Here is a 72,089-nt window from a genome sequence, read left to right on the forward strand (position 1 = left end):
ATGCTACCACAGGAGTTCCGGCCACTGCTCCCTCCTCGGATTTACCCGAAGTAGAGTCCATGAGGGTTGAATGATTGCATCTGATTGGCAGAGTCTGCACCACGACTGCAAGAAAACCTGGAAAACTGAAGTTCTAACTTCTACCTTGGGTGACAGGAGACAAAAGGTGAGGAATTCTAAAAATAAAACGAAGTTACTGAAGGATTCAGTGTGGCCAAAAAGCATGATTACTACTCCACTCTGCTCTCTGTTTTTATGATCTAATTGTTTACTCAAGAGTTCCTAGAAATGGAGAAGCTGAAGAAGTTCATCTAATGGCAGAAATTTCAGAGCTAATAACAAACCACAAATCAGGGGGCACTAGGTGGCTCAGTCGTTAAGCGTCTGCCTTTGGCTCAGGTCATGATCCCAAGGTCCTGAGATCGAGTCCCATATCGGGCTCCCTGCTCTGCAGGAAGCCTGCTTCTCCCTCTCCCATTCCTCCTGCCTGTATTCCCTCTCTTGCTGTCTCTTTCTCCGTCTCTCTGTTAAATAAATAAATAAATAAAATCTTTAAACACACACACACACACATCATCGACTCTCAGCTGTCCCCATTTCTACTTGCTACTCTCTCTGGGCACGAGAATATGTGTGACCGTATTATACTGTACAAACATAGAACTGTATTCTGCTTATCCCATATACATTGATTGATTGATTGGTTGGTTGATTAAACATATATTGAATTCCAGAACATTTGCAAGGAATAATAAATACAAACACAAATGTGATAATAATTATTATCACAAATGTGATAATAAGATCGTGCCCTTCATTCTTGGAACTCACATCCTACTTGGGAAATCCATCCTGCCAACTCCGGGCAATCTGAGAAACACTTTAACAGAATATGTAGGCCATTGTGTACATATGTAATGTTTGGAGACACTTCGAATAGGAAATCCAAGATTAAAGGTATTGTCCAATAATACCTATATTGCAAACATATTGGGAAGTCTATTTTGTGAAACAGGAGACTGGAGGTGAGTCAATAAACTGTTGTACATTGCTGATAAGTTCAGACCTTATGGTGCACTTTCAATTTTTATTCATATTAAAGTTTTCAGATCTTTCATTGCCTTCAAATCATCATTTCAAGCTTCGTTATTATTCAGACACTGTAAAATGAAATTTAAGATCATAAAGTGTCCTTGAAAATAGAAACTTCTCACTATGATACTAATGTTTTAGTTTCTAGTCTTAAAACATTATAGTTTTTCATTTACATTTCTTATGTATACTCATTTAATAACCAACTTTAAATTCAGTAATCACATTTTCCCCTAAGCTTTGATTAGAACAATTATAGTAAATGAAAATAAGAAAGTAATTTCTGTAAAGAGATTCATAAAGCGTCCTTTTCAAGCCATAAAGCAGCCTTCCAAATAAATAGTTTTTTTCAGCATTAGGTCTACCAAGAAAAGAAAAAAAAAAATTTTATTCTGCTGAAGATAAACAGATCCAAAACGCTTTCATTGTCTGCTCATCTTTTTCTGAGTCTAGCCGGGTATGAAGGTTTAGCACACAAAATGTACCCATTAAATGCTGTTGAGTATCTGGCTCTCTTGCTGAGGCTAAAAAGGTAGACACATCAGTAGAAAGTCCCCCTTAGAGGGGCGCCTGGGTGGCTCAGTTGACTAAGTGTCTGCCTTTGGCTCAAGACATGATCAGGGTCCTGGGATCAAGCCCGATGTCAGGCTTCCTGCTCAGCAGGGAGTTTGCTTCTTCCTTGTCCCTCTTTCCCCACCTTGCCCCTGCTTGCACACCTCCCCTCCACTGCTGGTGTTCTCTCATTCTCTCTCAAATGAATAAATTTTTTTAAAAAAACTCCCCTCTGAAATAGAAAGCTTGTGAACAGATAAATGAAATAGAAAAGACAGGTGATTCAATGTTTTACATCTACCCAGTATTTCTTTAGCCCCCTAAGTTTGGCCCATGTTTACTTTGGGTTTACCTTACAAAACAATATGCATCAGCACATACCTAAAGGAAATCTCTGCAAAGATAGCCATACCAACTTATTGATTGATAACACATAACTGAATATTTTCTGTCAACACACTATGGCACAATTAACACTGAAGGTATTATTCCTAGTTACATAATTCCCACACACTGCCATCCTGAGTATTGTGTTGTTTTAAGTTATGCCAATAGGATGTAAGGGGGAGGGGGTTACAAACAACTTGATTAGCAGAATTTTTATAACATCTTCTATTTGTTGTGGAAAAACCAAACCAAAGCACTAGCCATGTTTCATGAAGGCCCATGCATGACCAAGTTGCCTATACAGCTCTGTTAGGCTGGGAAACAGTACAGTTTGGGTTTTTTTTTATGTGTATGGATCCCTCTAATTCAGATTCTCTCTCAAAAAGCAGAAAGACTGAGGGGCACCTGGGTGGCTCAATCAGTTAAGTGACTGCCTCTTGATTTCGGCTCAGGTCATGATCTCCATCCAGATCCTGAGATCAAGCCCCGAATCGTCAGGCTCCATGCCCAGCAAGAGCCTGCTGAAGACTGTCTCTCTCCCTCTCCTTCTGCCCACCCTCCTGCACACAAGGGCATGTTTGCTCTCTGTCTCTCTCAAAAAGAAAAAAAATGTGGAAAGATTGAGGAAATGGTCTTTCCCTGTTTATTCTATCTTTATTCCTTCATCTCCAAATGCCTCAAATGTTTCCCCACACAAATACATACACACACACCCAGACACACGTACTCACGCAGACTCACACATGCATATACACACGGTCACAGAAGCAGGAAGGAAGGTAAGTTTTGTCACAATAACAAAGACACAAAATCACTGTGCCTTAAAGCTGATAGTTTATTTCTCTCCCAGGTAAAAATCTGAATGTAGGCAAATCGAGTTCTCCTTCACAAGGCAGAGATTTTTCCTTGTTACTCCACTGTAGATGGGCTCCGTTCCCAAGGGCATTACTCTAGCCACAACACCTGCAGGTTAGCCAACTGGAAGGGCAAAGGCAGAAGGATAGAGAAAGGGCAGGAAACAGAGTATCTGTCCTTCAAAGAAGTTTCCCAGAGCTTCCATACAACACTTCTACTTACAGCTCTTTGGCCTGACTCTAATAACACAGCCACGCTCAGCCACAGTGGGAACTCAGAAATGTGATTTTATTTTCCATAGTGTGTTCCCAACTGACACATTTAGATGGTATTCCTGAGAACAGAGGAAGAATGGGTATTGGCAAATAACTAGCAAGCCGTCATGGGCTTGGTTCCTCCCAACTATCCTTCCCATGACAGAATGAATGGAATTTCATACTCAGACCATTCAGGGCAAATTCCTTTCCTTCTCCACCCACCCTGCTCTACCTTTTCCTCTACCTTTTAATCCACCAAGAACAGTATTCTTATGTATCCAGACACACTTCTGCTCAGAGGAGCAAAGAGGGGAGCAATTAGTGAAGGACAGATTACTTTTCCTATTTAAGCTACTGGGTACTACAAATTCAAATAGGAGGATCTGAGCCAAGTCTAATCCTCTGCTTTTGTGTTTGCTATCTAAATTGAGACCACTGTCAGTTTTAATTGAACATAAAATCTCCTGTTTGATCCTAAGCAGGAGAATAGGGTTTTCATTTGCTAGTCAGTGGATTTTGGACTTCTTCCCCAAAGAGGCTAAACTTTAGTGATAATTACAATATTATCTCATTCAAATGAAGGTTGGAACATTTTATATTCTTGGGGACATAGCGACCTCTGTGGGCAGCAGAACCAGTCATTTAAATATATATTTAAACTGCAAACATAGCCCTGGTTATGTAGACTGTTGTTCTCACACTTCACAAAGCACTACAGGTGCCTTTGAAATCATAGCTTTGAAGAACAGAACAAAGCATGAAGAGCCCACGTATCCCCAAGCACACACCCATTCCACCTGTGTTTTATATCTGGGGCTTTATATGGGCTATTGTTTAAAGAAGAATTTTCATGACTTTCAAATATTTGACCTCATTGTTCTCCATCAAATTTTATTTCTTATGGATTTGTTTCTTATGGACATTGTAGCCTTGAACTTCCCAGGACTTTCAGGAGCTAGTAAAGAAGGGTACAAAGAAGTTGATGTACTGGGAAACCTTCCGCTCACTTGTCATCGTGACATATTTTTAAAACCTTACGTATTTAGAAAGATCACAATGATTCTGGCAAATTTTGCTCCGTAAAGCAGAGCTTCCTCCTTGTTATTCCATCTTGCATGAGCTCCATTCCCAACAGTGTCCCCCAGCCACATTCCTGGCAGGTGAGCCAATGGGAGGGGTAATGGCAGAAGGATGGGGAAAGGGCAGGTAACAGAGCGGCTGTCCTCTATTTATCTAGATTACTGATACTGTATAAGTAAGCATTTTTGTTTCCCTGGCAGTCACAATGTATGTGTATGATTAAAATTCTTTTTTTTTTTTCAGTCGTTTACATTTTGCTTTGTAATTCTTAAGACTTTTTTATTGCATGAATGTATCTGTTGCCTGAAATAACTGAATATTTCTCTCTAGGTCAACATACACAGCGGAAACGATGACTGACCAACAAGACCTGGGAAATCTGCATATTACAGCTGCACCACAACTTTATTGTTTGCTTCTACTATCAGAATCCTCTCGGCAGTCCCACTTCATCCATCAGATATTCCATTGGGACAAAAAAAGAGCGAAAGCCTATGTAGTCCTTTTGTCGTTGATTATAAAAATCCACTCTTTTCTTCCTGGGAGATCAGCTACTTAAAAAACACATCTCCAAAAGAATAGTTAAGGGTTCTAGTCTAAATAAAATATTCTAAGAATTTATTTCTCTCAGCATCTGTTTCTTCATTTTCCAGCTCATATTTTTTCATGGCAACAAAGTAGCAAATGAAAGTTTCCCCCAGGGCCTGTCTCAGACACTGATCTTCCTCCAGTGCTATAAGAGCGTCTTCCAGTTTCAAAGGGATCTCGGCAGATTTGGCCTGACAGAAGTCCGTGCTGTCATTGGGACCGGCCAGGACACCATCACTGCTTTGAAGTCCATCCAAGCCCGCAGCAACCGTCGCTGCCAGCACCAGGTATGGATTTGCAGTCGCGGAGCCCAGTTTATTTTCTATTCGGCTGCCTTTCTCACCGTGACACTTGATATTAAAAGCACAGCTGTTGTCATTGTATCCCCATGTTGTAGGCACACTCTCCTTGAGGTCTTTACTCTCCTTGGAATATCGCTTCCGGCAGCTAACAGCAGGAGCCATCAGGCAGCTGAGAGCTGCAGAGTGCTTCAAGAGCCCTGCCAACCATTTTTTCCCGGTGATCGTGAGCTCCTCGACTCCAGAATTGCTGCAAAACATATTTTTCTTCCCCCCGACATCCCAGAGACTGTGAGACAAAATTCCTGAATTGCAGAATCCGGTCTCGATGAAAAAACTGGTGATGTAATTATATTTCCTCGCCACTTCTTTGACACCTGTTCTGAGGGTGAATGCATTATCAGCTGCACTGATGCCAAATTCAGGCAAAAAACAGATTTCCATCTGACCGGGCCTGGTGGAGGAGGAAAAACTCTCGACATTGGCTCCAGTGTGATACAAACCATCAACAAGCTCCTGGATGAAAGGCTGGTCATGATTATTTAGCAGTGTTGAAGCAGGGAAAGAGATGGTCTTTGAATTGATAATTTCGGGCACAGCAAAAATGCAAAAATCATAGATGAAGGCAGAGAGCAGGGAAAAGCCAGCGTCCTGCAGCTGGCTCAGCTGCCTTTTGGCGATGTACCGTGGGGAAGTCAAAAGAGGCTCACCAGTCACAGTGAACGTGTCACATATCACTCTGGCAGTTCGCTCAGCCCATGGCAGAACCCGGAAGGTTGAGAGCTCCGGCATCAGGACGATGTCACTATTAAAACACGTTGCTCTTATGTGATCCACTTCATCATCCTTAGGATTCGGTATCAGTTCCAGATAACCTCGGGGCATGCAGACGCCGTGGATCACTTTTTCCTGAGGAAATTAAAGATCAGAGCAATCAGGTTTTGACCCTTGAAAGCAAAGGAAAGGGTGGGGGTGGGGAGACACATTGCTCATGAGGAAAAAAAAAATGTCTTTAACATCCATTGGTTAACATTACCTTAATATCAAATACATTCTAAATATTTTATTTTTTTCAGATGTATTTATTTAGGGGAGCCTGGGTGGCTCAGTGGGTTAAGCCTCCACCTTCGGCTCAGGTATGATCTCAGGATCCTGGGATCAAGCCCCGCATCAGGCTCTCTGCTCAGAAGGGAGCCTGCTTCCCTTCCTCTCTCTCTGCCTGCCTCTCTGCCTACTTGTGATCTCTGTCTGTTAAATAAACAAATATAATCTTTTTAAAAAAAAAAAAAAAAGATGTATTTATTTATTTGAGAGAAACAGAGAGACGGTGAGGGTCGGGGTAGAGGGAATGGGGGAGAAAGCTTCTTCAAACAGACTCCCTGCTGATGGGGAGCACCCCACTCAGACTTGATCCCAGGAATCTGACATCATGACCTGAGCTGAAACCAAGAGTTGCCTGCTTAACCAACTGAGCCACCCAGGGGCCCCCAAATTTAAAATATTTTAAAATAAATCCCCAGTTACTTTTATAAACAACTCAATATTTTTAGCCTGGAAGGCTTTATATGTTTTGAGATCTGAAAATAGCAGTCATTAAATAAAAGGTACAATAATAAAGGAAATGTCTTTATAGCAAATGACAAAGGTAAAGCCTTGTGAAATTGTTTGAAATGATCATAACCTAGTCCTTTTTAAAGCACTTTTTATTTTATGGCATAGTTGCTAATATCTCAGCTAAGGTTTTATTTTTGGCTTATTTTGTTGTAATCCCTATAGTTAACTAATAATCTTCAGTCCTAGGACACACACAACAGTCATCCTAAGGACCCTGGTCTGTCATCCAGAGGTCCCAGGTCTGCTGATAGCTGCACTCTTCTCTTCATCCACTTACACAACCCACTAAGAATGAATACATAACAGCCTCACAGTCCCCGAAACTTGGCCTGTGAGCGTGGACCTAGATCTCCAAAGCTATAGTTCCAGAACGTGTTACCGCCTTCAAGTCAGCCATGAACTGAGTGTCAACAAGTCTGACTTCTAGGCCTAACTCTTTCATTCATCACTTGGGTGAAGTTAGGCAAATCACTGGACCGAGTGAGTCGGCTTCCATGTCTGTGTAACAAACGTGTTAGGCTCGATGGTTGCTAAGGCACTTTCTAGCCATAGACCTCTTGGGGTCAGTGTATTTGGTCATTCATTTAACTTTTGCTAGGTTCCAGACAACAGGGACATGATGAGGTTATAAAGTTGAGCAGACATGTTAAAACGGTTTCTAGAAATTATGTCATAGTGATATAACAAAGCTTCATGCATTGAAGGTTACATTAATGGTAGGGGAGAAGCTAACTGTAAGGTTTGGTTCCCATTATGTCAGTGCATAGCATGAGGTTGATAGCACATGCTAACATTCTATAAGCCAAAATGTTTCTTCTATTACCTCCAGTCCCAAAGAACATGGCTACCAAAAATAGATGCTAACAGGGACCACGCTACTGGTCCCTCTTCTGCCTTTGACCGTGAGCCCCTGCACTTCCTCACATCTGTACATATACTTTCAAATGTCGTTTGACTTGACTGATCCAAATCTGCTTTTGCCAGTAATAAAGTTGAGAAAGCCAAGCACTATTCAGTGCCTGCTTAATTTTTTCAGTTCCCTCAATGACCTGTATACACACACACACACACACAGAGGCATTGTGGAATTTCAGAGTACTTTAGTATGAAATCCTTTCGTTTGAATTTTTACTATAAGAAATAATGATATGTCCTTACTTTTCAATTTTTTAGTTTGAAAATCCATATGTTAGTTCTGTATATCCCTAAAACAAAGGGTAACGTATTTTATACAGGAGATTTCCAAGAGTTCCTGCAACTGAAATCTGTGTTTGTATTCACCTGGTTGTGAACAATAGGGAAATGTCATTCCACTAGGCCTCCACAGATTTAAAGAATAGGAAAAAGTCGCACTTTGTTCTTCAAACGATTTAATCTGTATTTTTCTGAGCACTCTTTTTTAACACTGTCATTTTCTTTGTTCTTTTTTGAACATTCTGAATTCAAACGACTCTTTATTAGTAGTGGGAAATATATAAATATACATAAACATGTCTTGCTCATAACTACTAATGAAGTTATCTTCATAAGTGTTTATTAAATACAAAGTATTGGGACAACTTCACACTCTAATATAGATCACCAGAGATTCAATAAAAACTCTAGCAAAATAGCTCAAATCTCTATGATAACTGAAATTTGGATCACAGTAAAGGCCACCGAAGAATTAGTTATAAATTCTGTTGCAATACATCATGTTTTGATTAGATCAAAGATAGAAAGAATCTACATTATCTGCATATAATTTAAATAAAAACTAGTCTTTTGCTAGAACAGAGACAGTTGGTTGTAAGGTTTAATCAGCTAATGTTTGGAAGGCATTTAGCACAGTGCCAGGCATATGATAAGTTTTCTTTAAAAAGTAGATACCATCTGGGGCGCCTGGGTGGTTCAGTGGGCTGAGCCTCTGCCTTCAGCTCAGGTCATGATCTCAGGGTCCTGGGATCAAGCCCCACATCGCATCGGGCTCTCTGCTCAGCAGGGAGCCTGCTTCCCCTCTCTCTCTGCCTGCCTCTCTGCCCACTTGTGATCTCTCTCTCTGTTAAATAAATAAATTTTTAAAAAAAGGAAAAGGAAAAAAAGGAGAAGGAGGAGAAGGGGAAGGAGGAATATTGTAACTGGAAGTGAAGAATCAGAGGTGGACATCCCAACTCTGCCTGTAATTGCCTGTGTAGTTTGAGAACACCTTCCTTAACTTTTCTGGGCCTCCCTTCACTCATGTATAAATGAAGATAGGTTATGTTACCTCCTGTATTTCCCTGCATGGTCTAAAAATAACAATAATTTTTAAATTGACATTTTATTTTCCACAAATAGAAAAAGTTTTAAAAATTACTTTAGAAAGATTGAAATTACTTTCACTAAGTTATAAGCAAATTCAAATCATGGATCCACTCTTTGTTTAATGAGTTCCCCATACAGAATTGTATTTATATCAGACTCATGTTGTTTATATTGTTTTGCACAGTTGAACTTATTTTTTATGTCCATTTGCAATGAATTTCACAAAATGAATTATTTAATTTTTAATTACAAATACTCATGATGTAAATATTCACTATTACCTATACCTTCACAAGTTCCAAAATGAATTCAAAGTGTTTTGTTAAAAAATAAATAGATACTCTATGATCATTAAATAAGAATAAAATAATGACTAGGTAATGAAAGGAGAAAGTGAGTTTGTATTTGCAAATTAAGACAAAAAATAAATACAGCAAATGAGAAGAAGTATGATAAGCTATATTAAAATTCTTATGGTAGACAAACTTTTTCCCTGTATAAACCCCAGAAGAAAAAAATTGATTCTAATACATTGGACATTGAATGAGATAATGGAAAGTATTTTCAATAGTATTTCTAAAAAGAATTGCAAACATTTTCTTTTTATGTCAATTTTATCAATCCCCAGCAAGTGGAGGGAGCATATTAAATTATATTTTCATTAAAGAGTTTCTTTGAGGAACTAGAGTAATACTCTAAATATGTAGCTTTGAGATGCCATTAGTGGAATACATGATTAGGATTTGACAAAAACTGAATAGCAAGCAGTTTTATATTGAGGTCTCTGGCAAGTGCCTGAGGTGTTAGTTGTGTTTTCTTATTGATTGAAAGAAATTCATATAAATTAGATTCTCGGCCTGTTCACAGGAAATTTCACATTTTCTTGTCAAAATTAACCAACATGTATTCTTACATGAATGAAGAGAAAACAATGTCTGCAAGCAGGTCTAAAGGATTTCTTAAGAGACAAATTTGGGGGGGGTCCATTTCCTTTTTTTTTTTTTCATTATTATTATTAAGTAGAGTTGACATAAATATTTTATCAGTTTTAGGTGTACACCACAGTGATTTGACAATTGTACATGCTATACTGTGCTCACCAAGATAAGTATAGTCAATGTCTATCACCATACAATGTTACTACAATATTATTGGTTCTATTCCCTTTGCTGTACTCTTCATCCCTGTGATTTAATTCTAACTGGAAGTTTTGTACCGTTTAATTGCCTTCACCCATTCTGGAAACAATCAGTTTGTTCTCTGCATTCATGAGTCTGTTTCAGTTTGTTCGTTCATTTGTTTTGTTTTGTTTTTTTCGGTTCCACATGTAAGTGAAATCATATAGTATTTGTCTTTCTTTGTTTGAATTACTTCACTTAACCTAATACCCTCTAGCTCCATCCATGTTGTCACAAATAGCAAGATCTCATCCTTTTTATGGCTGAGAAATTTTCCATTGCATATATACACCATGTCTTCTTTATCTATTCACTTACCAATGGACATTTGGGCTGCTTCCATATCTTAGCTATTATAAATAATGCTGCAATAAACATAGGGGTACATATATCTTTCAAAATTGGTGTTTTCATTTTTGCAGAGTAAATACCCAGTAATAGAAGTACTGGATGATATAGTATTTCTACTTATAATTTTTTGAGGAACCCTCATCCTGTGATTTTCCATAGTGTTTCCACCAATTTACATTCCCATCAATAGTACACAAGGGTTTCCTTTTCTCCACATCCTTGCCAGCACTTGCTATTTCTTGTCTTTTTGATACCAGCCATTCTGACTAGTGTGAGGTAATACCTCATTGTCATTTTGATTTGCATTTCTCTGATGATGAGTGAAGTTGAGCATTTTTAAAAACCAAATTTGAACCTGTTAGAATTCTTTTAAAAGGTATTTTTGAAGGTGCCCACTTTTTCTCAACATAAAACAAATGAGGAAATTACAATTTTATATTAAAGTGATAAAAATAATCTATACCTTAGAAATAAAGTTAGAGGTGGCTTTAACTTTTGTACTTTCATATATAATACTGACTGATGTCCCTTCCTTCTAAGAAATGTTTCAGTGACACAATAAATCGGTCATTAAAACAAATACATGACATAAACTGAAAAAAATTTCAGAAAGTCTCAAAACATAGCCAAAAATACAACATTCTCAATATCACTGAGATATAATGGTATTTATTAAGTCATCCAACAACAATAGGGTATTTGCCTATCAGAATTAGAAGCTGAAAGGGATATGTTTTTTATCTAACAAATTCTATTTAATCTTTTTTTTTTTTTATCTGCTCTTGGGTCTTCCGTTGCAGTTTTCTCATGTCAACCCAAATATAATCTCCATAATTGCAATAAGAGAGAAAAGATAATTCTATGGAGGGAAATTATTCAAGGCACAAAGACTAAAATTACCAGTCTTAATTAGTTTTATATTTCTATTGGGTAAAGGAATTGCTATCTGGGCCCTGAAAGTGTATGTTCAGCCCCTTAGGGAGCAGTAATGTGTTTTGGGAGGGACAAGGGCAAAAAACAAAATAAATTACTGGTTTTCAGCTTTAATTACTGTATAGATTATAAGAAAATAAGAAAGAATAGTAAGGACCATTTGCTTGCTCATGGTCACGAAATGACATTCACTCATAACTCTACCTGTAAAACTCACTTGGAAAAAGTGTGCAGGGATACTCTTAGATCTGGACACACCATGGAGGTCTGTTGCTTCAAATCGCACAAACTGAAGATGATTTTTGGCCATCTCTTGTTTAATGTGCTTCATTCTAGAGGAGAGATGAGGTGTGGTCGGAATTTGAGTGCCGTCCCTGGTGTTTTCTGTAGGATAGAAGATGGCCCTAAGTCATGACATCATGATGAATGGAAAAGCAAAAGGAGACTGCAGAGAGTGACTCTGTCATCATGATTGTTAACAAAATCATCATATACTCTTGTCATGGACTTACAGGTGGAGATCTTACCTTTCTTACCCTGCCTTTACCATAGTCCCAAGAACACAGTCTCTAAACAGCCTAAGTGATTATTTATAAAGCACTTGGGGTTAAGCAAAAATTAACATTATTTGAATAAGCATAGAGCAATATCATATGCAAATACTTACTGAAAATGTCTTTGCTTATGGAAATTAGGATACATTTGCATAACGTGACAATTTAGGCACCATACAAGTCTGTGTACAGATAACTCTCACTGAAGACTGAGCTTCTTGCACTAACTGGTACTACTTAAAGGTTCCTGTATGATTAAAGGCAAAATTGTTTGGTTTTGTTTACCTTGTGCAGATTTGCATTTTTTTGTTTTTGTTTCGTTTGCCAAAAGGGATTTATGGTATCTGAATCTAAGACATCTACATGTCTCTGTCAAATTTAAACTTAAAAATCAGTATAAATGAGCAAACGAAAATGTTTTTCAAAGATGAGACTGTAAGAGATGAAAAATCTAGACTGAAAACCAGAAACCTAAAGATATATATATATATATATATATATTTGAGATAGACTGTAAATTCTAAAACTTCAGAGCTAGAAGAGAGTTTGGCAATAAATCACCTAAGCCAACCAGTTTGCTAGCTTGCAAGCAAATTGCACCCAGAGAGGTGCAGTGAGGTAGTCCAAATCATTCTCAGTTCGTTGTCAAAAATCGAAGTTACAAACCAAACCTCTTAACTCCCTGTGGGTGGCTCATTACCAGAAAATGAATGAATATATCCAAAGCATTTAAAAGGTCAGGCACGTAGTACACACCACAAATGTTAGCTACCAGTCCAAACTTTCAGAAGAGGTAGCAGACTGTAGAGATTCAGCATAAACACCAAAGCCATCTGCCTCCCTCAGAATCCTGCCTGTGCCCTAGACACTTTCTTACTTCTCTGAGCCTGGGTTTTCTCATTGATACAATATTATCCACTTTATAGGCTTGTTGTGATGATTAAACAAGTTATTTAACTGTTCCTGGCAGACATTGAGCACCATGTAAGTACTTCTTAAATACGTAAAGTGAACACAATTACTCTAGCCTTGGTAATGGTACCATGATCATGCCTGAATCTGAATATCCATCAATCTGTCACATTACTGATGCTGAGCACCTATAATTTTAAAGTGATACCTGAATATCCTTTTCTGAGATATAATTGGCTTTAAAAATAAACATAAAGATTGACAGTTTAAAAACAGAGATTAAGTAGATTTTAAGTACATGAAGCATGAGGAAAACAAATTACTGGTTCCACCTATACAAATATATTAGAGATAATGTCCTGTCACTGATACATTTGGCTACTCTGAGACTCCTGAGGCTTTATAACTACCTTCCATTTAACACAAACAATTAAGCTGTAGCAATTTCAATGTTTCATGCTAAATTAGCAGTTGCTGTCTTCCCAACCTATCCTGAAGTATTGGGTGTTCTGCTGAAGTTGAACAATTCTCCTTAAAGAAAATACAATTTATACACATTTTAAAATATGAAAAATTTTAGACAGGCAGTATTCTAAAAATAATAAGGAATTACATACAAGCTATAAATATTTTAACAACATAAAAAAATCAGTAAGCGTGTCCTACTAAAGGAACAAAGACATTTTACTGGCTCTCTAGTAATACGATCACAGACAGTCTCATTAGTTCTTTGCTTTATCTGTATCTTCTAATGTTTCTACAATAAATATGCATTTTTTTAAAATAAGGAAAATATGCGTCCACTCAAGATGGGTTGTTTAGTTACCATGTACTGTTTATATCGGACATATATCTAGGAAGAAGCCAGAAAAAGCCCTTTCCTCATAGAGCTTTATATTATTGAATGGGAGAGCTATAGACAACACCATCAAATGCAAAGGCGGTATATTTTGTCATTGTTATAAGTGCTGAAAATAAATAAATATAATCATCTGGAGTATTGATTCTATGAGACTTAATCACAATATAAACAGGTCTAACCTCTGATTTACTTGAAGATTGTCAAGTTACACTATAGCTGCACAGTAAGTACATGAATTAGTTTGCTAGGGCTGCCATAATAAATACCACAGACTGGGTGACTTAAACAGAAATGTATCTTCTTACAGTTCCAGAGGGTAGAAGTCAAAGGTCCAAGAGTCAACAGTGTTGGTTTCTTCTGAAAGTTTCTCTCATTGGCTAGTAAATTGCTCTCTTCTTCACGTGATCTTCCCTCTGTGCGTGTTCTAATCTTCTCTTCATATAAGAATACCAGTCATGCTGGATTTGGGCCCATACTATAGACCTCATTTAACATTAATTACTTCTTTTAAAACTCTACCTCCAAATACAAACACCATGTGAGGCATGAGGGGATAAGACTCGAATTTAGGAGAGACACAATTCAACCCATAATAATATATCGTCCCATTTCCATTTTCTTCAGAGTTCTCATCACCACCCACCATATTGTAAATTCATGTGCTTATTTTCTGTGCTTCCCCACTCGCATGTCAGTTCAAGGATGTCAGGAGAAAAGGGGCTCAACTTTACTTGCTGCTATATCCCCAGTACCTGCAGCCATACAGACATATCGTAGGTGCTCAATGACTATTTCTTTAATAAGGGGGTGTGTGGGTAAATTAATTAATTCATACACCCTGCGTGATTTGACCTTGTCTAATTAACAAGTGGAATTTGTATCACATATTTCAGTGAGTATATTAAGTACCATCTTTCGCCAAATTCTTTCACCAAATATGAGAACTCTATCCAATCTAATTTCATTTTCAAGGAATCAACTAATCTTACTGAATCATTGTCTGAATTTCTTTTCTTCAAATAAATCATACTTGTTAGTTACAATTAAACCTTTTGGTCAGACCTTCCCAGATGCACATGATGAATAGTGGGCAGATAATTGCTAGTTCAGGGACTCATTTGTTTTTCTTACAGTATGGTTCCTGGGAGGTGTTCTCCTTTCCCATCCCCTCAGAGAACCAATAAATTAAATCAGTCTGCTTTTACAGAGAAAATTTTCCTACTGTGAGTGTTTATGGGGAAAAAAATAAGAAAACACTAACCAAAAAAAGTTAAAAGTTAAAATAAAACCTCAAAGCTCTATAGCAATTAGAAGGCCTTGGAGAAATGTTGTCTGTGTTCAAGTGACAATAGGACCTATTTCAGTCATAGAGAACAAGTCATGGTCACTTTAAAAAGGCAGATTAAATAGGCATTTGAGCTTTCAGAAATATCAACTCAAAAAGAGAAAAGTGCATTCAAGAATATACTCTGCAACACATTGAGTTTATGGAATGCCTGGGATGATCCGCCAAACTCCTTTCCCAGAGCCTGCCTTCCTTCATCCACGTGGCTAGTCTGAGAGTCACCCTCTTAGAGCAAGTGTGACCCCAGTCTCCAGCCATATCATGTTCGCCCAGGTGGCAGAATAACCAAGTAAAAGCAGTAACAAAAGCAAAAACAATTAAAAAGTGGGGAGGGGGAGCTTTTCTTTGAAAAAAAAATTTTTTTTAAGTCAAAGTGGTATCACAAAGAAGAAAACACAATGTCAAAATTTTAACACTGATTGAGGAGTATATTTTCACATTTATCTTTAAATTCTGTATTGGTGACCTGTTTGAAGCTATCAACTTGTTGGTGCTTTGGGCCTGTAAAAAGCCGAATCTAGCCTGGGGCCAAAGGAGGGAGCTTCTGAACGAACCAAGTCAGGTTAATATTGATACCCATTATCTTAGTTACAGTCAGTCGGTGCAAAGAGAGCTCACCACATGAGTTCGTTCTTCAGATTCTTTTGATATAAAACTAAGAAATGGTCAATTTCATCTATTTTATGGCTGAGTCTATATAAAACAAGGGTCACAAATGGCAGAAGAACCAAGGTGGTCTGGAGATACTTTCTTACCAGTTGTCCCAGTGTTTGAAAACATCTATAATAGTCAACACCTATATATCTGAAAATTTTGTACAAAAATCTTGAGTTCCAGCTTCTCTTAAAGAAACTAAATTTGGTAACACTGGGTGGTTATTTCTCCAGAGTGACCACTGGCTAGAGGTCTGAGGTGGCCTGAAATGGGGCATGTATCCTCTAATCCACGGATTGGCAAACGTTACCTCTGAAGAGCCAGATAATAAATATTTGCACTTTTGTAAGCCATTTGATATCTGTTGCATCTTCTCAACTGTGCCATTGTGACACGAAAGCAGTCATAGACAATACATAAACTTTATTTACCAAAAACAGCCAGTGGACTGAATCTGGCCTGTGGGCCAGTCGTCAACCTCTGCAATAGTTTCTCACAAGCCAGCCTCATTGACTGGTTCCTTATACGAGCCATCTCCGTCATTCGCATTATTACCTGGCCCCCGCGGCATTTGGATTGGGAGCGTCTGATGCCAGGCTGTCCGTGCTCATCTCCATTTCATGGAGAATTTCACAAAGCCAACGCACACCGAAGCGCACAGATGAGAGACGCTGTGGTAGGCACAACAGCCCACAAAGATGTTCACATCCTAAACCCTGAAACCTGTAGAATATGTCAAACTGCAGGCCCTAAGGGACTTCGCAAATGCAAATAAGGCCATAACCCTTAAAATAGGGATATTGTCTTGGATTATCCAGAGTTCTTAAACGCAGCAAACTTTCTCCAGGTGTAGGCAGAAAAGAGGTGTGAAAGGAGGAGAATTTCAAGAGGTTCCAAACATTAAGTATTTGAGGGATTGTCTTGGTCCTGAGACACCAGACCAAAGGAAGGTTTCCAGGAGCTAAGCGCCACCCCAGTGGACAGTCAGCAATCTTACAACCCCAACGAACTGGATTCTCCCAACAATCTGAGCACTCCCTAGAGTCTCTGGATAAGAACCCAGATGGCCAACACCTTGACTTCAACCTTGCAAAATCTGAATCAGAGAAACCAGCTGAGACATCCCAGTTGACATATGGAATCCTGACAGCATTCACTTCCCAGGCTCTAGCTCCTCCTGAAGCCCTGGGTGTCATAAAGAAGTTAACCTTGCCAAAGGAGACCTCTTTACCCTTGGCTCCTGGAAGATACTCTGGAATGTCCTGCCTGACAAGAGAGCCTTAGTTTACCTGGGGCTTCTGGGCCACACTAGAAAATCTAATAATGTCATTTATTCTGGGAGCTTTGAGTCGTGTGATATCAGCTTGACTCCCAAGGAAGCCAGAGACTGAGGTCAGCCACATGAAACCCCACTATGGAGTCCCCCCCCCACAAAAAAAACCCCACTCTGGATGCCAAGACTCAGACAAACATCCCATGGTTGTCAATACTCCACATATATTGTCACATATCACTGCCAAAAGAGTGGTGCTGTCCATGATACCACTGGGAGAAGACAAATGGAAGCTCTATGCTTAGAACTTTCCTGTACTCTCCCTGCTGGGTCTCTTCCCTTGGCTGATTTTCATCTGTATTCTTTCACTGTAATAAACCATAACCTTGAGTATAAGACCTTTCAGTGACTTCTGTGAGTCCTTATAGCAAATTATCAAAACTAGGGTTAGTCTTGGGGAGTTCCCTAACTTGCAATTGGTGTCACTAGTGAGGGTAGCCTGGAGGACACTGTCCTTCTAAGTTCACATGCTGCTATATTTCTGTCTTTCCAAACCTTGTTTATTCAACCCTTTCATGATGGATTCCCTTATGGAATAAATACCTCATTTTAACTAGTTTCTCTTAACTTGGATCCCAGAGATTTTTGACCAATACACTGATAGGCCAAAATCGTTGTCTTACTGTTAATAAGCCAGAAACTTAAAATAACAAAATTTCACTTTTAGAAAAGACTAGAAAGATCATCCATTGCAACCCTTCCATTTTCTAGATGAGCAGCCTAGTGGTTAAAGAAAACTATATAGCCACTCATAAACAATAGGTGTATAAATTCTTCTGACTCCCAGATGACCATTCCTCAATCCATGCCACATTAACAGTAATTTAAATACAAATTTAGGATTAGTGGCTAGAATCTCATGTCAGTTTGATTCTGCACTCTTACCGGTATGGTTGGAGTTTGTGTTAAATTCACGACAAGGAGCACTGGCTGCCGTTTTGAGGGGTGATGGTTTTATCCCTGTTGTCTGATTCTCGGAGTCCTTGTCATCTTTTGGCCGACAGGAGTCTGCGGAGCCAGCTCCCACAACTGGTTTGCTCACATCCTCCAACTTGTGGCACACCATTTGGTTTCTGATCCTTTCTTTAATAAAGAATGGAAAAACATTAAAAAACACTGCCTTTGTTTTCAACTGTCTTTTAACATGAGAAAATTATTCATTCCTGGGCAGTGACATACCAAACAAAGGGCAGTGGGAATAACCTGCACTGGTCGTGGGCCATAAAGTGGTGTGTTGTCTGTAGAAAATTTAAACTCTGGTTGCTTTTTACCATCACCATGCACTGGCCATTCCTATTACCCCTGCCTTGGAACACCACTGTTCCTGGATTAAGTCTCTTGTTGTTTGATTATCTCCTAGTTTCAGCACTGTTTCAGAATCTATTGAGTTTAGTTGGAATTCCAACATGTGATACGAAAACTTGTTCCACATCTTTACTATGGTCTCCCAAATCCTTAGTAATGATCTTTACACTCGGTCTTGGAGCAGAAATATGCTTTCCTTCTTCCATATATGTTCCTTCTGTTGTGTTTTCTTTTTTTTTCCCCCTCACCACCATCCTACTTCTGCTCCCTTTCAATTCTGAATATTTTGATTGGCTAATTTTATATATTTATGTTATACCTTGACATTTGCTATCTTTTATGTTGTCTATGTAGAAATAAAATTTAGGTCTTTGTTTTTGCGTCTCCCTTTGATGAAAAGAAAATGTTTTATGAAAAGGAGAACAAAATAGAGATTGTTATTGGCATCATATTCCTGAGAGATCATAATAGCTAAGATACCTTTTGAGTTGGATATATCCATTTCTCCTACTTCAGTTGAGAAAACATGTTTTGTGACTTTCTTTCTTGTTCTTCTTAATTTACTCATCCTGCTGGCTTCAGTCTCATTACTTTCATCTCTCGTATCCTGTAATAATTCATAGACAAAAAGGCAAATAACAGATCTTGCATGCAACTAAATTTGCATGTCAAGAAAGTATGACAATTGGAGAGCTAAGTTTTCAAGTGCATATGAAAGACTTTGATAATGAGGTAAATTTTGAAACCTCCACATGCTCTTGAATAATTCAAAATTAAGAAGCTCAATATTCTGCTTATAGTCAGGATATTCTGCATTCCTTTTATATATGGTATAGTAGTGTCATTAAATAAATTAAGATCTTGTCCAATAAGTGAAGATTTCTATTCTTTTTTTTTTTTACTCTGGGATATTTTATATTATCAATTCCTAAAAATATTTTACCACATCCATTTCAGCTACAAAGTCCTTTTTTTATGAGTTCCATCTTTTTTAGAATCTCTAACCTTTTGACCAGAAGCACCAGTACCTGAAGAATTCAATTTTATTCTTTTTTCTTACCCCATCCTTATTACATCAATATTTACTTTACTTCAAAAAAGCAGTTGCATTCATAAAACATTATTTTGCAAATGTAAAACAAGTGTTATACTCCAACAGTTTTATAGCCTAGGAAAATATAAAAGATATTTTAAAATGAAACAATCCAACTTTTACAATCTAGTTCTAATCCTTGACAAAATTCCTTGGTAGACGGACCTGTCAAGGACTATTCCCAGCAAAGAGCTGGGCAGTGAAGCAGGAGCGGAGAGTGAAGAGCAGAGACATCTCCGCACCAACAGTGGGCAGAATCACCCCTGACGTCCCAGAACACAAAAGCTAACACTGAAAAAAAAAAAAAAAAAAAAAAAAAAAGAATAAGAAAAGCTGACACTGGTATTTTTATGTGTTTTTTTTTTTTTTTTTACAGACTCTCATTGTAGTTTGAAGACAGCGGAAGAAAGGGGAAGAGGCAGGGTCAAAACTATAGTCTAAAATGTTTTGAGCTATTATCTTTTTGAAGAGCAGATTCTGAAAGACTCCATATCTTAGAGCAACTTCTAAATACATGCCAGAGTGGTTTCTGGGGAACAGCTGTACTCATTTGTCAATACCAATTCAGCCTCCGAAAGCTAAAAGGAGAAAAAATAATTTAACTGGTATTTATGTGTAATTAGGACACTTTGTTATTATTGTTACTATGCTTAAAAAGATATATTTCATAGGACAAAATCTTTTTTGTCATTTTAAAATCTCACATCTTAGAAAATTGTGGTCCTTTTTACTCCAAATAATTTTATATTTGGATGATGTGATACTTATTGTGAGATATAGTAGTTCATTTTTTTCAAGCAGTTTATTATTTTATTTAAATATTTTTCCAGGGGCTCCTGGGTGGCTCAGTGGGTTAAGCCTCTGCCTTCAGCTCAGGTCATGGTCTCAGGGTCCTGGGATCAAGCCCTGCCTCAGGCACTCTGCTCAGCAGGGAGTCTGCTTCCCTCTCTCTCTGCCTGCCTCTCTGCCTACTTATGATCTCTCTTTCTGTGTGTGTCAAATAAATAAATAAAATCTTTTTTAAAAAAATAAATATTTTTCCAATACCCTTCCGATAGAATTCTGAAAGTGATTTGCTCACCTATTGTACATAGTCACCATTTCTAAAATGACCTTGCCAGAAATATACGTTAAGTAATTGCATTTTTTGTGTCTTTACAAATACATGACTGTAACTTTATTAAGAAGTCTTGTTTAAGGGTGCCTGGGTGGCGCAGTCAGTTAAGATTCTGACTCTTGGTTTTGGCTTGGGTCTCATGGGTCCTGAGACCGAGCGCAGCACTGGGCTCAGCAGGGAGTCTACCTGAAGATTCTCTCCCTCTAGTCTCCCCACCTCTTGCACGGACACTTGTGCTCTCTCAGTCTTTCTCAAAAAAAAAAAAAAAAAAAAAGTCTTTAAAAAAGAAGAAGAAGAAGAAGTCTTGTTTAGAAATGAAATACTTGGTCTGGTATATAAAAATGAAAGGAAATTAAACAGATTAACATTTGTGTTTGTTTTACCCGTTGGGGATCCTCTCACATACAGATTAAAGGAATCAAATGAAACAGACTTGAAGATTTCTCTCAGCTTTAAAGTCTAACCTGTAATTGAATAACAATGTGCTAAAACTGAGCACTTTGTCAGGCACATTTCTCAGCATAACCCTAAATAGAATCTCTATTTTACAAATGAGAAAAGTGAGACCCAGAATGACTTGCCCAAGGCCACAAGAGTGAAGGAGAGACGCAGTTTACAAATAGGTCTTCCGGTCGAAATGCCATTCCACTTCCTAAATGCCAGAGATTCGATTTTACAGGAAGTTCATTTCAATAACAATCACCTGCTTTCATAGAAACCAGATCAAAAGGGAAGTTTAAGAAAAAAACAAAGACAATTCAAATTCACCTAGTTACTAACCTGAGATGTTCATCAATAAAAGCCCAAGAACTAAGTCATAATACATGCCTCTGACTCTGTAATAGATGTTCAAAAGAATTTTTTTTCAAATGAAGAATACATTTAGTTCAGTCCTTTGAATTTTTTTTTTATATACAAGGATGATCAAAGTATAGACACAGTTCTAACAGCGGAACCTAATTTATTGTATCCCTGGGTTACCCTGCCCCCATTAGAATGTTTTCATTCTCCTAAATCTCTCAGTTATATTTGGTTACAATATGATAATGTTTCACTAAAAAAGCCTACTAGCCAAGATTCACGAAGTTTGGGTTCTGACTTTTCCACTAAGTAGCAAGTACTTCTGGAGCCTTGTTCTTTTTATCTGTAGACACTGCTATAAATATAAATATACCCAGCAAATATATTCACGTTTTATAAGTATTTTCATTACCAGGCAATACTTTATATGTCATTTAATATAACAACATCAAGAGAACATTTATAATTACCTACATTTTGCCAAAGCAGATATAGGTCCACAGAGGTTAAGTGATTTATTTAAGGTCATATGACTGCCAAGGAAGAATGGGAATTCTTTAAGGATGTTGCCACATCTTTATTACCAGAAGCAGAGGAAATTTCACTTCTGTTAGTTGATGGATCCGGGAAAGGCCCAAATGCCCAAGAGGATTAGTAGGATAGTCACAGAAGTTAAAAGAGTTGGGAGGAACCTTAAAGGACTCTTATCAGCACCTGCTTACTGACTAGAAAGTTTCCAACAGGGGAGCCTGGGTGGGTTAAGCCCTTGCCTTTGGCTCAGATCATGATCTCAGGGTCGTGGGATCGAGTCCCGCATCGGGCTCTCTGCTCAGCAGAGAGCCTGCTTTCCTCTCTCTATCTGCCTGTCTCTCTGCCTACTTGTGATGTCTCTCTGTCAAATAAATAAATAAAATCTTAAAAAAAAAAAAGTTTTTACCATGTCTCACGCATTCAGTAATATAGTTCCAATTTACAAACCTCTTGCTTGCATCATTATGTTGGACAAGCAGTGCCTTATGTATAGTAAGTACTAAACAAATGTTCATCCTGATTATTAATACCTAAGCACCATGCATTACTGGGGATCTCTGCTGGGGACATACCTCATTCTAGGTTACCACATGGGCCCCTGACTCATGGGCAATGACTCTTTCTGAGTCAGGACCTAACCCTTTACCCGAACAGCTCTAGATTCTGAACAATAAACTAGGAGAACCTCTCAGAGAGGTTAGGGTATATCAAGCAGTCTGAGGGTTCTCAGAGAGGGTACTGTGACCGATATGCTCATGCTCAGACCCTAGTATTATTATTAAACAGGCACAGTATTTTATAAGTAGTCTTTACACAGCCAGGGAAACTAGGGCAAGCTTAAAAAGAAGAAGGGACACTTAAGCTGAAGATAGAGGTGAAGGAAACCAGGTTGGAAGAACCGGAAGCATAAGCACAGTTATGCAATTTTATTTTGATCGCATGGCATAAATATGCAAATCCAATTCATGCTTAATTTAGACAATCTCAAAATTCTACTACAGCAGGTTGATCCCGACTTGATTTGACATTTCCAACAGAGAAGCTTTTCCTGCTTCAGAAATGTTTCTGCTCTTATTCCGTTAGATGACTCCTTTGTCTCATACATGGGCCTGGCCTTAAAGAATGTTTCATATCACAAGAATTTTCATTATTCAAGTTTTTCTCATCACATTGTTTCTTTTGAAAGTTATTTTATAGTTTAATACAAGTTTGCCATTTTGCATTTCAATGCAGTGGTTTGATCAAATTAACTAAAAAAGGCTTCATCTAAAGGGATCCTTCCAACCATTAAATTTAGACCCTAATTTGACCTAATAAGTTTCCTTTCAATGTATTAACTGGTGTTATTCGGAATCTAAATATCACTGATTTTATTCATTTGCTTTTAATTTTCTCTAACAGCTACCTTTTTACTATCAATACTTTAAAAACCTTTGTTTTGACCTCTGTATGTTGGCTACAGTCTGAAATATAATCATTAAAGCATTTACCAAACACTCTGATTGGGTGCTTGGCAGAGAAGGCAACCCAAAAAAATCTCAAAAAGTTTTAACCTCTGTTAGAAATAATGGTAAAAAATGATCAATGATTACCAGGTGTGAAAGAATATGAATGTGCCTTCAGTTTCCCTAATGTGTGCTCTTCAAAGAAAAATGGAGGAAAACGTATTCAAAATATTTACAGAAGAGATCCTTGAAAGAACACATCGCAAACTCCCATCGACTAATCTAAAAATATCCATACCTGTTAACTACTAGTTCTACTTCTGGCAATTTGTTCTAAGACTATAATACAAAATATATAAAGTTGTATGCATGTCCAATACCACCTTTGTTATAGTAAAAACTTGAAAGCAGCACACATTGAAGTGGGAAGGGCTAAATGCATTGTGGTAATTCTGTCCAATGAATTCACCATTTAAAAATGAGTGATTCCATTTCCTATCCATGTCACCTGAATTACCAGAATGGTTACACCAAACTGTCCTCCCTCTGTTCCCCACTTCTCCCCATCCTCCAGACTACTGCCCACAGTGCTTCTCTAAATCACAGTTTTGGTCTTATAATCTCTCTGCTTGGGATGCTTCCACAATTTTGCATCACCTTCAGGAAAAATTCAAATTAGTATTCTCTGAGGCCCTGCCAAGGCCAATCTCACCAATCCCTGCACACTTTCATGCACAAACTTCATCTCCATCCATGCAAAACTAGTGCGCAAGAAGACCCACACTCTTCTTCTTTCCTAGAGTTTTATCAATTTTCTAGTCTGTGCCAGGGAAACAGTTATCTACTCCTCTTGTCACAGCTCAGAATTAACCCCTTGGACAATTTGCTATAGCCACTCCATTCAAAGAAGTTCAATATTGTCAAATTCCCAGTGAAAGTAGATCCCTTACTGAATTTTGTAATCTATTCAAAATAACTCATAATTATTGTCTTCTTCATCACAAGTGATGAACGTTTAGCCTCCTCCAAGAGATCTTACTTAGTGCTTTGTAAAATAATTCTCAGAATCCTTATCATTAACTCTTCATTTGTATACTTTTTTCTCTACGCCAAAAGGCAGTGATTACTTTAACCTAAGAACTATGGTTCCTTAAGTGCCAAGAATGTATTTAGGCATCCTTCTAGAATTAGGAATCATTGCAGCCCAAAATACAAGGAACTACTTACAGCCCCAATATCCACTTGGGCAATGTAGAATAGAGATGAGGTTGATCTGACTATGGTTATGGCTCTGGGGATGGAGAAATGAGCTTACAACAGATAGATTTGGGAGGTGGATTTGGCAGTTCGGTGATTGACTTGATATAGGAAGTGCAAGAGACAGAGGGTCAAAGGTGACAGGTGTCTGACTAGGGAACCCAGAAAGAGGAGGAGACCTGAGGGAAGAGTTGCTGGCTTCTGTTCTAAGTACATGGAATCTGCAATAACTATATCATCCAGCAAGTCATCCAGCAAGCAGTGGCCATATGGGTCAGAATCCAAAAGATGATATGGAAAGAAAAAAGCACAACCCTGAAAGTGGTTGGAATCATTAAGAGAAAGAGCAGAGCTTGAGAAAATAAGAGGACTGAGACAGAAACAATACTGTGTGCTAAGTAAACATAGGAATGGAATCCCGAAAAAGCAGTTAGAGAAAAAAATGACCAGAAGGTGAAAGAAAAAGTTGGACAGAGTGGTTTCATTGATAGCAAAAGATAAAAGCTGCATTAAAAGAAGGAAACACCAGGGGCACCTGGGTGGCTCAGTGGGTTAAGCCGCTGCCTTCGGCTCATGTCATGATCCCAGGGTCCTGGGATCGAGTCCCGCGTCGGGCTCTCTGCTCAGCAGGGAGCCTGCTTCCTTCTCTCTCTCTGCCTGCCTCTCTGCCTACTTGTGATCTCTGTCAAATAAATAAATAAAATCTTAAAAAAAAAAAAAAAGAAGGAAACACCAATAGGCCTGCTACTGACATTACAAACAAGGTTGCTATTAAGACTACTCCATTGTGTTTTGCAACCCAGGTCCCTAGGAGCATTGGAAAAGGCAGGTTCAGTGAAAGAATGTGAGCAGCAGCCAGATGGCTGTGAGTTGAGGAGAAACGAGAGGTGCTTAGTCCAGGGTCGGCATCTGATAAGCACGCTAGAATTGTTCTCTACAGTCAACGGAGACAGTCAGGATACACAGCTGGAAAGTAAGAGAGATGGAGACAAACACAACGACCCCTGGAAAAGTGCATAGGGGTCTGCCCAAGAAAAATTTATGTTGCTTTTAGGAAGATCAGACTTACACATGTTTAAATGCTCAGTGAAAGGAGTTAATAGAGGTGCTGAAAAGAAAAAGGTTTTTAAAAAGGTCCTTGAAAGGGTAGAAAAGATGGAAACCAGAATTGAAATGAAGGGATTCACTTTAATGTATCCTCCTCCACAAGAGGAAGAAAAAAAGAGGGAATATTAGAAGGAGAGAAGAGAAAAATTAAGGAGGAAAGGAAAATTAGGTGGAGGAGATGATGGAAGGAATTTCAGATGACAGAAGAAAGCCTCAGGACAATTAAGTTTACCTAGTAAGTGGCAGAATCTGAAAGTGAACTAATTTTAAACCCTTGATCTTTCTTATCTATTCTTAGCCAGTTGCAGAACTTCCAATTTTTCTCCGCTAGGAGATGCTCAGACAGTTTACATATGGAAGACTAAATATTTAAAGAGAATGCAAATGGTTTGCCATCGTCATAGCAGAGAATGTTAAAAAAAAAAAAAAAACCTCAAAGAACAAAACTGTTCAGTGCCCCCACAGAAACTGGAGATTTTTAAGTTATAGTGGCATCAAATCTGCACAGGTAAACTATTTTTCTTCCAGCAAAGCTCTTTCAGAGAAGTGAAAAACACAGGATAGAGGTTTTGTAAGGATACAAACTTAGGAAGACAATGACAAAAATAAGCTGAGGATATTTGCAAGAAAGACTAAAATAATGAGATATGGAATCCAAGATAGATGGAATAGGAAACGAGATCAAGAAAGACCGACAAGGGATTGGAGATCCCTAGAAGGTAGCATTTTAGATGTATCATTGAGCTCAATATATTGGCTAAAATAGACTAGGAATCAATAAATACTTTCTAATAAATGAAAGGCAACCAATGTTGAAATATAAGTCCAGAAGGAAATTTTGACTCCCATCTCTCCTTCATAAATGATTCAGAATGAAATATCTTTGACTGTCCAATAGAACCTGGTGATAATTCAGTAGGCTGATGTAATCAAAACACTTTCCCAGACAAAATATTACATGGACTCCCTCAGTTTTGGGAAGAGCTGAAAGAAGAGAAACTCCGCTGGTGACAAGCTGCTCCACAATGACTCTGTCCCTTTACCCATTAATTCCACCTTTCTTTGAAGATTTTTTCACTGTATTTATTCTCAAAGCCACACCTATCTTCAAGGTTGTGATTACTCCCTTTAAGACATAAACAAAATCTTATTTCCTATGCTTCTTCATAGCATAACTAAAACATGTGATATTTCAAAAAAAGTTTTTAAACACTAAGGAAAATATAAACTAAAATTTAAAAGAACCAAAACGACAAAATACTTGCTTTCTATTATCTTGGTAGTTAAATATGTTTTCTTTGATTCTGTCCTGTTTCTTGTCTTACTCAAGACACCAGACCAAAGTATTCTCCTTTTCAGTTCTCTGGTTCACCAACAAGATAAATAAGCATCATTTGGAAACTTATTTGAAAACCTGGAGCACTTCTTTATGGCCTAGTAAGTGATTCACTCCTTCAACCAAGCTGTTTCTGCAAACTCACCTGAGTCTTACATTAAATTAGAGTCCCTGAGATCACTAAGGACAAGGACCCAAATGACCACCCTTTCCCAACTTAAAAAAAATGAAACACTCTTAGGGAGACATTAATCACAGATCTACTTATCCCTAACACTGGACCTTCATCTATATATTTGTAAAGAATTTTAATCCTTAAACTCTATTGCATTTTAGGAGATTCCCTCTGAATACATGGAATCTCTGGGGATTTTATTGCAATTTGTTCTTTATTTACAAATGTGATATTCTTCATTATAAAAATTCAAAGGTCAGAAGCTCATAAAGTAAAATGGAAAACTTAAAAAACAATACGAGTCCTCTGTTTCCCTCTAACCTTTATATTTTTGACAAGCAAATATTTTCAGAAAGAGTTGTTTCTACTATTCCAAATAATTCTTATAATGGTTCATTTTCTAATATAAGTTCTTTAATAATTGTTCCTAGTAATGATTTAATGTGTCAATATTGATTGGGACTAGCCACATATTGAAATACACCAAAAAGAGAAATTGAAGAGAGTAGGAATAGTACATTCATACCCATTGTTGACAAGTGACCTACTCGGGCCACCCTTTGTATGAAATTCATTCATTTACTCAGCAAGTACTTAGTGAATATCTAAGAGGCCAGGTATAGGTCTGGATGCTCTGTAAGAAATAAAGATGAGCTACTTGTTGTTTCACTGAACATAAAAATAATACATAATAAAAAGTGGTATAGGTATACTATATGAATGAGGAAAGTACTAGTGGAACCATCTTCCTGAGGAAGCAGCTAAGTCTCTCAAAGTTGCAGTAACTCCTCTGACTTCACACCTAGAAAGTAGCAGGAGCCAAATGTGTACTTGGAAACACTTCTTTTGTTTTTTCATCCTACATACAAAGTTTAGAGGCAACAAAATATTGAAAACTAAAAATATTGCCTAGAAAGTAAATATTGAGCAGTTTTATATAAAAGATAGAGGAAAATCAAGTGGGGGTTTTTTGTGTGTTTTTTTAACTTCACAATTCAACATAGAGTTCAGTAGCATCCCAGTCTTTTGCAGTAAAATTAAGCACAGAACGTAAACACAGATAAATTTCTTGGAAGTTACATAGAATCAGAATTTTACTTAATATCATGGCTAAAAATGGAATGGGTTATTTGGATATGTGTCAAGTTTCTCATCCTCGAACATATTTGTAAAAGGGATAGAAGGATTAGATAATCAAATGTCAGGAATGACCCAGAGAGTTTCCATTTCTTCCACCACATATGCTCACCACTTTTGCAATAAAATAACCTAGATCCAAGTTAGTAGATTAGATGGAACATTGTTCCACCTACATAATCACCTCCACCCACGAATTATAGAGAAACAAAGCTCTGAATCTCACTTCCATTCCCAGCAAGACGGCAAAATATGCAACAGCAGCAGCAAGCCTGGAGCAAATCTCGCCTCTGGGAGTAAGGCAATGCAAAATCTGCAACAGAACATTCCATATGAGACAAGTGTACCTAGCCGATAGTTTCAGAGAGGGAAAAATGACTTTATAAACATCTAACACCATGTCATTTTCACAATATGAAGCTAAATAATAAACAGAGCTAAAATAATAAAGGATCAAGAATTTGGCTATTACCTGAACTTGGTGCTAGCACTGGCTTTCTTTTTTACTGAAAAAGAGATCTCTGTATTTTCCAGAGAAATGAAGATTTTCTCTCAAAAATATCTGTGTAAATAAGATCAAAGTATTTTTTGAAGGCTTTGTGATGGGTAGAAAAGCAACAGATATGATTCAAAAGTGAGAGAAGATTTGTAGAAAAATTTAGATATACATGTAGTATAATATATATTTATGGTGATGATTTCTATAATATGGTATGAAATAAGATCCAAGAACATTATAGAACTGTCAGCAAAGATACCAGCTAATAGGCTGCTGCAGATAAAAATATTGGGCCTCGGGGCGCCTAGGTGGCTCAGTGGGTTAAGCCTCTGCCTTCAGCTCAGGTCATGAATTCAGGGTCCTGGGACTGAACCCCGCATCGGGTTCTGCTCAGTGGGGAGCCTACTCCCACCCCACCCCCGCTTGCCTCTCTGCCTACTTGTGATCTCTCTCTCTTGTCAAATAAATAAATAAAAATCTTTTTTAAAAAATTGGGTCTCATCAAAAAGAATATTTTAAATGTGACAGCAGACGGTGTTCCATCTTTTAAAAAAATACGATGTGCTTAGGGCTAGAATACTAAATATAGTTCTAGTTACTGTCCCCAGGAAAACATTAATGGGCTAGAAGTGGATCAATATGTGTTTATTTATATAAATGTACACCGCCTAGAATAGTTATTATCATACAGAAAGGCAAATAAAATTCTACTGTGTAAAAGAAGGTGCAAAACTCTACAAGGCTATAAAAATGAAAACTTAGGGGAGAGATTACTGGTATCCACAACATAATGAAGTATATATGACAAGAAACTCCTGTTAGTCACTATGTTCTAAGCACTGAACACACATTAATTCATTTAAGCTCTCCACAAAATCTCTTGCGGTCGGTACTATTAATGTCCAAATGAAGCACAGAGAAATCCAGTGATTTGTCCCATCTCACCCAGCCAGTAGGTAGTAGAACCAAGACTAAAATACAGGCATTCTGGTTTCGAGGAAAATACTCTTAACCACTGCACATGGATGAAGCACAGACCTAATTTTTAACATCAAGAGAGGCACTTAAAGGGAGATAGATTTGAGGTAAATAAAAACAAATATAAAATGAACTAAAAACCTTGGAATCTAAAAACAAAACTGAATTTTAAGAGACCAAACACATTTAAAATATAAAAATAGAATCAGGAGGTCTTTATAGAGTTCCACAGACAAGCATAAAGCAGGGACCATTTGGGTAAGCTGCGGTAGGAAAAACCCTAGCCTTGAGTCCTACTTCTAGAAAGTCAGTCCCAGCCTCCCACAGAGCTGCACTTAACAACACAACGCACATGCGTACGCGCGCGTGCACACACACGTACACACACACAGATGATACAGGCTACAGAGCAGAATGAACCTCTGGTCTCACCCAGATGGAATCCGTTCTTCCTGCAATATGGAAACATCACCTCTATGCGTCTACCTGTGCAAATGTTTTCCTTTGCGTCTACCTCCCAGATACTGAGGCACGAGCATCAGCCCCAGGGCAGAGAACAGATCTTCCTCAAATCGCTTGGTGACTCAGGCAGCTCAGTACCACACACAAGGCTTTACTGATAAATAGATTTTAATTATCACGATGTGCTGCCATTTCCTTCAATTTGCGACTTCATACATGCATAGGGTCTACTTTGGGGAATAGGAATGTGGTTTTGATCTATTTTCTGTTTACTACGGCTAAGAATTTGGCTGAATCCATGACTTTATGACATTGTTTTGAATAGAGAATCTCAGTAAAATATTCTTTAGGGAAATGCCAAATCTAAGACTAGGAACTATTCATTTTCACTGAAGCTTCTACCGAGGAATTTGTTCAGGTTGGGGAAGTAATCACCCTGGGATATTTTTTCACCCATACAACCTGCCCTTTTGATTCATCAAGCCTTTGCTCAGCTGCTGCGTTTTTTGCAGCTAACCTCATGCTGCTGCTGCTCACGTTACCAGAGCATCTGGCATGGAACAAAACCATTATCCTTTCCAGATATTAGTTAACTGGAAATGTAATGTCACACATCACCTCCCTCCCACCTCCCATAGTCTTTCCCTTCCTGAGAATACAACCCTACACAGGGAAGCACAGGGGCTATTCAATGGAGAGTTGGGTCGATCAAGGCTCACGTTTATTATATCTCTTAAATATAATGTTCCATCCCAGTTATCAAGGAACTTCTTCCCAAGAGACAGGGTTTGTCCCTTGCTGTGAAAATTGTGTCCTTTCAAATCATACTGCTAGTTTTTCTACTCTCCCATCAACATTGGTCTAGACTGGTCTTGGGAGATTGTGACTCAAAGATTTTCACAAAATCTGGGTCACCTGGAATCCTTGGCTAAAACTATAGGAGGTGGAGATAGGAAACACAATTTTGACATAGGCTCACCAGTAGTAAAACCTAGACCAAGAAGACGTTGAATAGTTAGACACCAGTATCTCAAGACGGTACTAATGTACAGGGGCACCTGGGTGGCTAGGTGGGTTAAGACTCTGCCTTCAGCTCAGGTCATGATCCCAGGGTCCTGGGATTGAGCCCCGCATCCAGCTCTCTGCTCAGTGGGGAGTCTGCTTCCCTTCCTCTCTCTCTACCTGCCTCTCAGCCTACTTGTGATCTCTGTCAAATAAAGAAATAAAATCTAAAAAAAAAAAAAGTACTAATGTACATACTAGATACTTTCTCTAAGCCATCATTTGAAGCTACAAATTTACTTTCAGATAAATTTACTTTCACATTTATTGATACCTCTGACAATGACAGGACACAGCTTGCTGAGCCACAGCTATTCCCAGTGAGTCCCTTCTTTACCTACTGTTACCCAGTTTCCTTATGGAAAGTACATCTGCTGTCTCCATCTCAAAGCATGCTGCCCATACTCATTACACATAGCAGTGACCCCATTCTTCCTTAATCTTCTAGATGTCTTCTCCAGTAGATGGAGGGGTAGGGATCAGGTCTGTTCTCTTTCTGCCACTATTTTAAGCACAGGGAGTTGGTCTACCACTCTGCTTTGCACATAATAGTTTTGCTTCTTGTATTTTATTTTCTTAATTTCATCTAAAGAAAACCCACATCCTCCCAGATTTGACCACAGCGTGCCTCACAGTCTGCATTTCAGTCTTGCAGAATGGTCTGCCAGAAATATAAGAGTAGATGTTGGGTACATACACATTAAAAAAAAAACTAGGAAGAAATGCTACATGTTGACAACTGAGTGTTTTAATATATTCAAGAGCAGATGAGAGGCTATCACTATTTAAAATGCCGTGAGTTTCAATTATAATTTGAAAATGGGTTTTCACCTTTAGCCACTTAACCTCAAACCATTTTTAATACAGTGAGACAAAAGCTTTGAGAAAAACAAAGATCGTGCTCTTGGTAACAACCAAAATAAGCATAAAAGAATTTTATAGCATCCTTATGCTTCTGAAACCCAGTGCCTAATGAAGTTATTTTCAATGATCTTTCAATCTAAGTGAGCTGTTCTAACGCAAATTCTGGATTTCACTTTTATTATATTTATAAACTCAATGCTTAATAGAGTTTCTTCGCAAACTTCTCCAAAGCAGACATAAAGCAAGTATAATCATGCTGCCCTTATTCATACTGGCACTCAAATAGTTGACACAGAATAATAAAAGCTTTGTTGTCAGTATTTTGGTAAATAACATTTTAACTATTAACTTCATACCTCCTGCAGAAGGTCCCCTTCATCATTCATCTCACACTTTTTTATTTAAGTCGACTTTGGAAACCACAATAGCCCCAACAAATGCATTCAACATGTATTTATATGTATACCTGAACCAAACACTGCGGATGATGAATTCCATGGAGGCTCTTTCCAGAGGGGTCTGGCACGTAATAAAAGATAAACACTGGACTCTGATGTGTCACGCCCAAGGCACAGTATGCTGGAAATGCACTAGAAGAGTCAAATGACAAATGCTCATTTATGCCTGAATCCCTACAAACAAAGGACATTACAATGCTTAAAACTGTGTTGATTTTGACTTTTTCTCCAACATACTGCATTTTGTTATGTAACAATTGTATTCTAGAATGAATCTATTGTTAGACTTAGATGATGACACATTTATTAGACGACTATGCAATCACGGTCCACAGACAAAACACAAATGGAAAAATACAACTGTCAGTGACCCAGATTTGTACCAATGGCAAAGACCCACTCATTTGTAATTCACATTTTTCTTTTCCTTTTTTTTCCTAGGGTTCCTTCTCGCCTCTAAATTAATTCTGGTCCTTCGTTATATAATCACAGCCATCTCTCTTTAGCCTTTCTAATTCTACAAATATTAGTCTCTGACAAAACCCAGGCCCTCCCAGCTGGCCACAAGGAACATAGAACCATCTACAGGTTGCCCCACGTGGTCCCAGGAGCAACCCCAACTCAGTTGGAAGGAACAGGGAATGCTTTCTCAAAGAGAATTTGAAATTATGCTTCTGCTGCCTTCGATTGTCACTTGGAATTGGTGGGGGAGGGTAGAGGGTTTTTCTAAATCAAATCAAATCCTCTCTAAGTATTTTCCATGTATGAGTGTACACTCTCCATAGCTGATCACATCCCCCTGGACTTTGCCCAGCTTAGCACTCCAGCCCATCAGCCAGGCCTGATTCTCTTGTTCTATTTCCACAGTTGCATAGTTATTATTTTTGTTTGTTGTAATCAACTCCACTCTTTCCTTTGTATCTTTGCTCATCTTTCCCCCGTCTCCATCTTTGGGTCTCTTTTTTACCTTACAAATTTCAGTATCTTCTCAGTTCACCCTCTGTGTCTACTTCTAATCAAACCATAATACAGAATTAAACACACTGTTTACAGTACTGCTGTACTGCTGAGAAATTTTGTTCTTTGTTCTTAATTACAAAACTTAGTATGTAAAAAGCTTTTTGTTTCTCTCTTAAAAATTAAAAAATCAAATTGGACCTGTTTAATTACTTTCAGTTGATTTTTTGTAATTTCATCCAAATGAAATTACAATGGCAAAGACCCACTAAATCTAAATCTAAATGTTGATTTTCTTTAAAAAGTTCAATAAATCAGGACAAAGTAAAAAAAGTATATAGCTGAAGTTTTCAGGTAATCAATATTATTTATATAAAATACAACATCCTACATACCATTTATACCCATAACCATACCCTCTTTCTTTAACCTCCTTAATTCATAATTCCCATCCTAATAAGCAAGATAAAATTAAAATTTTGTCATATCATAAAACAGGGAGTTGGTACATTTCTGAAAAATAGGGCAGATCAATAGTTAAGTCTAACTAAGTTGTTAGAACTCCTTTATTATTCATTTGTAAGAGTTTTCATGTCACATGCAGAGCAGTTTTATCTGCACAATAATGGCATATGCTGCACACCATAAGTCAGTGGGATCTCAACTCAGAGATTCTAATTTCTGGTGACAACTTATTCATCGAGCATCTATCCAATTCTGTTGTACTCACTAGACTTGTACCACATCATCTCCACTCTCCCAGTCAAATCGTTTTTAGACATTCCTCACTCAAAACCTCAAGATAAGCTACTTGAACAAGTCCCCTCCACGACTTCTTCCGCCAGTCTAATTCTATATTTACTAAAATTAATTGTAGTTATTTTCAAAATTACTTACCCAAATTGCACTAGTTATTGCAAATGCGCAGTTTAATTAAAACTAACTCAAAGGAAGATGTTTCACATTGCTTCAAAACTAAGATGGGGCGCCTGGGTGGCTCAGTGGGTTAAAGCCTCTGCCTTCGGCTCAGGTCATGGTCTCAGGGTCCTGGGATCGAGCCCCACATCGGGCTCTCTGCTCAGCAGGGAGCCTGCTTCCTCCTCTCTCTCTGCCTGCCTCTCTACCTACTTGTGATCTCTGTCAAATAAATAAATAAAAATCTTAAAAAAAAAAAAAACAGTCAGCTTTAAAAAAAAAAAAGAAAAACTAAGACAAATGCTCTATTTAGAAGGACTTGAAAATGATATGTCTTAGTTTTCTATGTTTTAACAAAAATACCATTGACTAGGTAGTTTATAAATGATAGAAATATATTTCTTACAGTTCAAGAGGCTAGGAAGTCCAAGATCAAGACACCAGCAGGTTCAGTGTCTGGCAAAATAGCAGTCTTTTCGGTGTGCCCTCACATGGAGCTTTCTGGAGCCTCCTTCACAAGGGTACAAATCCCATTCATGAAAGATTCATTAAATAGCAGTACATGTCTAATAAAAATGGTTGCTAAATTCTGTTTAAGTAATATGCCCATAAAAAGTTAAGATAATTTATTAAAGTATTTTATAATATAAATTATAAGATAATTTATTAAAGAATTTTCTTTTGGTTTGTCTTAAGATCTTAATCACTAAATAAAAAAATAATCTTATATTATTCTTACATGATGCACTATTATAACAGTTTATATGAGAGACAATATGAGATTCAAATCAATGAATGTATTGATCCAAAACAAAGTATTGATCCAGAAGCAATAGATTGGTTGATAAGTGTATAATTACATGACTTAGGTTAAAAGAATGTCTTTAAATAAGTACTCCTTTTTAGGATACTTTACTTCAGCTGACTTTCCTGGTTAACCAACCAATTTTTTACTTGATTGGTTAAGATAAAGATATCTTTATCTTTATAACTTTTTATCTTTATCTTTATAAACTTTTCTTTAAAATGGATGAGACCGTTTGGAGAGAGATATCAGATGTAATACTTGCATTTACTTTTGTTTGTTCAAAAAGAAAAAGAAAATCTAACCAAAGTTCATAAGCGAAAAAGAAAATAGAAATGGGGACAACAGAAAAAAGATATGAGTGGTAGAAAGCACATGGACAAATTGTAACAAACTTTTAACAAACCTCCAAAAGTTAATCCTAAGTAATCAATGAAAAAAGTCAAGAAACAATGCAATGTGCATTGTAGAACTTTTCAAAAAGAAGAAAAAAAAAAGCAAGGAAATGAAAGAATAAGAACAAAGGGACTAAAAAAAGAAGAAAAAAATGACCACTCTAGGAGGTTTGACATATGAATAATAAGAGTTTCAGAAAAAGGAAATAGAGAAAAACAGAGGGGAAGGTATCTTCAAAAATAGTCATTTCCCAGAATTGAAGGGTATGAGTTTCCAGAATAAAAGGGTACACTGGAAAATTAGCTAAATGGGTTAAAATTCATACAGATCAAGTCTCATTATAAAATTTCAAAACTCTAACACATACCATGTATTTCTTCATACAAGAGACCCCAGACTTCTTAATAGCAGCACTGGAAGCTGGGAAACAATGAAGACAAGATTTCAAAATTCTGTGGAAAAATACCTAACCCATAGTCCTATACTGAGTCAAAACTATTGATTGAATGAACAAAATAGAGATATGTTTCACATACCACTCATATTACCCTTTCTCGGAAAACTAATGATGCATATGATTTTCCAAAATAGGAAACCAATACGGAAGAAAACCAGAACTCCAAGTAACAGCAGATCCATCATGGGGGAGAATAAAGGGATCCCTGGGAAACTGATAAAGTAAAATCTCAGAATGATACCTGAATACCAAGAGTAAAGTACTGTCAGATATTTTCACAACAAAGGCTCAAGAAATAATTTTCAAAAAGGACAAATTCATGAAAAACCTCTTGTGTCTGAATGGGGAATAATTGAAACTGAATTTTTAATGTATACATAGAATCCTTACACATAAGCAACTGGGGGGGGAGACAATTAATAACCTCACAGAAAAGAAAAAATGATATGGGCCAGGAAAAATAATGTTGTAATAATACCACATGGCTCAACTGTGGACAGCTTTACATATTCATGGTAATGTAAATACTAAATATTGACCCTAATAAGATTTCAGTGTTTTATTACAACTGTGGAATTGGAAGTGTGCATGTGTATTTAGGGAGGATCAAGGAAAGAGAGCTAAATGCTCGTTTATCCAATGTGAGAAGTCCATAGTTAATGCCAAAAAACTAAAGGTGAGTAAATAGTAAGATAAGTGCAATTTTTAGAGATACTGAGTTAAAACAAAAAGATGCAGCAAAAGAAATTGGGACTTGACATCTTGGGAAGGGAAACAGAAGTGGGATGAGGAACTGTTTGACTCTTTAAACCATGGCATATGTGTCTTTAATAAACTGAAAGTGTGTTGGGGAGATGAATTGCTAATATTCTCTTTTCAAAAAGCAGTTCTTGCAATTGTGTTTACTTGATTTCTTTCTTTCTTTCTTTCTTTCTTTCTTTCTTTCTTTCTTTCTTTCTTTCTTTCTTTGGTGGAGGGGTGGTTAAGAGGTCTCATGTAATTTCTTTATGTCCAGTTAGTCACTTTATCTTTTTGCATAACTTTATAGAGTGTTTATCATATCATGGAGTATTTTGCCTGACTTTATATCTCCCACCTAAGCTGTGAATTCTAGAGGGTTTCAATTCTATTTTATAACTCAAGCACCTGGAACACTGCCTATTTCATAATAAGAGATCAATATACTTTTGTTGAATGAATGAACGGGGTATGAGAAACACTGAATTTACTACCTACGGAAAAAAAACACCACACTTCTGTTATGAGAATTAAGTATATATCACCAAAAAACCGTCTCTTATGCTTTTCTAAATCAAAATTTTACGATGACTTAGTCTCAAGTGAGAACCTCCATTCTCCAGTCTTTCACTGTAACTACTGAAGTTATCATGAGTGCTTCATTTCCATTAGATAAAGGACTAAAAACATCCGTTGTCAGACATCTTCCCCAGAAGTGACAATTTGTATTCATGATTATGATTATGTTTTAGGTAAAGTCAAAGCCCTTCATACAATTTACATGCCAAACACTTGAGTGTTCTCTGACCAGGTTGTTACTTTAGAAAATAACGTATATTATTTCAGGTTTATTGAGAATCATTGTAGCAGTGTTCAGTTAAGGACGATTCACAAACTGAATGCAACATTCCCACCACATTGCCTCCTAGATAGTAGACAGAGTTAAGGATAAGCTGTACCTTCTACTTAAATCTAGATGACTTATGAATAATTTTTTTCTACAAATTAGAATTGTAATCTATGTACAAAATATTTTTAAAAATAAAGATATTAGACTCTAATAGGACACAATCTCATTTGAAAAATTTGACTTCCATTGTGTGCTGGCTGTTATGAAAGATGGTAAGTGATAATCTAAATGGTATATATCTCAAGTCCATGGGTGTATTTTATGCTATTATCACAAATTTCCGATAGCATCATACATTTTAAAGTAATATGTCTTTAATTAGGCAAATATACTTTAGAAAAAAAAATTTTTTTTTAAACAAACCTTCCAAGGATACCTTTTTCATTGGCCCGCTAATTGAGCTTCTTCAATGAAAGCCTTTTTGCCTAGATAGTGGGTTTCAATCTCTTTACTTTGGAACTGTGATCTAGACGAAGCTGGAGTATCCACATGCTTCCTCTACTCTAATTGTAAAAGCTTGTAATTATGACAAAACCTTTAGGAATTTTACAAATGTTTAACACTGTTGCAATATTATAAGAGATAAAATAAGTACCCTTACATAGTTCTCTGTGTGTATATGTGAACGTCTAAGTGCTTCACAGATACTAACTCATTTGATCTCCCCAAAATTAATGAGGTACTACTATTATTACCCCCATTTTACAGATGAAGTAACTGAGGCACAGAAATCTCATGTATCTTGCTGAAGCCCCACAGCTTAGGTGGCATGGCCAGGATCTGAACTCTAATAGCCTGACCTCAAAATCCACACTCTTAACCACAAAGTCAAGATGGGAAGGGACTCAAGCTTAAAAGAACACAGAACCCAAGAAAGCATAAATATATGCATATATATAAAGTGAGGAAACTTTAATTACCTTTGTCCCTTTGCAATTATGCAAGCCTATCAGGAGCCATAGAGGTTAAAGGAAACTCTGCTGGTATCCCCTATTTCACTCACACATGTTCATGTGTATATATTTTAAGTCACGTTAGGAAATTCTCAGGGTTTTGCAAGTCCATTTATTCACCCCCTTATTTGATACAGTCCAGCACCTGCGTGGTGAAGAGCTGCCATCACAGGCAACTCCGTAGGCAGCTACCATGATCACTTGTTGTGCTTGGAAAAATGGTATATAGCCAAATCTGTGATATTAGCATGAGATACATTAAAGGTCTTACTGTTGTAAAAATCAGTGTCCAAGAAACCAAATGTTAAGAAAGGGTTGAAGAGATAGATGGGAAGAAACAGTGAATTGTTCTAAGTTCATATTCAACATTTCTCATTCACAAGCACTTGTTCAATACCTACTATATTCAGGGACTGCATCAGGCAAATGACCACAGACCCTGAGCCATGAATCTACGATTCTAAATCTTTCCGCTGGCCCTCTTCTGAGACTACATATGGGAAGACTTCAACGAGAGCACTTCTCTTGCCAAAAAGAGGTAATCTAATTGAGTGGATCAAGAGGAGAGTGGCTAAAATGATTAAAGGAATGATGGGATTCATTTTATGAGAACAGATTGCAGCAGCTCAAGTTTACTAAGTACCACCAAGGGGAAACAGTGGGTTGTTTACCACTAAGTTACTGCCTTCTGATGAATTATTTAACAGGACTGGAAGAGAAAAGGATGCAAATTGAGTACAAGATTAAACCCATTCTTTCACTGAAGAAGAAAAGCGGGAGAAAATGAAACCACAATAATTCTGGTTTTATTTCATGTTTATGTGTATTATATGTTACAAAATAATGCATGAGAACCCAAAGTTCCCAGCACTGACTGCTAAAGAAATAGGATAAAACATGTCCAAAGTGACTAAGGGCCTGATTTGTGAGAATAATAAATGAGTACGAAGGAGAGAATTGTCTTTCTAAACATCTCCCCTCAGACAAAATCATAGTTTTGGGTCAGCGGGAGGCCTTGACAACAGGGATAGAAGGATACTCCCACTTTTTCTTTCTCCAGATTTGTGGTCGTTCTAGAAGTTGGTTGAGTTTGCTCCTCGTTCACATGTACCCAGTTGTGACTGACAAGCAGAGAACCTGCCATTGACACCCTCAGTTGCGGAGAGTGTGGCCAAACATTGTGAAGAGTAATATTTGGGTTCTCTCAGTAGTTCTGGAACTCCTGATCACAACAGCTTCCGGTAATTCCCTCCACCTACCCAACGTCTCCTCTCCCCAGTTCGGCCCAGAAACAGTGCATTTTCTAAGGAAACAGGAAATCTGTTTACAGGATTGAGATTTTAAGTCTATCATTAAAAAAATACTTTGGGTAGGGCTGAGTAGGGGATCAGTGATTTCATGAATAAGCAGAAACACACATGGGGTGGGGGGTTCCTTGGGGGCTCAGTCAGCTAGGCAGCTAACTCTTGATTTTGGCTCAGTTCATGATCTTAGAGTCCTGGGATTGAGCCCCACACTGTGTCCACATCTACACTCAGCACGAGTCTGCTTGAAGATTCTCTCCCTCCCTCTCCCTCTGCCCCTTCCCTGGCTTATACTCTCTCTCTATCTTCCTCTTCCTCTCTCTCTCTCTTCTCTCTTCCTCAAATAAATAAATAAATCTTAAAACACACACACACAGGAAGGGAATGGGGGATTTTTGTTGTTGCTTTTTCATGTGTTCTGGAAAGGGAATTTCTCCTGTCATCTGACCCTTCTACAAATTCCATTAAGTAATAAGTACAAAACAATGCTACTCCCTGAAAAAAGGACCTGACAACTACATAGAGTTGATAAAGTAAAAAACTAATTCACAATCATTTTAATACAGCATTCTCAATTATTATTCATATATTTAGCTAAACTCTATAAAGTTAAATCAAGTGAATCATGAATGTAGGAGGAGCATGAAATCTGAGTCCCAAGGCGCATAAGGAGCTTGCAGTCACATGTAATGAGTTAAAAATTACCCCAAAACAGCCAGAGCTCTATTTAAAAAAACAAGGGGAGTGTCACAGAATGCACAGTTATGACACCATTAATTTAATAACTTTGCTAGTTGGTGTTATCCATGTTTTCTTCTCTTACTAATGGGACAGTGCTCAAATACTGGGACAGTGCTCAGAAATGATTGGAAATTCCATGACCTTTCATTTATATAAATATGTCAATCAGCATTTACCATATTTAAAAATAGAATAGTAATGAACCTAGCATATGTTAAGATAAATAATATATTTTATTCTCCAAAGCATAAAAATGTAACAGAAGCTTGATACCATTTTACATTTTTGCAAATCTTTTTAATATCTAGAAGTCAAAAATCACTAGAATCTCATCTTGGCTTTTGCATTCATTCCATTGCTGTACCGTATGCCATGCAGCCTCTGGGCAACTCCACTGTATGTTGTGAGAGAATGAGTGTGAAAAGAACAAATAACATCTGAGGATGGAAATAACTTTGACTTCATAGTCTCCTCAAAGGGTATGGGGGCTCCTGGGAAACCCTGGACCACACTGAGAACTCCTGTTGTAGTGGAACAGCCAGCAGATTAAAGACCCGAGTTCCAGATGAAGCCTTGTCCCTTAAAGGCACATCACCTAATTTTCTTGATCTCGGTTCCTTTGCAAAATGAGGATGGGGTAAGATGAGTTCTCAGATCCTTCCCAACTCTAATATTCCATGATTATGTAATACAATAAAGAAAAGGAGACCCACCCAGGGTACCCTACATTTATTTGAGGCGGAGAGTGCCCTACACTTATTTATACTCCCTGTAGTATATTCCAAGTTTTATATAACCCCTTCACTTCCGGGCTGTAATTGTTGTGCTAGAAAACTGACCTCACACATTAATTCCAACTAAGCATCTAGCATGACTGGCCCAAGTAAGAAATGTCAAGTTTCTGTGTATAGAATATCGGGAATAATAAAACAGAATAAAAATTTAAATGATGGCATTCCTAAACACAAGGTGGGATCTAAAACAAATATAGAACATTGGAAAAACTGGAAAAATACAAGTAAATTCTCTAATTAATAGTATTGTGCTAAGATTAATTTTTTTAGTTTTGGTAAATGTTCTGTGGTTACATAAGATACAAACTTAAGAAGAATGTAGAAGAGCCTACTGGAACTCTGTACTATTTTTGAAACTTTTTTGTAAGTTTAAAATTATCTCAAAAAAATAAGCAAGATGGCATTGAGGGCACTGTGATATTACTGTAACTGAGCTGAGGGGGAGGGGTAGAGAGGACCTTCCCATCCCTCCAGAGCAGCTGTCAGCTCTCCAGGCCCTCACTGTCTCCTAATCATTTTTTCAGAATCCAAAAGAGAAAGGAAGTAGCCCAGATATCTCAGAACATGATGTGAGACCCCATATAGGAATTAAACTTTAAGAAAAAAAATAATTAAAACTGGGGCAATTTAAATGTTGTCATCAGGGACTATTAAAAGTACAAATATTCAGTTTGCTTCCTGCTTGATCAATTCAATTAGATTCCTAATGAGCATTGTTCACCCATAGCCCATTCTGGATATCAGTGCTGTTTTGTTTCATTTCGTTTACTGCCCAGAATCTAGAACCCTTCCTGTGTCGGGGAAAAAGACCTATTTGAGAGTCTTCGTGGAAACAATAGAATAATTCTCACTACAGAGGCTGAAAATATCAGATTCTCACACTTTTTTTACCCTACAGTTAACCTTCATGCACCTCATCTAGGGACAGGGATTTGTCCTCTACTCAGCCAATCAAGCAGAGCCGCTAGGATTTTCAGTCAAAAGTTACTGAGCAATGGAGCAGGGACAGGGAAGACTTCTTTTTGGACATGATAGCAGCAGCTGAAAGATCCAGTTTCCAGAGGCAGAAGGGGCAGGATTTGGTGTCCCATGAGTGATTCAGGGTGCAAATACCCTTGTAGGGTCAATTTGGTGCCATTCTCCCAGCTATAGCCTGTTTCCATTTCCTGGGGCTAATATCATCTCCCTTGGTGACTCGGAAAGCTGTCTGATGTCTTTACAAGTTTGTTTTCTGTTTAAACGTATCAGAGTTGACTTCCATTACTAAGTACCCTACCTGATACATACTCATTTAGGCAACTCTAGAATTCATTCACTCCAAAGTACAGAGTTACTGTGGTAGGCAGAATTCTAAAGATGGGCCCCCCAAGATTTCCATCATCCGGTTATTCAATTGAATGCTAATCTAGGTACTGCTATGAAGAAATTTTGTTAATGCCATTAAAATTCCAAATCACAGATTTTTACGATATGGAGATTATCCAAATGGGTAATCGAATCCCATCAGCCCTTTAAAAACAGAGAATTTTCTCTGGCCAGCAGCAGAAGGGAAAGTCAGAATGGAAAGCACCAGAAAGATTCAAGACACCATTCATTGCTCACTGATGATAGAAGAGACCACTTGACAAGCAATGTGAGCTGTCCCCAGCTGAGCTCTAGCAAGAAGATGGTAGCCTGAATCCTACAAATTAAAGTCAAATTTAACCAAAAATTCTAAATGAGCTTGGAAGTAGATTCTTCTCCAAAGCCTCCATTTGAGGGCCCAGCCTGGCTGACATGCTGGTGTTGGCATATGTCTCCTGAAAAGCAGAGAGTCCAGCCAAAAGCATTTTGACCTCTCACTTACAGAACTATGAGATAATTATAGACATTGTTTTAGTCTCTAAAATGTGTGGTAATTTAGTACACAGCAGTAGAAAACAAATATAGTTACGAAAAAGGACGAAGGATTCTGAGTGACTCGAACTTCTCAACAGAAAAGTTATAATGTAGAAGAAAATGGAACGGTGCTTTTGAAGTTCTGAGGGAAAGAAATCTCAAATCTCCTACCCAGTCAGACTATGGAGAACGTGTGATGATGTCCTAAGACATTCAAAAAACATAGCATTCTTCATTTTCCTCCTTCTGTCTCAAAAGACTAGCTGAGAATGTACTCTACCCCAAAGAAAGTAAATTAAAAGTAAGAAACGATGTAGTTCAGAAACAGAGGATCTCAAAGATGGGCAGGGGAACAGAGTTTCCAAATGTACCCATGACCCAAAGGGAAACCGTTTCAGATGGAAGCACATCTGAAGATCTGGGAGACAGTCTTCAAAAGGATGAGCCTTCTAAGAATATCTGGTGGGTCTGAATGTATGAAGAGATTCAGACTACTGATTGAGTGTAGGGTTAATTTAATAATTATCTCACAGAGAGATAAGCAAACGAAAGAAGTAAACTGTAATTCACCCCACTGAAAACAAAGAGTTGTGGTAAAGGAAAAATGATGATAGTATAATATTTGGCTAAGCAATCAATAATGCTTGCATTCATGATAATACAAAAACACATAATACTATAAACTTACCAATGTGATTATATTAGAAAGATAGAAGACTAAAAGTACACACTACTGTCAGTATTCTGATTCAAAGTCCTGCGTGTTCATCAAAACCCACGATGGTCCTCTGTAGCAACTGGCTTAAAGGGAATCCAACCATCATTTGTAACTTTGCTTCTATGAGAAAATATATTCCAGATCCTAATCAAGAAACTTGCAAATGAACTTTTGGAACATATACCATTATCCCACAAAAATAAAGACAACCCTTTAAAGAATTATTATATCAGCAGTCAAGAGATGAAACCTAGGCTCATCCCTCTTTCCTCTTTCTTTCCTCTTTAACATGTTTTAATAAGGTGGGGCAGTTAGCTAAGTTGTAAGGTTTTGAATGTTGTTCAAATATGTAATTTTAGAGTGCAATAGCATTCTTCATTATCGTCCTTCTTTCTCAAGAGACTAGCCGAGAATGTACTTTACCCCAATGAAAGTAAACTAAAAGTAAGAAATGATGTGGTTCAGAAGCAGAGGATCTCAAACATGGGCACGGGTACAGAATTTCCCAAAGGTACCCAAGGCCCAAAGGGAAACCATTTCAGATAGAAGCACATCTGAAACTGCTTCAGTTTATTCTGTAATCCATTTTTCCATAAGTTCATTCACTTTTTTTATTCATAAACTAATTCTTTTTTTCCAAAATAACTTATTCCAGTATGCCCTAAAAGGCATCTCTAAACCAAGGTACCATTTTTTACAGCTGATGAGTTATATGCTTTATGAAATAAAATTAGATAATTATGCCAAAGTCCTTTAAAAATGCAGAAAGTTACCAAGTATATATCTGTTCTGTTCTTATTTTTAATTAATCATAACTGGAAATGTGCAAGCTGCATCTCAGAATGACTAATAATGTTTCTGAAACTCACTTAAATATATGGTAAGTCATTTAAAAATCCAGAATAATCGCTGAGTCATGCATGACTCATACAATAGAGCCCACTAGTCAAGGAATGACTTGTAGAGAAATATTACTAATATTAGATAATGGTTAACTCTGTGTGAATGAGAAAGTAAGATCTGTTTCTGATTCTTGAAAGTTTTCTTAAATTTAAACAAAAAAAATTTTTCTCTAGTTAAAAAAAAATAGAAGGAAACATAAATGAGTTGATCTTTCACTATTAGGTAAGCATTTGAAGAATACAGTTTAACTTAAAGACCACAGCTCTGGAGTCAATGACCTTGAAATACAGATGTTCTTGAAAGAACAGATTATCAGTCCAAACTGCCAAAGATGTGGAAATGTAATTAAGCTTTTACAGTGAAGATGTATGAATTCTTGACCCCTTCTGGTTTCTATTTTGATTTTTAGTTAATGGTTCAACAAACATTTTGCAACATAAATCCTCTACAAGGTACTCTCCAGTGTGGTAAGGAGACAAAGATGAACCGAATCCAGATCTGGCCTAGAAGAATTCACCATTCATGGGAACAACAAGGCATTTATTACTTACCTTAATCCAAGGTGGAACACTACATAAAAAATAAAGTAAAATAATAAAGCAAAAGCATGCAAAGGGGAAGAGGTTAATGCAAAGCTTTTTGGAAGAGTTGGTTTTGGGATGCAGCCTTCAAACAACATTTGAGATTTGTAAAGATAAGGGTAAGGAAAAGAGGGAGAAGCCAAAGCTTACTGAGCTTACCATACACAGGACAAACAGGGTGAATTCTCGATTTAATGATGTAATGATGTGTGAAGGAAGGTAGAGAGAAACAGGTGGCACAGATCTCGATTTTCAATGACCTTACTTACATGCCATGAAAGACCTTCAAAATGTTGCTTGTTTTATTATCAATTTAAGCAAGATATTAAATTTAATCAGAACTGTGCTTTAGAAAGATTCATTGAGGGTCCTACTTTGTAATGTGAATTTATGGAGTATTAAGGCAGAGACTGGAGATTAGAGGCCAAATTCAAAAATCCTTGTAGCTGCACAGATGACAAGATGGTCAGCAAAATTCTGAAAAGGCCCCCAAATTCCCAGCCCTTGGTGTGCCAACACCTTCTCCCAGTTATTCCGTCAAACATTAATCAAGGTGTTGCTGTGAAGGGACTTGGGGATGGAATAAGTTCCCAAATCAGCTGACCTTAAGGTAAAGAAATCCAGGAATGCCTCACCAAATTACATGAGCCCCTTCAATTTATCTGTGTCAAGAAATCAGAGACGGGGACGCCTGGGTGGCTCAGTGGGTTAAGCCTCTGCCTTCAGCTCAGGTCATGATCTCAGGGTCCTAAGATCGAGCCCCGCATCGGGCTCTCTGCTCCACAGGGAACCTGCTTCCTCCTCTCTCTCTGCCTGCCTTTCTGCCTACTTGTGGTCTCTGTCAGCCAAATAAATAAATAAAATCTTTAAAAAAAGAAAGAAAGCAAGCAAGAAATCAGAGACAGGGAAGTTAGAGAAAGTCAAAGCATGAGAGGGGTTTAACAAGGCAAAATTTTTCCATTACTTGCACTGAAGACGGAGGGGAATTCATACGGCAAGGAAGATCAGTGGCCTCTGGGAACTCAGATTGGCCCCAACCGTCAACAGCCAGAAAAAAAATGGGGACTTCAGTCTTAACAATGAAAAGGAACTGAATTCTGTCCCTGATCTGAATAAATTTGGAAGTGTATTGTTCCCTAGAGTCTCCCCACAAAAACTCAGTCTGGCCAATGTCTTGATTGGTACCTTCAACCCAAAATTCACTGCCATCTTGTCAAGATGTCTGACCTACAGAAGTGGTGATATCATACATTTGTATTATTTTAAGCCTCTAAGTTTTTTTTAAATTGTTAACAGTAATAGAAATATTACAAGTAAGAGCACGTGGGTGGCTCAGTCAGTCAAGCATCTGCCTTCAGCTCCGGTCATGACCCTGGGGTCCTGGGATAGAGCCCCAGGGTGGGCTTCCTGTTCAGCAGGAAGTCTGCTTCTCCCTTTAAGCCTCCTCTGTCTCATGTGCTCTCTCTCTCTCTCTCTGTCAATAAATAGACAAAATCTTAAAAAAAAGAAAAAGAAAAAGAAAAGAAAAGAAATAGTACAAGTAATGAAATGTAGTACTTTATACCATTTTAAAAGATCTGTTCTTCACTAACCAAGCATTAAGCACGTACTTAGGGAGGGTAGCATTTTGGGACCCACTTCTCCAGATCAGTTTCAAAGGATAATAATAATTTCTGTAAATTTCAGTTATTAGAGACTTGCTCAAAGATTTGGAGGTGAATGGCATGATTTTTTTAAAACACTTTAAAATTAATCACTCAACAGGCGAACGTTAAAAAAGACTTCAGTACCTACCATGTAAATTAACTTGTTCATAAGGAATAATAAGTGAATAAGCTTAAGAGTTAAGAGAATTGAATTTATAGTTATTTTGGCCATGTAGTATTCAATGAGTAAGTTGATTTCCTTTGGTCTTACTTTATATGTAAAATGGAAAAATTTTTGTACTAATTACTTCACAGTATTTTTACTAGGACCAAATTTATTAAAATAAAACAAAAAATTATATGTTGTAAAACAGTTCACAGATTTTAATTATGATTATTATTGGGTCTAGAACAGTTAATTGTCTGCAAGCCATAGATTATCTCAGTGCGTCTAAATTAGACTGAAATAGGGTTGCAAAGATTTAAAAATTTTTACTTTATTTCTAGTTTGAATCAACACCACACTTAAAATAATGCTACACACACCTCATGAAACTATAGAATAAACACTGGTTAGTAGAATAATTGGCATTTATCCTAATAAAAAGACCTTGACACTCAGAGACATCTAAATATGTTTACAGGGGGGAAGGCAGATATTTGCCTTATAAGTATCCTAAATTTGAGTCTTAAAACTAAGAGCAATCCCATAATATTGACTTCTTTGAATTTGATTAGCAACTAATGTATTTTTCATATGGGGTTTCAATTGCACATACTGTATATATTTTCAAACCTATAAATCATTTCTATATACTGGGGAAGATTTAAGGAGAAAATCATGTCACTTCCTCAGGATTTCCCAATATGTCAAGGGAAGAATTTCTTCTGATTATTTTGTAGAGTACGTAAATAAAGCATTTTAAAAGTAGAAGGAACTGAGGTAAAAATGGTCTTTGTAGAAAAAGAAATGCAGTTAGAAGGAATAGTATAGTTATGTAAAGTGAATTACACGGGTATGTTTCCAGGCAAACAGTAGGTGGCAACATTTACACAGTCTTGTTTTTGAAATGCTTGTATAACACCAAGATAAAACAAGCTAATGATTCATGAAATATGGGACTTTCCAAAACTCGTGTATTAAAAGGGCTGTTTATGCACGAACATGTTCTTTGTTTTTATTCTTTCTATTTTAGAATATTATGTTCCCACCTTATCAGAAAGACTTCACTGAAATCATTAATCTTAATGTTTTATTTGTGAGGCATATTAGATTGTTCATCTAAACGAAGGGATAGAATTTTTTTCCCCTCAGGCTTTGGTTAGATGAGGTGGTTGAGTTAGACAAGAGTGAAGATTAGTGGAAGCACGGATGCTTTATTTTACATTTAAGAAAATAAAGAAAGAAAGAAAGAAAGCCATATAGCGTTGAGCTCAATAACTAGAGTTGGCAGCAAATTATTACAGGAGGCACATCTAGGGGCCAAGGGAGGGTGGAAGCTGCGTCAAGTTTGCTTTTCTCTTTTGAGCACATCTGATTCTGTTGGTAACACTGAAGGCTGAAGGCTTGTGACCCTGTGTGCGGTTCTCACAGATGAGTTTCCAAACCTAAGAAGCCATTTTAGGAGGTGAGTGGCAGAAGTCACTGTGACCTTTGAGGCTTAGGGGTTATTTTTTATTTTCCAGAATGATGAGATTTGTTACTGAGCATTTTCCTGGTGGGAAATCAGAGGGCAGCCCTAAGAGGTGAGCAGAGGTGCTGCTTTATAACAGCAGAGGTCAGTAACAGCAAAGGGGAAGGAAATGGAGAAATCCTGCCAGAAATTTTGTCACTTTCTTTGAGTTGCATAATCAACAGGCAAGAGGCTGACAACACACAGGATATCCTAATCCTAAAACCCAAGAGGAGTCTCCTGGACAGCCAATGTCTCCATCCTGGTCCTACGGCCTTCCTGGACATGCTCAGAAATATTTCAGACTCTCCCTACCAGAGAATTAGTTTCTACCACAGAGTATTTTTTTTTAGAGAGAACCATAATAGAATATGAAGTAAAACTTTCCACTCTACTCTTTTACAGTTATTGAAACTTTTTCCTACCTCTCCAATCCTGAACTTGGACTTATCTTCAGATAAGAAAAAACAAACAACAGCAAAGAAAAGGATAGGAAAAAAAATAAAATATTTTATCCTTACATTTGGCAAGTACTTACTGAGTGCCAAGGACTGTTCTAAGTACTTGGGGTACAAAATAAACAAAATACATCATGTCTCTTTCCTCGTGGAACTTGGAATCTAGCGGGCCCAGGCAGAAGTTAAACAAATAAATGGTATATGTCAAGTGGTATGTTCATTTCCTAGAGCTGCCACAACAAAGTGCCACACAATAGACGAGTTCAAACAACCGACATTATTGTCTCACAGTTCTGGAGGCTAGAAATCCAAGATAGAGTTCTCTGCAAGGCTATGCTCCCTCCAAAACCTGGAGCGACCCTCCCTTGCCTTTCCTAGCTTCTGGTGGTTTCCCAGCAACCCTTGGCTCTTCTTGGACTGTAGGTACATCAACTCCATCCTCCGTCTTCACAGAGGTGATCTCTTCCTATCTCTTCACATACTCTTCTTTCTGTCCGAGTCCATGTCTGTGTCCAAACTGCTCCTTTTTGAAAGGACACCAGTCTTTTCAGACTAAGACCCACCCTAATAATTTCATCTTAACTTGGCTACAACTACAAAGACCCTATTAACAAATAAGCTTACAATGTGAGATGCTAGGAGTTACATTTTGGTGGAGACACAATTCAGCTCATAACCTATATGATGAAAAAAATAAAAAAGGAAAGGAAAGAGAAAGTAGTAAAGGGAGGGGAGGCATGTTTGGAAAAGGTGGTCATGGAAAATGACATTTGAATAAAGTGAGATCTGAACAAAGAAGTGAGAAATTGGAGCGTGCAGGGAACTAAAAGAGATATCTGCTCCTGAAAAAAAAAAAACAACAACAGGATTTTAAGTGCCAAAATTGTAATGTGACCAGTTGTCTTCATTCTTTAAAATATGTTCATGATTATAAAAGAAAGGTCTATGCATATTACAACCACAAATCATTCTTTTTAGCTCTGAACAAGTTGATGGTTTTCAGTTAACTTATCTTTAGCAAGAATAGAGGAGATATGGATTGATTATAGGCTTACATGATTTTTCTTTAAACAAATATTTATTTTGCTGCAAATATTCATTTTGCACACTTTCGGGTCCTGGGGACAAAGCAGTGAACAAAACTGTAACACTCTGCCTTCAATGAGTTTACATTTCAATAAAAGGGAGATCAAGTTTGACTTTTTTATCCTTTCTCTGCCCAGTGGGAATTTGAAGAAACCTACCCCGGTAAGAATAACTTGCATCTTAACAGCAACCCAGAATCATAGGATCTCATTAGGACCCATAAAAGTTATCTGGTCCAAGTATTCATCAGATAGTGATTCTTTGATAAGACTCTCCTTAAAATGGCTCGAATTGTATGCCAACACCTTTAGCAACAGAAGCTCACAATCCCTCCAACTTTACCATCTACTAGAATTTCTCTCACCCTCTAGCCCTCTACTCCAGCAAAACAGAATTGTTGCTTTTCCTGGGAAACACCAGGCTCTTCACTTGCTGTTCTCCAGATACATTCTTGGCTAGCTGCTTCAGCTCCTTCAAATATTTATTAAAATGTCACCTTCTCAGTAAGTCTTTCTTGGCTACCCCATTTAAAAATAACCACCACCACCCCCGCCATGTTGCTACCTCACTGTCTTTATTCCCTTTCTTTGCATTATTTTTTCTCCAAAACTTGTATCATCATCTAATTTTTTAAACTCATTTATTTTATTGTCTGTCTCCCCCATTGGAATGTAAGCTTCATAAAGGCAAAAATTTATATCTGTTTTAATTTACTGCCATGTCCTCTGGAATGAGAAGCACGCCTTGCACAGAACAACTGCAAAATGAATGTTTGTTTAAGGAATAGTCATTTAAACTTACGATTAGCAGCTCCTCTATTTGTGCTAAGGGAGAGTCAAGTGACAGCTATCAGCTGGTCACAGGGGGGCCATATCTGAATTAACACTGAACACTCTCTTCAATTACAGTTGTGGGAAATTCAGAGACATTCCTTCAAATCGGTGTTGCTCATATTTGTCTTTATAAAGAGTGAGGGTGTGTCTTTAAATCTTAATAAAGAAGGGAAGCTCAGTTCAAGTAAGCTATTTCATGATGAACTAATTCATACACAGATAAAACTTGGAGAGATTGGCCAAGGGAGGTCCTACAGTGATTTCACCAAACACCCAGCGTGATCTGTAGATGGAATAAGTAATGTGACTTGCATGCATACATGCTGCTTCTTAAAATGTCGGTAGAGGTCCACTATGATGAGTTAGTGCATATGGAAGACACTGTTTGGCGTTAGCTTGACCACATTTCTATGTAGATATAATTGTAAATATTACATATTAGCTGGAAATGATGCTAGGTGACTTCAAATTTATTCTGACAATGAAAAGGCTCCTATTGTGGAAGAACTTAGTCCACGTCAGGCTGGGATCTAAGTAGAACAGTGGTTCTTGACCCTATTCGCAAACTAGAATCACCTGGGAAGATTTGCAGACACTGGTGCCTAGTTCTCCCTCCAAGAGGTAGGGTAGGGCCAAGCATTTTCTTAAGCTTCCAAGGTGATTCTAATGTGCATGTAGGTAGAGACCCAATACAGTAAAGAACTGTTTTCTGGGAAATGACCAAGGTACTGTTAGACTTGTAAGTCAAGTTTACAGAATTGTTCCAAGAAGCACACTGTCTTAAAAGGAATAGGGTCTTCAGAATGGGTCAAGAAAAAGAAGCAAAAGTCATGTTTCTCTTCCAGGTATTTACAACACAGAGATTTATAGGCATTATCATTTATGAGAGTGGAAATGCAATTATTTCAGTCTGTGACAAAGATACTTGAACTGTATATGACATTGCCCTCAAGTGAGAAATAGCACTGCAGGGGTGCCTGGGTGGCTCAGTCAGTTAAGCGTCCCAACTTTTGATTTCAGCTCAGGTCATGGTCTAAGGGTTGTGAGATCAAGCCCTGTGTAGGACTTGGGCTGGGCATGGATCCTGTTTAAGATTTTCTCTCTCCCTCTTCTTTTGTCCCTATCCTCTCTTCCTCTTGGAAAAAAGAAAGGAAGGAAGGAAGGAAGGAAGGAAGGAAAGAAGGAAGGAAGGAAGGAAGGAAGGGAGGGAAAGAAATCACATTGCAAAGCTGGAACAAACTGCTCTGGGTACCTTAAGGTAGATTCCAGTAGAGAGTAATGAACAAGATGTGCTGGCACGGTATCCCAGGCACAGGCACAGAAGTCAAACCAACATGGGTTGGTTGTCTAATTCTGTCATTTAGCAGGTGTGAACATTCAGGATTTAACTTCTTTATCAAATAAAGATAACAAAACCTACCTAAGAAGGACTTGTGAGCAAGGCCATGTGACCAGCAGAATCTCACAGGGTCCCACACTCAGATGGGCCTTTTGTTTGCAGTTTTATTGCTTTGTGATCACTGTCTTAAAATTCTTGATAATTTTATCTTTGATTTTTTTTTTTTTTTTTTTTGGTAAGTGAGGTCTTACAGGACAAGGCACTAGATGCTTAGAGCCTGGGTTCGCATAGGGTCCTGCGTACCCATCTTCCCTGAAAGACTTTTTCAAGGATGCTCTCCTCACTCACCAGCAACAACGGTGGCCCCCAACACCACTTGGGCCTGGGCATGGTTTGGGGTCTGATTAAAATGCCCTGCTTGCCAAGTCACGGGGCAGAGCCCTGGGCTCTTCTAAGGGTCTACACTTGCCCCGCAAGTGTACTCCATGCCCTGGGAGTAAGTTACTAAATAACTAATACACAAGACTATCACAGGTAGGGAAATAAACCTGGGAAAAGAAGAAAAAGCATTCTTCCTGCTTTTTGAACGAGAAGCCTACATTTTCATTTTGCACTGAGCCCTGAAAATTACATAAGCTGTTTGTGAACCATAGATTTGTATCATAGATAATTTCTGCACATACATCAGAAAGAAAACATGAGACAAATAGATTAGCTCTGTCAGAGTGGAAAGCCTAGCCACTTTCTCAAAAAAGCTCATTGTCTTCATCTCTGTCAATGTGTTGTTCCCTTTTAACAATGCAAGTGGTTAATTATTGATGGACATGTCTCTATCCAGTTTTATCTAAGAACTTTGAGGATAATCTAGAACATGTTTCGGATGCTTTTCTTCTGACAGTTTCTATTTTCTAGATGCTTTGGAACAGGACTAAGGTGGGGGTTCGTGACACAGCAATTAAATTCATTGGACTTCATCATGCAAGAACCAAACACAAAGTCTCTAAACCACTGAACCACAAGATTTGCTTGGTAAAACAATGGAAATGACATTTTCCTCTAGGGAGACTTCCATCCAGAATACTAAGAAGATTCTACTCTGCAAATGATTTGAGACTCTGAGTTACTTTAAAGTCTTTTTATTAGAAATAGGACATAAGTAAAAAAAAAAAAAAATCAATGTAATCTCCTTTAGAGCCATCTGGTTTTGATTTTTCTGCTGTACCTCCTTGAGAACTCAAAAAAGCCAAAAAGAGAAGGAAGTAATTGTTCTCTGTTCACTGCAGCTGCCAAAATAGTCACCATTTTTTTTCCTACATTCACCTGTAAATGAGAACCAGCACTCAAAACAATACATGTTTTATTAATTTAAAGGCATATTAGCCAAATATGGAATGATTTGGATTGCTATGAGCCAATGATAATGACACTTGGTCCTTGTAGGTTCCAGTAGTTGGGCAATGTAATTTCTCATGTCCAGGGTAATAGTAACAAAAGCAAAACAGTGGTGCTGTTAAAGAGTAGATCTGTTAGATTACTGCTTATTCCTAGTTCCAATTTTTATAGCACCAAACACATTTCCCCCTTAATCTTTCCTTTTGTAGAATAAATACAGTATTTCCAAGTTTTATCATTTTTCAAGATAAAGCTCTTTAATCTACGCTTATGGTCATCGATGTCTGCAGAATCCTCCCCAACCTTCATCTTCGAGCTGTTGACTTCAGGAATGATGTGTACATAATTCATACGGATGAAGAGGCGATTTTGTGACCTAAATTCTGTGGTTTTGCTACTGCTCCTGTTACAGTTTTCATGCAAAAGAGATACTGGGAATAAATCAGAGTCTTCTATTAAGTCTCATTTCATCTTGAGAACCAAACTGGGTGACTATCTCATCCCTATTTTGTCTAGAGGTTATGTGACTTCCCTAAAGTCACACCTTAAATATAAATAGCAATGATGAGATTTGAACCTAAGCAGTCCAGATCCTGTATTCTCAAACACGGTGCAGTGCCCTCCCCACAGTGTCTGATTCTTTATTCCATAGACGTACTTTATACCTGTTTGTCTTGCCCATATTCCCTTGCTGCCTTCTAGCAGGGCTTGAATTCTCTGTGTATTGTCTCTCCAATATACTCCTCAAAGGCAGGGAAAAAGCTTTCTCTTTCTGTTTTACTTACCTAAAGGGCTTATTACTAAAGACAGACCACAGAGCATTTCTGGAGAAACTCTCTTGAGGCTCTCAACAGAGAGTAATGCAAATAAGAAACACCCAAGAGTAATATTACCTAGGAAACATCAAAAATATTCCCCATCCTCACTTCGCTTAATCAATACTTTCTATTTATTCAGGCCCAAGCTTATGAAGGGTGAAGATTGTCTTGATGAAGAGCAAGCCTTCTGGCTACTAAAGCTGACACCTAGAAAAATCACAAGGCTTGGGTTCAATATTCTGCACTCTAACTCCCTAAATAGACTCAAGCAAATGGCAATGGATACGCTCAGCCTTTTCTGAGCTTCTAAAAAACATCCAACCATTGCATTTCTCTTTAGTTCCTTTTCTAATTATCGGACTGCATTTTACTTGAGCCCAGTAGAATTTTAAATATGAGAAAAAAACATTAACGAATAGGCTTAAAATGAAGAGGAAAATGGGAAATTGGTATTTGATTTGATTTTTTTTTTTATCAAGTCATCTACTTTCAGTGATTGAATCAGTTTGCTAGCTGGAACAAGATTTCTGGGTGAATGACTTTCACTAAAATATACGGGGTGCATTTTAACAATGGTATACGTTCACAAAGGACCACTATTTTTATCCCAACATCACTCAGCAGAGGGAAGTTGTGTTCCTGGATTACCAAACCCAGAAGAAAACAGAAACAAAAGAAAAATACATTATGTGGCATGCCTTCTTTCAGCTTTTCCAATCTGGAACAGACCACTCCCATTTTAAGAAAATTACTTAGAGTGCAAAGGATACTTCAAAAAGAAACAGACAGATATGTCCTGATCCTCCTTGACATTATAGTAATCAAATTTTAGATTAATTTTCTTCTTACACAGAAGCAAAATATAGCACGGGAACAGCCTGTCTTCCTCTGGCTTATAGTAAATATTTGCCACTTAGTATTCGGGAGCCAGTTGGATTTTTTTTTTTTTTAATCTTTGGCAATCGACACAAACATATCTTCGATAAATTATGGCAAGCCAACAGGGAGAGAGCAACTCAGGAAGGGTGCTCTGGTCCCAGCAGCCAAGCAGGCAGGAGAGCAGAGATGGAGAACTGTAATCTACGTACCCTGAAGGCAAATATATAGCAGCCTTACAGTTGTTGCCCCGCTGTCTCGCCACTCTGCCTTCTGCCCTAGCCCTCCAAGCTTAGCCCCAGCTGGGTGAGTTTGTTCATTCAGCCGTTCTTTCAACAGATATTTACTGAGCGCTCACCCTGTGGCTGGCATTAGTCTTCATATGAGGAATATAATAGTCGTCAAAACATATATGGTTAGATACGGGACAGAAGAATAAGCAGAGAATTCATAGTGTGGTAAGCGGAGGGGAAATTCAAGTGGCTATAGAAAGGGCATCTGATGCAGACTTGAAAGATCAAAAGAAGTTTCCCAGAGGAAGTGATGTCCTGATTGAGGAAAGGAGGGCGAAAAGTTAGACAAATGAAGAAGAACTAAAAGAGCAATCAAGAAAGGAACTAGCATCAGAGGATCAAGGATCAGAGGTGGGCAAGTTCAAGAAACTTGAAATTCGATCTGGCTGAAGCCTTGAATGTAAGGAAGAGGACAAAACATGAAATGAGAAGGGTAAGCAAGTTCTATGTATTGGCCAGGACTATCTAGGTTATACTCAAGTAACAAATACCCAAATATCAAATGATGATGTGACACAGTAACAGTCACGTCTCATTCACGATCCATGTCCAGTGTAAGCTGGGGGCAAGTCAGAAGTGGTGTGGTCGGGTGCACTGTCACTTTGGGGTCTAAGATGATGGCCACCTCTCGTCTTGTAGCTGCAATACCAGGAACAGTGGGCTTTCTTTGTCACCCCAACAGGGAAAGAGACGCCCGAATGTCTTTATGTATTTCAGCCTATAAGAGACACCAATCACATATACCCATGGCTCGCTGGCTAGCACAACTTTACATGTCTCCTGCCCCGACTACACCAAATCTGCAGTTTTTTCCCATTATATAAATGTGGGTGTCTCAACGCATTGCTCTAAAAAGAAAGTTTTCCAAGAACCAGAGACCCCATTCCTATTGTTGAGTTTCTGTGCCACATTGCACATTTGTAGGCACCCAGCTAACACCTCAAAAATCCAGATTAAAAAGCAATAAAATCAAACTGAATGGGTTTTCTAGAGAGAGGTGACTCTGCAAATGCATATCACAAGGAAAGAAATAGCATTCCTCCCTAGAGCACAAAACTATTTTTACATTCAAGCTGCTCTCTTTGGGTAGAGATGTCATAAGCATCACCAACCTGAATCTGCCACGTGTGACAGGTAGAATCTTACATGATTGACTCAAGAAGAGTCACTTTCTAAATACATTTTTTTCAGTCCTCATAGGAAAGTTATAAGGAAGCATTTTTATTTGTCATGTTGTAAGTTGGCCAACAAGGTAATACTGTGCGTCATCGTTGCATCAAGATGAAAAATTGTTGTTTTCTTTTTTTTTCCTCTAAATACATGTGCCCCTGATCCTCATTCTACAGGTCGCAAGTTTTTTTTCCTTTCACATTAGTGGTTTTGTTTTATGTCTCATACAGGTTTAAATATTTTCAGGAACTTTCCATCAACGCAGAAACTATTTAGAATTGGGCCTCACTTTGCAGAGGGAAAGCATGGGAATTTTTTTTTTTTTTCAGTCGAGAAGCTAAGAAATGGCTATTAAAAGTGATGGGTATTTAGCCTGTGTAGTAACAGTGAGACATCTTAATATAAAATCTTTTTTTCTTTCCCATCACAAAGATACGCTCAATGCTGATAACCTTAGAGAACATCACATCAAAAGGGATGACATTGAAATCAGTTTTTAGGTCCGCTATGGCATATCGGTTCACAACTCTATTCCAATGCCCCGTGTCACTTTCAGATGATGTTGAGCTCTAGATTAAAACACACGTGGAGCTCGGTGTCCGTGTGTGTCCTAGCTTCCACTAAGCAGATATACCCACACAGATTTGGAAGATGGAAAGAGGTTGTGTCTACGCCTCTACTTCTTGCTGTCAGGCACAGTCCTGCTGGCATTGGTTTTTCTGTTAGTAGTGCTAACAGAGGTAACAGTGAGTGTTCCCTGCCTTTGTGGCTGACTGCACCATTTTGCTGGCATGGATCTCCGCTGAGTTCATCTAGTCCTGGAGCCAGTGATCATGGTGGCAGTTTTCAGATCATGGCAGAGAAAGCAGCCAACTTAGCAAGTCTAGGAGTCATTTTTGGAAACTCAGTCAGGAACCTGCTTCTCTAGCTCTTCCAATGATTTTGTGAGCACTGAAGTCTCACATTCATTTCTTTCCTAGAATATCTTTTTTTACTTGCAACTGAACCCAAATTGTCTTAATGATAATCTCATAAACCAGAGGCAATCGCTATTAGCCTTCCATTGTCTCCCTTTATATATGGATACATACAAGTTTTTTCTGGAATGGTATAGAATACACTGTTTTTTTAGTCTAAATCTTCCCTTAACTATAGACCATAAACATTTTCCCTAATTAATATACTCACTCCTATAACATAATTTTAATAGTTAAGTTATTCCATTGTGTTGTTACACTACAGTTTATTTAATCTCATCTTTTTTAGATCACTATGCTCATGCTCAACTTTCAATATTATAAAGCACTGGCAAATATTCTTAATATTCATGAAAATAATAATATCTTTGATGTCCTTCAAAATTTTTCTAGGCATGGTAGTGCTAAACCAAAGAGTATGTTGTGTCTTCCGTCATTTATGTTATCAACATTCCCCTTAGAAAGTAACCCATTTTACTCACACTAGGAGAGGAGGTATAAATTTCCTTAGCTGGAAAAGAGAAGGCTTAACAATTATGTGAACAATATGTTCTGTAAACTATATGCTATGTAAACTATATTTTCATATATATATATATATGGAAAATAATTGCAAGTAAATACCCACAAGAGTAACAGAGATTTTTTAAGTGTTGCAGGCTTATAGATGATTTGTAAGTCTTTTTTCTATTCCTAAAGTTTCTGTCATATCACTTTTATCATTTAAAATGCATGTAATAATTATAATAAAGCAAGTAAGTCACCCTTCTTTAAATGTGTGTCCGCTAGTAGCTGTGGCAGATGGAAATATGCCATACAGTTGTAGGAGAGGCTAAAACATCTAGAAATTATTTACAACTCAAGGAAAAAGTTTACAATGGCAAATAAACAGGTAGATTAGTTTAAACTCACTGATAACCTGTGTACCACTGTCACATGGGAAGAAGTTTGAGTCAGAGATTATGGTAGTAAATAGGTAGTCACAATACACTATATTCTTCTGGCTAGAAAAATACTTTCTTCTGGGGGTGCCTGGGTGGCTCAGTGGATTAAGCCGCTGCCTTCGGCTCAGGTCATGATCTCAGGGTCCTGGGATCGAGTCCCGCATCGGGCTCTCTGCTCAGCAGGGAGCCTGCTTCCTCCTCTCTCTCTCTCTCTGCCTGCCTCTCTGCCTACTTGTAATCTCTGTCTGTCAAATAAATAAAATAAAACCTTTTAAAAAAATACTTTCTTCTGTTCAAAATGTAACTACTACACTTAAATTACATCATTAGATATTTGACCTTGGTACTGAAAGATGACAACTATACCAAGACAAACTTTGCCTTCTTCTCTAGACCCTGATCATCTGGGAAATAACTTCTTTGTAATTAATATCAAACAAATGGATTTTCTCAGTAAAACTCACCCAATAGAAAGCCTTTTCAATACAACTTGTGATGCTGTTTGAAATTGTTGTTCCTAAAAAACAAAGGTTACTAAAAGTTAACTCATCACCATAAGTTTGCAAAGCCACATATTCATCTGGAAAAAATTTAAGTTGTATCAATATATGGCCATGATAACTATAATTACAGCAAGAAATTTTGTTAAAATGCAGGTGACTAGTTGATACTACCAGTCCATCTTGTCTAAACCTAGACAAGCAAACAATGGAGCCCAGATACTGGCCCCAGAATATGGCATTATATCCAAAAGCATTGGGCTTTCTAGGAAAACAGAAATTTCTCTCTCTACGCCATTAAATTGAACATTAACAAAAAGTCACTGAGGAGTAATATTGTTTCTTTAATTCCAAAGATGTTCTTTTCTCACTACATGACACCTTTTAAATATTATATCATGTTTTCCTTCTCATGGTGGACCTACCAGCACATATGTTAAACTGTCTGGTAACTTATTAAGGCAATTCCCCAAATGCCACTATTTTTCAGTCATTACTATTTCTCCTAATTTTCAAAGAAAAGGAAAACATAAAATTGGACCCATGAATGTCGTATTTCCTCTGCAAAATCTATTAAATTGGGTAGGTAATCATTTTAGAATACATAGAATACCATCCACGTTGTAAAGAGCTTTATATTTCTAAATACATGCATATAGAATATCTCTTCACTATAAATCCTTCCCAGAAATAATATTGATTTCAACAGTAAACTTTAGTTATCCAGGGAGCACCTGGCCGGCTCAGTCAGTAGAGCATGTGACTCTTGATATTAGGGGGAAAAAAAAACAAACCTTTAGTTATCCCCAGTTTTTTGTATGTATATACACATGCACACACACACACACATACACGCAGTGTGTTGGATATATCTTACGCCACCCCCCCTTCAGATTCTCCTCACTTCACTTCTCTTTTATTCCATCCATGGGTGAGGCAATCAGTTCATGTATCTTCAAACACTTCAGTGCATGTGGCCCTTGACAGTGCCTTGCCTCAGACCAGTCCCAGGAGCCTCTTGCCTTCTGCCCAGGTGTTCTGCATTGCTGCCACTATGTGGGCTGAAATAGAAGCAGGTTTTGCATTCGTGCATGTGCTACCCAGAAGAGCAAAGCCAATTATTTGACCAGCAGTAGATCAAATAGGTCCTTATCAGAGAAAGACAGTCTTAAGACACATCTTATGTGGCTGAAATGATGGAGCAGCTAGTTGTCTGTGGAGATATCTGCTTGACAGTACATTCTCATTTTGCATCTCTCTTATTTCCTGCTCTGTTCCACCTATCAGACGTCTTTGTTCCCTAGGCTCATCTTCCTCAATAAAGTGTTTACAAACAAGTCTTTGTCTCGAGCTCTGCTTCCTGGGGAACCCAAACTAAGACATAACTCTATAGTATACGGTTACATATAGGACTAACAATAGTCACATACTGTTAGGCTTCTACAGTACTGGGGTGAGTAAAAATCAACATCATCACCATCATTAGCCTTGAACAAATGGAGGAGATTATTTGAGGCAATGATCCTCATAAGTTGGTGTGAGACCCACATTCTAATTAATGAGCTAGTCATAGATATATGTATTTCAAGTTTGAAAGACTACTTAACGTTCCCTGCTTTTGTTTGCTTAGAATGAAAATTTTAAGTACCTTAAAAAAGATGGATTTCTTAGCAGAATTAGACCTATAAATATAGAGAGCAAACTGAAGGTTGCCAGAAGGATGGAGGTAAGGCATGGGCAAAATGGGTGAAGGGGAGAGGGAGAGGCAGGCTTCTAGTTATGGAATGAATAAGTCATGGAAATAAAAGACAAATCACAGGGATATACTGTAATATGGTGACAGGTGGTAGATACACTTGTAGCGAGCATAGAAAGTGTACCGAGAAGTTGAATCACTGTTGTACACCTGAAACTAATATAATACTGTGTGTCAACTATACTTGAATTTTAAAAAAAAAGTTTTAATTAGAAAAAGATGAATTTTTTTTCTATCTTTCCCAAGGCAAAAGAGGAATCAACAACTCATAGGTTCATACCCAGAAGAAAAGGAACATACACCTTGCTTAACACACACATGCACAAGCATGCATGTGCCCAGACTGACAACTGCATATTCACTAGGGATAAGAACACACCAGAACAGACTAGACTAAAATGCAGAGACAGACATTTTGAACAGGGGCTTTTTTTAAATCCAGCTATCTCCCACTACCTGATGATTGCAATGCAAATTATGCCCTTGTGAAAAAAAATGAGATACATGACAGATTATATTAATTCTGCTAAGTTTGACAAAGACAAATCAAAAGAACTAGAATAAACATTGTAATTATACATTAAAATAACTTCTAATATCTGTATAGTACTTCATAGCTTCATAACTTTTTTCATCTAAGTTGTCTTATTTAATCCTTCAACTCTGTGAAATAATTGCTTTTACCATCCCCACTTTACAAGTAAATAAAGTTCTGAAGAGGTACATAGCCCACTTAGGGCACAATTTACCACCTGTCCTGAAAGTCAGGATCTGTGTGACTGTTTCTTGTGCTACACTTTTGAACTTGTTTTACCTCAGTTTTCTCTGGTTATCCATTAAAAATCCCCTTCCATATACCAGCTTCTCTCTTAACTACTAAATGCTTTATTATCTCCTTTGTTCTATAAATGAATGAATGAATAAGGTGTTTATATGTGGGGACCAGATTGTAGTCATACAACAGTTTTGAAAGAATTAAAAGGTGAGATTATAGAAATGCAAAAAATTTCCTATCAATTTTACAAATAGCCAAATGTTTAATGACTCTTTTGGGTGTTGAGTTATAAACGCCCTTATTATTATTAATAAATCTATTATAATAAATAGATTTATTATTTATTTTGAGAGACCGCACACATGCAAGCAGCGGGAGGGGCAGGGAGAGGATATTCAAGCAGACTCCCCGCTGAGCATGGAGCCCCAATGGAAAAAAAAGCTTAAGAAATTTTACAAGTTATCAAGTTGGTCAGAAAAATTAAGATTTGAGCTTCTTCGTAAGCAAGGTAAGGTTCTATTGTGAACTAAATTATCTTCTCCCCAAAATTTGTGCAGTGAAACTCTAGCCCCAGTACCCCAGAATTGTGACTGTGTTTGGAGGTGGAGCCTTTAAAGTGGTAATTAACTTAAAATGAGGTTATTCAGGTGACTAGTGTCCTCATAAGAAGTGGAAATTTGGACACAGACATGTCCAAGAGGAAGAACATGTGAACACACAGGGAGCAGCCAGCCATCTACAAGCCAAGGACAAGGATGTCTGAAGAAACCAACCCTTCTGACACCTGGATCTCAGGCTTCTGAACTCTGAGTAAATACATTTTCAGTGCAAGCCGCCCTGTCTGGTATTTTGTTATGGCAGCCCCTACAAAGTAACACAGGTCTAGAGCTAGACAGAAAGAATATAAATAATAGGGAATAATGGGTTCAGAAAAACAAAAGAGAATATATGGTCAGCCTAATGCGGTTCTAACAGACAAAAAAGCCATCAGATCATTCAGCAGTGTGAGACAATAAGTAGATGTTCTTATCCTTGGTGCATTAATGCACCATGTATATTCACTCAAAAGTCATGCTGGGAAGCACATGTTTCAGCACAATGCACAGGAGGTGGTAACTCTTGCTTAGTCTATAAGAATGAAATACAAAGAGAATCAAGAAAAAGAAGAAGAGGAGGACTCAGGGACAGGAAAGAGCTAACAATTACCCGTGTTGACCCCATTTTTAGGACCAGCCTATGAGTAACTAAATTTAATATTATTGTCCCCACTTTGCAAAGAGGGAAACTGAATCATGGAGCGATTAACTAAATTACCAGGAATCCCACAGTAAGTGGAAGAGCTAGAATAAATAATAGATCCATAAGAAAAAAAAAATCACAAAAAATAAAATTAAAAAGCCTCTATTTGCTAGTACTACTCTCACATTTTGTTACTGACAGAACAGAAAAGAACTTTAACTTACTTTACATTTTCAGATAGAGAGGGAAGGATATTGGCTGATTCATTTCTTATCTTCTTGTATTTCTCTGCACTCATTTTTTAAATAAGCAAATGTAACACACATTCAATTTAGTACGTGCCAGGCTTATTCCAGCAAAACAACCCATTGTCTTCTTCGGCTTGTACCCTTGACCCCACTGCAAAATAAACACAATCTGGTATAATAGGGGGAGAGAAAGGAATAGGAAAATTTGAATGAACTGTGTGGTTTAACCTTCGTGAAAGCATGGCTTATGTTTTGAACAATGATTCTTTGTGGTTCCCTCAAATCTTATTTATGTACAGAACTCTTGGTGGCTACTATGTGCTCTGAAACGGCTACATGATTTCTTGCAATAGTAAGTATGCAAACCAGTGAATAAACAACAATATTTTGCAAATCTGCCTTCATTAATGGAAAAGATCATGTCGGCACCACTATTTCAGTACAGGAATATTCAAAGATGGTGCATGAAGAAATAAATTGTCAAGATCATAAAGTGCAATTATTTTAAAATTATTTTTGGCAGCAAAAACTAATTTGGTCAGTGCTCTCTGGAAATAAAGCACATTAGTGATAAGTACACGTTTCCAAGTTTAACTCCTTTTTCTCTCTCCCCCACCCTGCCAAAAAAAGTGAGAGAAATTTTTTATTTATGTTGAAATTAATCTAGCCTGAAGGAGAGGTACCTTCTGTGAATGCTAAGTAGGGAGACTGTGGGAAAAGGAAGGGATAGACCCTAAGGGTCTCAGAAACTGCATAAAGATAAAGAACAATTCTAAAGCTGAGGGATTTGGGCCCCTTCTTTGTGAATAAGCCTCTTTGGACTTTGCTACATAATATTTATTGAGCTCCCAAGTGTGTTTGCTGCAGGTGGGTTCTTTTAAAAGAGAAGCACAAAAATCTAAAGTTTAAAAAATACTAGATTTTAGAATAGTTGAAAAAAGGACGAGAAAGATTCCATAAAACTGGTTTCACTCTTACCTCAAGGTACATGATTTACTGCCAAATTTGCCACTCGATGTCACTTAAAGTTTTTTATTAAGTAGGGACCATATTACAGATAAATTGAATTTGTTTTATTGAAAATCAGAACTGAATGAGTTCAGATAATATCCTCTCACTTTCTTAATTCACTTGCAGTTATTTGAATCCGAACAATGTGAGTTGGAGAAGATGCACTACTTTTACTTTTCCTTTGGATTACAGGTAATCTGAAATAAATGGATAGCTTCGGTTCAACAGACAAGTAACATGACTAAATACTGTCAGACATATTTGTTTTATATGATTTATTTGTAACATATAGATGCTCTTAATGGTCAATCTTATTCAGGTTTCAAAAACCATGACATTTTCAAGTTATCTTAGCTGGTTTGGGCTTAAAGAAACGCAAGGAGGGAAAGGACCAAGAAGTTGTGCCTTAGCAACTCCTCAACCAGGCAGTTGGAACCGTAGGTCATTCAGGACATACAATATCCTTGCAGGACTAACAGCGGCTCTTACAACCAACAGGAAAACCTTCAGAAGTCCGTTCAGTAGTAAATTTTTGTTGCTCTCTGTGCCGAGGACTCTGTCCCAACTTGGACTAGGTTGATCTTATTCTCTGCTTCAAGTATATCTGTCGACCTATAGTCTCCCCCCTTGGCCTTTCTCGCCTCAGGTTACCTGTCTTAAGGCTTTTACTGTCCTATAACTGTCCTATACTGTCCTATAATGGGTCTCGTGGCTTCTGCTCCTTTAAGTTTTTCTCCAAAAAGAGCTAGTCACCACCCAATACTGACCATCCTTATTGGGCACAGTTTAGTAACAGAGCATTTCATCGGCTAATGGCTAGGGATTTCACTCTCCAGATTGCTTCACAGGTTAATCCTTTCAACTAAGTCAACTGACCTATAATAGCAGGAGTCAAGTGACACGAAAGCGTGATGATCTGATGAGCTGGCTTGTTGTTTGGTTTGGTTTGGTTTTGCTTTGTTTTGTTTTGTTTTGCTTTGCTTTGCTTTGCTTTGTTTTGCTTTGTTTCTTCACAAAATGAGGCTGTGAACACAGAAACCTCTCAGAAAAGGACCTTAGGCATTGTAAGCACACAGGGCAGCATGGTTTCTCTCCAGCGCATGCCTTTTTTTAAGAAATCAATTATATTAATGTTTAAAAATGCATAAAAACAACAATGCTGGTTTCATTCTCTAGCACCAAAGTTGCGACTGCTTCATTAATTTCAGGATTTTCTTGCTCTCAACATAGATGTAATTCTCTGTTAATATATTTCTACTTAATTTTGATAAGATTTCATATTCATTCTAAAAAATTACCCTTGTCTTATTTACTTCTTAACCCCCAGCATCTTGCAGAGTGCCTGGCATAGAGAAGATATTGAATAAAAATTTAATCAAATCAAATCCATGAAACAAATCAATAATGACAAAACTATTTGGGTTGATTCTACCAAGAAGAGCCTCAGCTTCAAGCCTGAGAAGTGAGAAAACCTGTTCGGCAGGAGCAGGAGTCCCAGGCATCAAGTCTATTGGGCAAGTGCACTGTTAACAAAGAGACAAGAACATTTCCTTATAAGTAGCTGACTTCTTCAGGGTTCTAGGAAGGGGGGCAGGGCCAAAAGAACAGGAGCATAGCAAAGGCTCTACCAAAAAGTGAAAAAAGTAGAGACATCAGGAACCTTTAATGAGTAAGTGACCTTGTTAGATGACAAGGTCTAAATATAAGATGAAATACAGTCAACTGTCCCACATGAACATACTCATGAACACATATTCATGTTCATGTTCTTACAAATTCATGTTCTTACAAGTATTTCTGTTTCTAAAAATGTTATAATGTTATAATGCACATGTATTTCCAGGAACTCTTTAGAGAATGACGTTTTATCCTGGGGAATTTCATATGGAGATTCCATTACACTGGCATTATTGGTCATCCAATCTTGAAAAATTAATATTATGGAAATAAAACATGCAATATTAATAAACATTTGATGAAGTCATAGTTAAAAGGCACAGTGAATATGTAAATATAATCGGATGTTTATATCAACCTGGTCACAGGTAAATTCAATAAACTGTTCTATAACAATTTTCTGATCATACATAGGCATAAACTCAGTTGTTTGCATTCTCTAGCTATAGGACATTTAGGATTTATAGGATTTTATAGGATTTTTTAATATAGAATCATCCTACTGGTTCTACTAGGATTGGTTTATTAGGATGTATACATAAATTCATTTTGTATATGTGTGCATATGTGTTTATACAGGTCCTATTCCTTCTTTTTCTTTAGAGAATACTGACTAACATAGGTAATAAAAATGGATGTTAACTTTAAAAATGTTTGCCATTGGGGCTGGCAGCCATGGTGTACCTGGGAAGGTAGGACTGAAGTTAGATGAATACAATACTAAGGATGCAGTACAGATTATTTTTGAGACAGAAAAGGGTAAGAAGATGTATATTATATATCAAATCTGTGAGATAACATAAAAGAAGAATTTAGGAGGGAACTTATTGTACTAAATGCCTAAATTAAAAAATAATAAAGGTTTCAAAGCAATGACTGTAATTTTCACTCTAAGAAACTAGAAAAATAAAAAATCTAATGAAGTCCAATGTAAATATAAAAAGAAAATAATAAAATCCAAGCATCAGTTGATTAAATCGAAAACAAAAACAATAGGGAGCATCTATGACACCAAAAGCTGATTGGGAAGATCAATAAAATTGATAAAACCCTAGCCAGACCGGTTGGAGAAACAGCAAGAAGGCACATATCAACAATATCTGAAATAAAAGAGTTGACAATAGAACAGGGAGAAACTTAGCATGCTACTGTATACTGCTTCTATTTCCCTTCCTGCTGTGACTTACAGCTTAGAAACTTCTGCTTAGCCTTGCACATAGGCATGGTACAGCTAAGATTTGCAAAAACTGCTTTTTGCCTGAAATCCCCCTCATCCAAGGAGATGAGATGAGGAGATGTGTAGGGAAATGGCTGTGTTTAAGATTTACAGGAATGACATGACCAGACTCCTGTACACAAAGATCAACTGACCAAAGACAGAGAACTAACAAACGACCCTCAGATGTAGACCCTCACATGTCCACAGATGTCAGTCACCTTTTGACTCTAACCGCTTTTTACTTTCCCCTTTTGCTAACATAAAAGAAGCTCAAATTTCATGCTGAAGTGAGGGAAGGGTGGTAAGAAAATAGTCCACCACCTCCTAAGTTTGCTGGCTTTCTAAATAAAGTCACTTTTTTTTTAACCCAAACATCTTGCCTCTGAACTCATTGGCCTGCCACACCTTGAACATAGCAAGCCTGGACTCAGTTGTAACATCACTATAAATTCTACAGATAGTAAAAAATAAATAGGTGATGGACAGATATTAAGATGTCCCCCATGATCCCCACATCTGGGTGTTCATGACTTTGTATACTCCATTCCCCTTTAGTGTAAACAGGACATATGATGTACTTTTAACCAATGGAAAGTAGTGGAGGGAATGGGAGGTACATGATTATCACGACTATCTTGCTGGAGTGTCTCTTTCTTCATTGCTGGCTTTTAAGAAACAAGCTCCCACGAATCCTCTGACTACAAGTGAATTCTGCCAACAACCTGATAAAGCATGAATGCAAATGCTTCCCAGTCAAGCCTCAGATGAGAACCCAGAGCTGGTCTACACCTTGTCTACAGCCTTATAAGACCCTAAGCAGATGGCCCTGCGAAAGAACTGGACTCCTGATCCTCAGAAACTGTGAGATAATAAGTTTGAGATAATGAGTTTGTGGTAATTTTTTACATAGCAATAGATAATTAATATATGTGTGAGTTGATACTCATGAATTTGATAACTTAGATAAATTGACAATTTCTTTGGAAAATACAACTTACCCAATCTCGCCCAAGAAGAAATAGGTAATACAAGGAATCTACTATGAAGATTCTAGAACTAACATGTAAGGTTAGTAAGATTTCAGGATATATGACCAATATAAAAAGAACCTATTGTATTTCTACATAGTTGCAATAAATATTCAAGAACCAGAATTCTTCAAAGTATCTTTATAATACGAAAAATATTAAATACTTAGGGTAGATATATCTGACAAAGAGATACTAAATGTCTCTCTAGACTGATCAAATCTTTCCTTAGATAACATTAATGACCATCAAATATTATCTGCTCCGTCTCTCAAGCTCTTTAAAATTGATTTACATGTGTCTAAACTTCACAATCACGTATTCATTTTACGTAACTATCAGAAACAATCAATTTATCTTTTGCTTAGTCTGAACTATTTCCAATTTTGTAGTTCTAAACCACTGGGCTTTGAGGTCAGGCAACCTTATTGAAATTCTAACATGGCCATTAATAGTTGTATAACCTAAGACAAAAATTATAATATTTTGTACCTTAATTTCCTGATTAAGAAAATTGGGATAATAATACTTAATGGCTCTAGCCAAGAGATCATTTTTGTGTCAGCTCTGCCACTTCCTTACTACATGTTTAGTAATATTTCTGGTCTTCAGTATTACTTCATCTGTAATATAGGATGATAATAATACCTACCTCATGATGTGGTTAGGAAGATTAAATGATAAAATTGTGCACCTGAAACTAAAACAACACCAAGTGTCAACTATGCTTCAATACCAAGTTTTCTAAAAAAAAATTAAGTGACATAAAAAACATAAAATGATTTTATATTAGTACTGGGCATGCAATAAATGTTAGCCTTTGGAACGTTGGGACAGGTTGATATATGTTCAACACATGCAACGTTTCATAATGTTTGGAGGCTATAACTATTTGTAACTATTATCCATAATTGGGCCATTCCAATATTCAGTACATAACACATATTTGCCAAAATGTTTTTATCTTTTCTAGACAGTCATTTAATCAAAAGTAGGACTTTATAATATAAAATTGAGTGGCCCTAAGCAGATGAATATGTGAATATTTAATATGATCTTGAAATATGAGACACCTGAGACCATTCGTTTTTTAAACTTTATTCAGCAGTAGACCTTATTTTTCCCTCAAATAAAATTCTTCTTGGAAGATTAGATAGTTAGATAATCTCAAGAATATAAAGCAAATAAAAGGGAAGTTTCCTTTTTTTTTTTTAAGATTTTATTAATTTACTTGAGAGTGAGACAGCACAAGCCAGGGAGAGAGGAAGAGGGAGAAGCAAACTCTCTGCTTAAGCAGGGAGCCTGATGCAGAGCTCGATCCCAGGACCTCTGGAATCACAACTTGAGCTGAAGGCAGGCACTTAACCCACTGAGCCACCCAGGTGCCCCAAAAGGGAAGTTTCTTCATTGAATCATAAGCCCACAAGGCTGCATTTAGTGGGCATCTGTTATGTGCCAGGTACACTTTTAAAACTGTAGAAACCTTATGGTGGCTCTGGGATTCTCCTTAGAACCATAAAGTGCAATAAACACAGCTTAAAACCCACTCCTTTGGAACTGTAAACCACTTGAGAGAAGCCACAGGAGAAGAACTTCATGATGCCTATCTTAACAAAATACCTAGTATAGTATTGGCCACTTAGGGAGCATTGAATAAATCTTGTTAGGATTGGGTGGCATAAAAGGATCTAAGGAAATCTTAGAGCAACCCCATATGCTAGCAAGTGGCTGTTTCCTCTTACTACCCTGAGTGTTTCTCGAGATGCACAACTATAGTCCATCTCTGAATGGCCTCAGGACTCCAAGGACCCCTTTCTGAAATTTACCAAAAATCTGACCAACTCTCTAAGGAATAATATTAACTGCCCCCAAAGATCTCCAAAGTTTTTTTGGTTTAAGTCTGTGATTGAGAATTTACCCTGGCACCGGGAATTACGGCATGAGCGGACACTGAGACAGACACTCTCCTCGTTGTTTTCTGTTTTCAGTTTCAAGTTAGATATCAAGTAAGGGGATATCAAGTAAAGGGTAAGTAAGCAAGGGCATCAGAGATGAGATACACCAGGACATAACTAGTGTGTTATCTCTTTTCTAAATGCCATATCTCCGCCATTACTGAATTTCAAGATCTTTTCTTGAGGACAGAGTCTTTGATCTATACTTCTATTGCATTGTTTATGCTACTAATGGTTCTAAGAATAATAAAATGATCTTTTACTGAGGCTTTATGAGGTGCTCAATACCATGTTAAAGTACTTATCAGGCATTATTAAAAGTTCTAGTACTCAATGAATATTTGGCATTTAAAAACTCCAAAAGATTTTATGTAGAAACACAGATAAGATAAACAAACAAAACAGTTAAGAATAAGTTGAGTTTTTATTATAATCTAATAGTAAGGGCCAAGAGAAAAACTAAAAATAGTGATTTTTTCAAGATTGTTTTTATAGGCTTAATAAATGAGGGCAAATTAGGAACAAGAGGCATTGATTAGAAAGTTATTTCTGGTTTAAGTATACAGAGTGTGAATAGAAAATTTTAGAGGGCATTACAATCCCTGTAAATCATTATAAAAATGCTGAAAAAGACAGTTTCTGAATTAAAGTACCAATGTTGAACACCCTGATTAATAAAATATAAAGCAACACCATATATTACAGAGGTTATTCACCCTCATAGAGATGTGTAAATTAATAATAATTCAACTCTTTGGCATCTAGTCCTACAAGACATCCTTGGTCTTTACAAAACGAACTCTGAATACAACTTCTACATCTTAACAAGGGTAAATGATAATAAGAATAGTTATATGCTTTTCCTATATCTATGAAATCTTTCTTTTAAGAAATGGATAAATGATTATAAAATTAGTTCAAAAAAACATTAGTTCGCATTTATGACATAAATGATTGTTTATCCTAACATCTAATTCTTACTCTCTTCTTTTTTTTTTTTTCTTACTCTCTTCTTACTTAACCAGATTTATCTGTGACAAATGACATTGTTTGATGAATAACATGAGCCCTGTTTTAACTAAGTGGGTCACTGGACTAGAAATAGAGATTCCTGTGCTGTATTTCTAGCTTTGAGTAGTTTTGTGACCTTAGGCAACCTTCTGAACAAGAATCTCAAATCATCATAATCAAAACTAAAACAACAATTTCCATCTACAAGATGTAGTACATAAGAGCTATTATACGATTATCTTCCTTTATATCAATAATACAAGTTACTCCTAATAAAAGTAAAATAGCATAAAAGTATTTTTATACCCATGTCATATTTAATAACTTTTAATGGTTTAGCTTTAATCAGGTAAGATCAT

The 72,089-nt window shown here is 37.4% G+C and overlaps 1 protein-coding gene across 1 annotated transcript; it reads right to left on the reverse strand.

Annotated features, from left to right (window-relative positions):
- Window positions 1–4,819: 4,819 nt before the first annotated feature.
- On the reverse strand, window positions 4,820–32,947 carry LGSN (lengsin, lens protein with glutamine synthetase domain). Its single transcript, XM_044237814.1, has 5 exons — window positions 32,765–32,947; window positions 18,915–19,041; window positions 18,015–18,212; window positions 11,687–11,853; window positions 4,820–6,019 (listed from the first exon to the last, which is right to left on the reverse strand). The coding sequence occupies exons 1-5, from the start codon at window positions 32,945–32,947 to the stop codon at window positions 4,820–4,822; spliced, it is 1,875 nt and encodes a 624-aa protein (XP_044093749.1).
- Window positions 32,948–72,089: the final 39,142 nt, after the last annotated feature.

This window comes from Neovison vison, chromosome 1 (assembly GCF_020171115.1).
Source record: "Neovison vison isolate M4711 chromosome 1, ASM_NN_V1, whole genome shotgun sequence".
NCBI classification, from domain to species: Eukaryota; Metazoa; Chordata; class Mammalia; order Carnivora; family Mustelidae; genus Neogale; species Neogale vison.

Bases quoted from the DNA above. Each gene is read 5' to 3' on its own strand.
- LGSN (XM_044237814.1), bottom strand. From the start codon at position 32,947: ATGTCCTTTGTTTGTAGGGATTCAGGCATAAATGAGCATTTGTCATTT. The intron at 19,042-32,764 runs GTATACATATAA...GAATTATTACAG, and splicing joins ATCCGCAGTGTTTGGTTCAG to GATACGAGAGATGAAAGTAA. The intron at 11,854-18,014 runs GTAAGAGTGCAG...TCTATCCTACAG, and splicing joins CACAAACTCCAACCATACCG to AAAACACCAGGGACGGCACT.